The sequence below is a fragment of the Ursus maritimus genome, unplaced genomic scaffold, assembly GCF_017311325.1.
Source record: "Ursus maritimus isolate PB19 unplaced genomic scaffold, ASM1731132v1 scaffold_24, whole genome shotgun sequence".
NCBI classification, from domain to species: Eukaryota; Metazoa; Chordata; class Mammalia; order Carnivora; family Ursidae; genus Ursus; species Ursus maritimus.
The window spans coordinates 36,114,960-36,186,732 of NW_024424897.1; the positions used below are offsets into that span (position 1 = coordinate 36,114,960).

The following is a 71,773-nucleotide window of genomic DNA, read 5'->3' on the forward strand; positions in this document are numbered from 1 at the left end:
GGACAGGGCCCTCCTGCTTCTGTTCCTGCTCTCTGTTCCACCTCCTGTTTCTCGGAAACTTGCCCTTACTTTCCATCAAATGTCACCTTTGCAGGGAGGCTTCCCCTCCACCTCATCTAAATCTGTGCCCTGGCCCAGCGTTCTCCATCCTCCTCCCGTGTTATAGGCGTCCCCACCTCACCGACGGCCTGACACGCTGTTAGTTACTGTGTTCTCTTCTCTGCCTCTGGGGTAAGATCCGCAGGAAGGGCATATTTGTTTTGTTTACTGTTGTACTCCGCTGCCTGGTGCTCAAAACACATTTGCTGAATGAGTGAGTACACCCACATCATACCGTCCCCGACTTGCTCCTCTCCCTGTGCCTGCGACCTGATTCAGGAGGCCACCATCTCGTCGGGAAACCGAGGATCGTGCCTGAGCCTTCCCCTCCTCCCTCTGATAGCTTTGTTGAGGTAAAATCCGCACACCATACAATTCATCCACTCGAGGGGTGCAGTTCAGTAGCTTTTCCAATCAGGTGGGTATCCATCACGTGACCACCATCAATTTTAGAACGTTCTCCTTACCTCTCCCCCCAAAACCCCACAGCCCTTAGCCATCAGCTCCTAGTCTCCCCTGCACGCCAGCCCTAGGCAGCCAATAATCTACTTCCTGTCCGATACACGTGCCTATTCCGGACGTGTCCTATAAATGGAATCAGACAATATGTGGTCTTTTGTGATTTTTTTCAGTTAGCATAATGTTTTCAAGGTTCCTGCATGTTGTGGTAGGTATTAGTACCTCATTTTTCTTTTTACTGAACAACACTCCACTGAGTGAATTTCATCTTATTTATCCATTCATCAGCCAACGGACATTTGGATCAAGTTTTAATGTGAATGTATGTTTTCATTTCTCTTGGGTATAGACCTAAGTTGCTGGGACATACGGTAAGTCAATGTTCAACCTTTTGAAGAACTGCCAGCCTCTCCCTTTTCTGTGAGAAGCCACACCCAACCAACCACCATGGGCTGTGGTTCTCCCTCTTGTATCTTCAGAAACTACCCGACTGCTTCTCACCTGGACGCCACAGTGCCTCCCACCCGGGATGTCTGTCCAGTGGGTCACCCTCAGCTGTACATCGGACTCACAGGGAGAAGGACTTTCAACATCCCAATGCCCAGGCCACACCCCAGACCCATTACAGCAGCCTCTCTGGGCGGGGGGTGGGCGGGGGAACCCAGGTATCAGCCTCTCTATAGCTCCCAGGTGGTTACAAGCACAGCCAAGTGTGAGCACAGGCACAGCACCTCTGTCTAACGCATGCTTCATGCTGCCACCTTAGTGCAAACCTGACGGTGTCACCCACACTCTTCTTGAAAGCCCCTTATGGCTCCCTGTGGCCCTCGACAAAATCCCAACTCCCCAGGATGCACACAAGTGTGTGTGACCTCCATCTGTCTGCCTCCCTTTCCTGCCTCCTACCCTCCCTGACTCATGGGGCCCCTTGACATAACCCCATGCCTTTGGACACACCAGTCCCTCTCCTCCGGCTGCTCTCTGCTCTCCCTGGGGGGCTGGCTGGGACCCCTCCTCCACACTGACTGTAACATTGTGTTCCTGGCCTGTCCCTGAGCTCCTCCAGCCCAGGGCGAGTATGTTATCCATCTCTGTATCCTCAAGCTGCAGCTGCCTGACACATAGTAGGTGGGCTTGTTGGCTGGGTGGAGAAGGGCGATGAGTGAGGGAGAGAATGCCTACTGGTCCCCGGAGGGGCAGGAGCCAGGTAGGCAATCCTATCTGTTGTCTGACCATCGTCTTCTGAGTCCTAGCAATAATCCTGGGGCAGCCAGCGGGCCCTGCCTACCATGCCTCCCTGGACCAGTGAGTGTCACGTGAGTGTCCACGCTGTGACCACGGCCACCCACGTTTCCCCACCTATGCCTAACGTGCTTCATTCCCTAGCTGCGGCCCTGGTACTAGCAGGTGTTGGCAGAGAAGGGGGGACTGAGAGTGACTGTCCTTCTGCAGCTAAAGGCCAAGGGCATAGACATAAATCATATAAATCCACTTTCAAAGGGCCCAAGTGGAGTGGAATGTCCCCCATGGCTTCTCTAGCCATAAGTCTTCGGGCTGGGGAGGGTAACTGTCCTCCTCTTGACGCTATGAAGAGCACGGCCCGTCAACAGTCGGCAGAGCAGGGACTCTATCTGGCCCCCTGGCTGGGGCCCTGACTGTGAGCCCTCTGCCTGCTGAGCCGTCCTCTCCCTCCCCCTGGCATGGCCTGTGCCATCTTGGGAGGGCCTGCTGCAGGGCTCCCTGCTAGTGCTGGAGGCTTCCATGGAGGCTTTGCCCCTAAATAACCAAGCTTCTTCCTGCTGCTCAGCCCTGCTGACGCCACCTCACTTCCTGTGAACAAGAGGAGCACTGTAAAGGGAGTCCAGCTCTGCTGTGTGACTGTGAGTGACTGACTTCCCTCTCAGGGTCTTCGTTTGCCTGGAGGTGAAGAGGTGAGGAGGGTGGACTGGCTGAACCAGAAGGGCTGCTGTCAGCTCTCACGTCACAGCCCACCCTTCCGACAGCAAGGCTGTATGAAGGTCTTTCCATGAGGGCCTGAATTATCAGGAAAATAGCTGGGGAGACCAGAGTCAAACACAGCAAAAAATAACAAGCTGGAAAATCACTCCTCTTTGTATTTTCGTTTCTTCTCTATCTGGCCTCAGGGTAACAACCGTGGAGAGGGACACAGCACTGGACGAAGGAGTCTCCAAGTCTCCAACTGACTTCAGTTCCCCCTCTGCCCCTTACTGGCAGCGTCATTTGAGGCAGGTCATTTTTCCCTCTGTGGGACTCAGTTTGCTCATCTGTGAAATAGGGATAGTTCATACTTGGTTCACACAGGCACTTGCTCTGTGCCTGGCCCAGGGCTTGGTGGGGGAGATAAAAAGGTGGCTAAGACGTGATGCTAATTCTCAAGCTGCTCGCAGTCTGGGAGGAAGACGGCCAAGCAAAAGGGCAATTGCACTACAGTGTGGCAAGTGACAGGGTAAGCATCACAATAAGCACCGTGGCAACAGCTAGCGTTCGTTTATGTCTTGTTAGTGCTCGGCTAGGGGCTTGATCGTTCCCATCCCTCCTGTAACAACCGTCAGTGCTGAGCACGGCAAACATCCCATGTCCCTGGTGCTCAGGGAAGGCGGCCCGGAGGAAATGGTGTGTCTGCTGGGACCTGAAGCCCATATGGGAGCTTTAGCAGGCAGAGTCTGAAGGGCTGGAGGGAGCGTGGGGACCGACCAAAGGCCTGCACATGCCTGGAGCCCGCACGGCTGGAGCCCAGGCGGGGGTTGGGGTGGAGAGGGGCTGGAAGGCAGCCAAGCCATGGGAAGGGCTCCGTGAGCAGCCGAGTGGAGGATGAGCCCAGCGGCCAGAGAGAAAGATGAGAAGACCTACAGACCTGCTAGTGGTGGAAGCGCCCCCTTTGGAGGCTGTCGTCATAGTCCCTAAGGGCCTGGGCTTAGGGACTCGTGGTCAGAGGGGACTGATGGCCATGTGGGCAGAGAGTGATAGAAGCTAATGAGATCCTGTATCCAGGCAGCCTCCTGGAAAGGCAGAACCCTGCAGGTTGTCCCCGTTCTAGCATCAGTCTCACTCCCAAAGTGAGCACCGCCCCACTCGCCATCTTGGCTGTCAGCACACTGACCAGCAGCACGGGAGAGGGGCAGAGCGGGGAAGAGACTGGGAAGCCTACCACAGCCCTGCGGGGATATAAGCAGGTAGGATCTGAGCAAGAAGGCACGTCAAACCCAGGGGAAGGATGGTCTGATTATTAAAGCAGCAGTACAGGGATGATTGGAAAGATATCAAGTTACATGTCTGCCTCATATCACATATCCAAATAAAATTCTAACGTCTGTTAAAGAGTTGAATGTAAATCAACAAACAATTGGAAAACAATGTCCAGCAAGAGAGAACTGGTTAAAATAGGGCGTATTACTATACTGTGCACTGCTATGGAGTCTTTAAAACCATGTTTTAGGAAAACATTTAATGCTCATGAGCGGTTATTAAGTAAAACAACAGACTACCCAAAACGACATAGGTTATGATCACAGTTTTGTAGACTGATTTAACGTGGACGGCACATACTCATACTCACATATATCACCAAAATCTGACATGAAACAAAACAAAATGATAAGAGCAATCATCACAAGTCATTTTTACTTACACATACGTACTGGGGTTTTTTGCAAAAATTCTACAGTGAAGACTCATTGCTTTTATAATACGGAAAAGAGATAAATGTTAGTTAGAAAATTAGTCTATGCTGGCTCTAATATTAAAATAATTCAAACACGTTGGTGAAAGAAAGTGAAAACAAATCTGGGGAGCGTACCTCGTGAAGGCTGGAAATGCAGTCGCCCAAGGAGCTCAACATTTTCCTAATGCCCCGCCACGAAATGACCAGCTAGGACTGTTCATGCTCCTGGAACCTGACAGGAACTTGTGCTTCTCTGGAGAGAAGACCTCTTCCTCTGTCCCACAAGATGGTCCCAGCTGACCCAGGGGCAGAATGAAGTCCATGGTTAGCGTTTTTTTCAATTAAAATTTATCTCCTGTAAGATTTTCTTAAACATTTGATGCCTGAAGTTACTGATGTATTAGAATCTAGTATGAGATGATATCAGATTCTGTCCTGATTATATATTTAACTCTCTTAAGTTTAATAGGTCACCATTTCAGTACGCACTGCTTCTCAAAGGAGTGAAGACTACAACAGCCCGAGTCTCTGGTTTTCATAAGTTCTCCAAGTGATTCTGAAACTCGCCAGCTGGAGACCCGCTCTGGTTGCTCGTGCTTAAGCATGGTTCTCAAGCTTCGCTGTAATTAGAATCACTTGTGCAGATTTTAAACCTGCTAATGGCAAGACGGCACCCCAGACCGCTAAAGTCAGATTCTGTAGGTTTTAAAGTTCTGCAGGTGATTCCAGTTCAGCCAGGTTTTCGAATCAGTGTTCTACGGAGAGCTATCTGAAATCCAGGTGCTACGTATGCCTGAGAAACAAGCCTTGAGGCTGATGACTTTGTGCGTTCTCTGTTCTCTGTCTCCATCTGCTGGCCACTCTGCCGCATTGCCATCACTTACCTGTAAAGGGGTGCTGCTGCTTGTACTTTAAAGAACGTTTGCCAAGTAAATCAAAGAACCAAACAGAATTGAAATTTTTAAGTAATAAAAATAGCTACAGAATGGATTCTTGTATATAATAGGATGGTCTAAGCTATAAATACAGTAGGGTAACCCGTCTAGAATCTTTTCTGTGCTTGAAATTAAAAGCAGCCAATAAATGTTAGCTATTATCATTACAATTAGGCATGTTGGACCCATCTTTTGAGCACAGTGAGTTGTTTCTGAGTGAATGGCTTTTATCCATTTAAACAATATATTTAGTGCTACTATATTTAACTCTAATCCTGGCATCCTGTCGGCTATGGGTACCTAACGGTAAACAGACACAGTCTGTACACTGAGAAAGACATCGAAAGAGACAGAGATTTTTAAAAATTATTATAGACTTTTGAGGGAGTATATGTTCTGTGAGTTTCCATATAGATTTATGTAACCACCACCACAGTAAGGATTCCAAACAGTTCCATCAACTCCCAAAACACTCGGCCATGCTTCCCTGCCATTGAATGCTTCCTCCATCCCAATCCTTAGCAAACACGGATTTCTTTTTCCTAACTATGGTTTCACCTTTTCCATGACGCCATGTAAGTGGCATCACACAGTATGTAATATATTGAGAGTGGCTCCCTTCACTCAGCATACTTTTCTTTCTTCTGCTTGCTTTAGGTTTATTTTTCTAGAGCTTAAGCCTGAAATTGAGATTATTCATTTGAGACCTTTCTTCCTAATTTCTCATGCTACAAATTTCCATCAAAGCCCCTGCTTTAGTTGCATCTATATATTTTGACATGTTGTATTTTAATTTTTGTTCAGTTCAGACTATTTTCTAATTTCCTAATACCCTCTGAGACTTCCCCTTTGACCCAGGGATTACTTAGAAGTATATTCATTTCCAAGTATTCAGAGATTTTTATTTCCCAGTTATTGATTTCTCGTTTAATTCCTTTGTGGTCAGAGATCATACTGTGTGTGATTTTAATTCCTCGCAATTTGTCGAGATTCGTTTCATGATCCAGAATATGGTCTATTTATTCTATTATTGGTTATGAGGAAGGAGTAAGTGTTGAAGTCTCCAACTATAATCGTATGGGGATTCGCCATCTCTCTTTGCAATTCTACCAGGTTTTGCTTCACAGTTTGACTATTTGTTGTTAGTTAGGTATATAGCCATTTAGGATTACCATGTCCTCTTTGTGTGTTGACCTTGTCATTCTACAGTGTCCTTCTTTACTGCTCGTAAATGTCCTTGCTCTGAGGCCAATTTAGTCTGATATTAATATAGCTACCCCAGCTTTCCTTCGATTAATATCTGCATGGTGTATTTTTTTTTTTGTCCTCTTATTTTTAACCTACACTATCTACTTAAAATGGGTTTCTTATACATAGCGAATAGTTAGGTCTTAAGGGGCTTTGTGTTTTGTTTTGTTTTGTTTTTTTACATCCTGACAATCTCTTTTAACTAGCATAATTTAGGTCTTTTGGATTTAATTGTTGACATGTTTATAGGGCTACTGTTTTATTATTTGTTTTCTATTTGTTCCCTATGTTTTTCATGCCTGTTTTCTCTTCCTTGTCTTCTGGATTAGTTGAATATTTTTTTGTATTCCATTTTAAGATACCTATTACCTAGTGAGTTGTTTTGGTTTTGTTTTTTTTTTTCGTAGTCTGTTTAGTATTAATAGTTTATCACTTCAAGTGAAGTACAGAATCTTCCTACCATACAGACCCCTATACCCTACCTCTTATAATTTTCATATGTACGACATCTGCATTCGCTAAACCCCCATCAGACAATGTTATGTAAGTTTCACTTCCACTGGTCATACATGTTATAATGAGCTCAAGATGGGGAAAATAATCAATTATATTTACCCAAATAGTTCCCATTTCTGTTGCTCTTCTTTCATTACCAAAGTTTCAAATTTCCCTTTGATGTCGGTCTTCCATTAACAAAATATTATCACATTAAGAGGTCAAATAAGAAAACCCAGAGGGAGAAAGAAAGCAATGGTCATCACTGGCTTGCCGCTGGGACCACACTTCCTCTGGATGGAGAAAAGAGTTCCCTTCCTGTAGTTTGAGGCACCGGCCTGGCTTCAAGACCCCCTGTCCCAGTGGGCTTCCCAAGGGGCTGGTGTGGGGGAGGAGAGAAGCAACAACAAACAGGATTCCCCCCACTCTCTGACCTACAGGGCCCTCTTTGCCTTTCCTAAAGCAGGAGATAGAGACCTTCTGTCTTTCCGTCTGCACCTGGTCTGCAGGTCCAGATCTCTGCCTGCTTGGGAGTCCCAGACTAGGAGAGACCAGAGGGGGGAAGTGGCAAACTTAGTGCCAGTTTGGTGGTGCTCTGAGTTCTCCCGTCCCTCCCTTGTATTCCTATTTACTCCTTCCCTTCATGACAGCTGCATCCGGGGGAAGAGACAGGACCAGGACGGGGTAGGACTGGAAGGAAAGATGGATTTGTATTTAACAGACAGGGGTATGGATTTACAAAGGCTGGAAAAGTGCTTCCATGGGGCACATTAATTTAGGGAGAAATTCTCTTTTCTCCCACAGAGTGATGGCTAAAAGCCTGATTCCTTGGTTTGAATTTTTACATTCCCTTTTCTAGATGAAATTTAGAATCATTTTGTCATTTAAAAAAAATCTTATTTTGATTTGATGGAAATTTAAATTTATAGATTTGAAGAGAAATGATCTTTGTATAATATTGAGTCCTTCCATCTAGAACATGGTATACCTCCTCTTTTTAATGTCTTCTTTTGTGACCATTGAAAAAAAGAATTTTTTTTTTTTTTACAAAATCTTTGCATTGGCTTTGTTTAAATTTATTCCTAAGTATTTTTTCTTGTTACTATTGTGAATGGAATCTTTTTTGACATAAAAATGTCACATCCGTATTGCTGATGTACAGAAGAGCCAATGGTTTGGGCATATTTGTAAAGAGCTACCTTAAGAATTTAAGAACTTTCATTAGTTCTATTATTTTCTGAGTTGATTTTCTTGACTCTCAGCAAACAGTGATTTGTGAATTCAGTCTCTCAGACTGGTGATCTACAAATAATGACAATTCAGAAAATCTCTTTGAAAAAATTTCTTGGAAAATTCTATTGCTGGCTTAACCGCCTCCTTGGCCTTTAAATCTTGTATAGGGTTAGGTAATAATCGTGATGATTGGCTTGCTTATCTCGATTCTGACTTTTTAAGGAAAGACACTGATAGGTATATTTTATGATGTTAACGAGGTATCTTTAAATTTTTAAAAAGAATTTTGATCAGAAAAGGACACTGAACTTTATCAAATGCTCTTTCAGCATCCATAAAAATGACCATTTGGGTTTTATTCGACATGGTAACATTTTGTCAATAGAACTGCTCATTCCAAAACTGCCTGCATTCCCACAGTAAATCCTAGTGGGTCACGGAACCGACTGCAGAGCAGTAATTCACAAGGAAAGGCTTCTGCAAGTGACCCAAGCTGCTGCTGCTTTGAATTCTACCTGCAGAGGGGTTGTACTACCCCGCCCCCACCCCCCAGCCGCATTTGTGCCATGAGCTGCTGCCGCCAGTGGCTGTGCTGTAGCCCTTGGGTGTGCGGGACAGGAAAGGCAAATGAATGCTAAGTATCTGAGACTTTGGCCCCAAGCCAAATACAATGCCCTTGTCCACCGGAGCTGTGGGTCCCTTTCATTTCAACCTGAAGACTCAAGCTTTGTGCTAAAAGCAGACAGATGCTCCTTCCCCAAGATCCACTCCAATGATCTCTCTCTCTCTCTGAGGAGACAGACATTCAAGCCCACGAAAGCCAGCAAAGAAAAGTGTAAGGAGGGCACCATTTCTTACTGAGCGCCTGCTCGTGCCAGCTCCAAGCCAGATGCTTCACACGGATCACATGACCTACCCCTGAAACTCCAAGGTACCGGTATCCCCAGTTTACACAGGAGAGGTCAAGTAACTTGCCCATGGATGTGGTTACTAAGTTGCAGCGTTGTCCTTTAAAACCCAGGTGTAATTCCAAAGCTTGTGGAAACTGGATCTGTAATTTCTCACTGGCCCTCAGGAATAGGTCATGAGGCAGAACTAGGGAAGGGGTTACAGCTGCCCTGTTAGGTCCATGGCCTCCCAACATCTGGTCCTTTCCCTGGTCCGTGGGGACCTGTAGGGGCAAGACGCAGGGCTGCATCTGGCAGGCTACCAAGGTCCTGGGAGACTGCCTCTCCCACAGGGCTGGATTCAGCTTCCCGAGGCAGCCCAGGGAACACCTCACCTGAAGGAGCAGTCAGGAGAATCCAGCTATTTGTCATCACGAAAGGTCGTGGTGTGTTGACAGTATTTCTGTCTAGCGCTCTGAAAATTCAAGGAAAATAAATATCTGACGTTTATGGAGTACCAGAAGCTATTCGAAGAACTTTCCACGTATTAACTCATTTAATCATTATAACATCCTTATGAGGCAGGCACTATTATCCCCATTCTACAGATGAGAAAACTAAGGCATAAGAGGTTCACAGACAGAAAACAGCAGAGCCAGGATCTAAGCCCAGGCTCTTGACCACTGCACTGTATTAATGAAGTGAAGGCCAAATGAACCAGAGTAGCTAGAATTCAGAGCTCTTATGTTGGAAAGACGGCGAGGTCCTGCTCAGGGTCTGCATTCATGCACAAATGTTAACATCAAGGAAGCCCTTGCCCTGGTCCCCCATGGGAGGTCTCTGCTGCCCTGTAATCATCGAGGATGCCTGCTTTCCCATTAACTGATACCAAAGAAGAGGTTACAATGTGTGCCTTCCTCAAGTTCTGAAAGTGGGCAGAAATTTGTGAGTTTCTTTTAGTGGTCACAGAAAAGGTTCAAAGGTTAAGTGAGGCGTCCAAACGCGGTCAGTTTGTTAAAAACAAAGGCTCTAGCCATCTGTACCTGGATGACCCCTTCTCCAATTTTTTTCTTTTAAATATCAAAAGACAGTTCAGAACTTGGCATTCTGAATGAGGATTCGGAATTGGAGCTGGACGTCCTACTGTTTCTACATCAGACTCAGTTCTAACTCTTCATCATCTGCGTGGCTTCCCTTCACAACGGCAGCTTTCCTGAGGCCCCGGCCCGGGGGTCTGAGGGAGCTCTGGCCCCTGGGGTACCCCCGCAGTGCCACGGTGAGAAGAGAGTCAGCAGCCCATCCAGACAGGAGCTGTACCCCGGATACCTCGAATTCCTAGCAGCTGACCCCTGGTCTTTCCCTGCATACGGACACACTAACATCTGGAGACCTGGAAACCTTTACGAAATGATATGTTGTGGGGTTTTTTTAAATGAGATTTTATTCAAGATAAAGAGCAAATCATCAAACCATTCAACGTCTTTTCACAAATATTTTATCAAGAAACTCACCAGTGAGAGCCCCCCAAATAGCGGCTATCTATGCCACATTTCCGCTTTTATGGGCGTGAGCAGTGAACAAGCTGCTACTAAGAACTCACTCCAAGAGAAGCAGGTTCCGAGATTCGTCATCACATCAGCACAGGTTCAACTCAGGCCCCAGGCCTCTGTAACAATTCGTGTCCAGAATCATCCCCAAAGAAAAGCAAATTTGAAGAATGTTCTACAGGGGTGTTTCACTGTACCTGTGGTCTCTTTCTTGGAAGCCGGTTGGTATTCTACCAATGGAAAGGCAGGCCTTCAGTTACTACTCGGTTCCCCAAACTGCTTGGGTAGCACTTCCTGAGCGACCAGCAACACGGCGGAGGGAAAAGAGCAACTTAGGGGCAAAGGAGAAACGCCGAGCACACATGTATGCCCTAAAATAGCTATTTTAAGCTAAATAACAATAGTTAAATAATGTACCGCCAAAACCTGTTCTATGTATCTTGGTTCTTATTTATCCCAGAACAAATACAAGTACAGAACCATTTTAATTTGTTCTTTTATGTATTGAAATTCCTACCTGAAGTCAATTCTCACAAACTGTTGGACGCTAAGAGATGAATGCAAAATTTAAATGTAAATAATTCTTCAGTGAGAAGTAACTTTTATAAGCGCTTAGACATGATCAAAATGTAATTTCAAACCTTTCTTTCTAACCATCTAAATTAAATTAAATAATTCTTTTAAGGCACGAATTCAAAGGGTGAAAGCACCATCAATTGAATCTAGGGGACCACACTCTCCCACAGGACGTCGGGGAATGGAGACAGAAGTAGGTGTTATGGCCAGGGTGACAGACACGGGCCTGCACCGGCAGCCTCTGCGTGCCGGGGGTCAGCGCTTCCGTTAGCGGCTTGTGGGGAGGCGTGGAGAGGTCCAGGGTTGGTACCGGGGAGCTCGGTGCAGTAGCTATTTACCAACCTGTAAGCAACTGCAGTATTTTAGCAACTGAAGCAGCTACACCAGTGCAAACTGACTGAACACCAGCTCTGCGAGCAGCTTTCTCTAAGGGCAGCTTGATCTGAAAACAGAGGAGATTGCGGGCACGCTCTTTTTCATTAGTTTATTATAAAGAAAACAATTCCCAGAGACATAATACACAACATTCGAATCCCTAAATTCTTTTGTTTTTTGTTTCTACCTTCTGAGGCAATACGCACGCCGTTCACGACCGCCTGGTCTGCTCGGCCCGCACTCAACCCTGTCTCCTCTCCGGCTGCACAGGTCAGAGGCTCCAACAATCTGGACCACGGCCAATGCGGTGGAACCACTTTCTAAGGTAGTTGAGCCCCTCGAGGAAAATTTAGATAGATGCTAACCTATTCTAAATAAAAGTGAACAGGTTGTTTCTGCCCCTAAAATTAAATCCTGCATTTCTGATACTCAAGTTTGGGTCTATTACCACTTGACACTTGGAAGAATGGTGGACTATTCACCGACTTGTTAATTCTGGGAGCGCTACTTGCGATCCAGACGAGTCAAAATAAATGGTGAGGATATCTTCTAAAAAGCCCATGACGGCCCTCTTGGCTGTGTCGCCGGGCAGTGCCTGGATGCTGCTTACGTGCTCCAGGGCCCTTCTGACCAGCTGCTCTCTTTCATGCGAGCTGTGGGGAGCTCCAGGGTCCTCTCCCTCTGCTCCTGATTTTAGAAACTGAAGGATAAAGGACTGCACCATGTCCCCCTTCAGTTCAAGGGTTTCTCGGATGCAGGGAAGGTCTGAGGCGCTGGCCAAGCTCAAGAGGTGAATCAGTGCCTGGCAGATCTGGGTCCGTAGGCTGGCACAGTACTTGAATTCCAGAAAGTCTGTGGTGTCTTCGCTCTTCTGTAAGGCAGTGACCAATGCGTTCCAGATCTGAACGTACTGGTCAACAGACCCATAGTGCTCTCTCTTGCTCGGGATGGAAAGGGCAGTGGCAGATCTGATGCGCACTTTGAAGTTCTTGCATGAGGTCACAACTGACGTCAGGGCGTTGTAGGCCTGGGAGGTCCACGGGGCTGTTCCTAGAAAGAATCCACTGGCCTTGAAACAACGAAGGCTTAGGAATAAAGGGGGGAGAGGGAGAGGAGCAGAGGAAGCACACACACTAGTGCTCAAGCTAATCACTGTGTTTTCACTTAATTTCACACTAACCCTATAGGATTAGGGTGACCAGTGCTGACTGTGGGATTCTGGGGAAGGGACCGAGTACTGACTCCCAAACTTCCCATTTCCCTAAACAACCCTGCCGCACGCTCGCGGTCTCTGCTACTCTAAATGGCGACTGTGGCAACTGTGAAAGAGGCTTCTTCTCTGGGAAGAGGCTGTCCTGAGGGCTTGGTGGGAGGAGCACGGACTGAATTGTAGCCCCACTTGTTCTCTCTGTCAGATGCTTCTGAGCAGTGCGCACACTGCACAACTGTATGCCCAGCCTTGTTGATGATGACAAAAGAATATCTGATCACCTAGATTAGCATCCAGACACTGCTCTGGATGTAGCCAAGTCATGCATTTTATTGCAAAGAGAAAATACTATCTAGGCAGTGAATGGGGAACAGAGTACTCCGATTAACCAAAGGTGCAACTTGTCTTATTTTGAGAAGATATTGCCCAGATTTCTGTCTTCTCTTCAGGAAATCAGCCTGCTTTCTTCCTCATCAGAGCTACCACTCCCCACTCCCCACTCCCCACTCCATTTGGGGGTGGTTCTTATTCCTCAAGATGGGCAGCAGAATAGATCTTGGCTTCCCTAACTCTCCTAGCCCCTCCCAACTTCTTCGTTGCCTTTGAAGACAGGCAAGCAGACATCCACCTTAACGAGCTCCAACTCCACAGGTCACTTTAGGCTATTTCCTCCATGGAAAAGCCGAGAACCTACTTCTCCATTAGCTCTCCATTGGGAGTCGTTTTTTTTTTATTAAGTTCATTTATTTATTTAAGTAATCTCTACACCCAACGTGGAGCTCGAACTCACAACCCTGAGATCAAGAGTCATATGCTCTTCTGACTGTGCCAGTCAGGTGCCCCCTGGCTGGGAGCTCTTGGCAATGAAGGGGAGCAGAGCCAGATTTCCCTAACCTGATGCATGCTCTGCTGGTCCAGAATGGATTTACCTCTCCAGGAACACACCTTGTTTCAAACCTTGTCACAGAGACAAACGTATAAGGCAAATGCTGCAAAGGAAAGCAAATGGGATTTGGAAGCCATGACCCACATGCCTAGGCCACTATGAGCCACCGATGCTCTGTCACGGTACATGGCAGGTCACTACCTAGATGCCCTCCTTCTACGCAGCAGCCCACTTCAGTACCAAGGGCTCGCATGGGAGTTCCGATTTCTACCCTTTCTTCGTCACTTTTTCTCCTTCATTTTTACATATGCTCTTGTAGAAAATTTAGAAAGTGAAAGCAGAAAAAAATCCTACTCATCATCCCTCCAGAGGCAACCACTGCTAATAATTAAGCTAATTTCCTTTCAGTCCTTTTTCTATGCATTTATTGAGATCATGCTGTAGAAACAATTTCATATCCTGTTTTAATTTGCTTAACATCAGAAGTACTTCCCCAGATTATCAAAAACTTTTTGTAAACATAATTCTAAAAGATCCCTTTGAGGGGTACCTGGGTAGCTCAGTCAGTTAAGCATCTGCCTTTGGCTCATGTCATGATTTCAGGGTCCTGAGATCCGGTCTTGTGTTGGGCTCCCTGCTCAGCGGGAAGTCTGCTTCTCTCTCTCCCTCTGCCCTTCCCCCTTGCTCGTGCTTTCTTTCTATCTCAAATAAACAAATAAAATCTTAAAAAAAAAAGATCCCTTTGAATATGATTTATCTCAACCATTCCCCTAAGCCTGGGTGTTTAGAATGTTTCCATTTTTTTCTAATACTGTGATAAGTACCAATGTGAGGAACATCTTTAATAACAATGTAGGCTGGTGTGTGTTGTCCTAGGGCCCTCCACCAGAGAGAAGAGGGAGACCTTCTTACCTAATGGAAGAGCAGGATTTTTAAATACATTCCCCATTGCATAACAGGCATTCCATCGGACTTTCATGGCAGCCTCAAGTAGAACAGTGGAAATTAGGGCCTGGATGGACTCCTCAATGATTTCAGCAAAGCTGGGCTTTTCTATATGAGAGGGCTGCAAAAAATGAAGCAAATTTCCAAGGGCCCGGACTGCATTGCTTTTTACCTGGAAAAAAATGTAAAAAAAAAAAAAAAAAAAAAAAAAGCATTAGAAATCTGCTTTGCCAAAGAGATGTTACAGAAAGTATAATTTCAGCTTTAAAACACCCAGAAGTCTTAGATATCTTAAAGCAAAACAGCCAACGAGACAAGCACCCTATAAAGGTGTAGCTTCTTGAATCTCTGTAAAGGTCTTGTGTGGTGAACAGCTGTGCCATCAGAAAGATGAAGTCCTCCACAGCGCCTCACTGATTTCTTTAGGTTAGACTTCAGAGAGGTCTGTCTGCCTCGTTTTGCAGAGATGCTGTGGAAGGCCCAGGGGCAACAGGGCAAAGCTGGCTTCCAGCATGGTGAGGAGGAGAGGTGAAGTTTCAAAATTCCAGTCCAGTACTTTTCCATTAGAGAGTCTCAACCTTTGCAGCATACTAGAAACTGAGGAGCTTTCTTTTTCAGAAACAAATTCCCAGGCCCTAATCCCAGAAATTCTGAACAAATTAGTCCAAGGCAGGGTTTCCTAGGTTTTCAGAATCACTGTGCCAAATTAAGCACACAGTATGGGTCAGGTGCTATGCTAGGTGCTTCAACACAAGCATCTCCGAGGCCACTGAGGTAGAGGTCATGACTTCCATGTTCAAGAGGAGGAAACTGACCTTCAGAGAAGTTAAATAATACACCAAACGTCACCCAGCTACTAAAGGGCAAGCCAGGATTTGAACCATGTCTGCTGACCCTAAAACCCTATGCTTCACCTTGATTAGTCTAACGGGATATTCAAAGCCAAGGGCTGCTCATCCTTCTGACTTGTCACTTGTACTTAAAGAATTTTTGTAAAAACACAAAACAAAAGCAGCTTAAAATTAAGACAAACTTGGACAGGTTATGGAGTAGTATTACAAACAGCATGATATTTTTCAGGACACAGGAGGCAGGAAAGACACTGTGCAAGGTGGAGCAGGCCACATCATACCCTGAGTACTCTCTCCACCTCCTCTGAACAGGGATAAATTCGGTGGGACACAACACACTAAGTATCTAACTGAGAAGTACTAGCGCTGTGAGTCTACCTTGTCTTTATCCCTGGATGCTTCGATAGCTGATCGCAACATCTTCAGGAGCAGGAGACCAGAGAACTCTTCCTGGAAACTTGGGTCTGGTGTCTCCCTGTTCCATCCGTGGCAGGCAAAACATGTTGAATGGTAAAACCCAGTGAAATATACATATCCACAAATACATTCACTTAGTGTAACTATAAAAAATTTGGGAAAACAGCTCGACAAATCTGTTCAGATTATACCAAGAACTTACAGTTTATACCTTTTGACCCAGTAGGTCCACATCTAGGAATGTGACCAAAAGGTGCGTCTCAAAATGAAGATTTCATGCACAAAAATGTTCACCTGCATATCAAAGCCTAAAACACTGCAAATGTTCGATAATAGGGGAGCAGTTAAATAATCACTGCACGGTGATGACTGTGTAATAGTAATTCACATTTATAAAAGTCGGAAGAATGCTTACACACGTTATACGGAGAGCTAAGCAATGAAAAGCAGGACGCTAGTGTATGAGGAACAACAGTTGCCTCTCGGGCAGGGAGCAAGGTAGGAACAAGGCTTTATACTGAATATCTCTTTTGTATTGTTTGCAATTTTGTTAACCTGTGAATAAACTTTAAAAAATTATAAATTTGACATTTAAAAAGTAGTGCAACCATCAGTATGGTTTTGAATTTCTACTTTTATATTTTCCACATTTTCTATAATGTGGATATATTACTTATATCAGCATACGGTATTAAATATACAGAAATACACACACACACACACACGTATAAAAAACAACTTGCTGATCCTTTTTGGGTGGGGGAAAAGGGAGAGAGAAAATCCTAAGCAGCCTCTGCACCCAGCATGGAGTCCGACATGGGGCTTGATCCCACGACCCTGAGATCATGACCTGAGCTGAAATCAAGAGCCAGATGCTTAACTGACTGAGCCACTCAGGTGCCCCAGAACTTACTAACCTTACTACTTGAAGGAATATAAAACAGAACAAAGCAGGAAGACTGACTACACTCTATGGGAGAATTACTGTTAGTTTCTTTAGAGTAGAGATCAAAGATATCCCCCTGGGACCTCAGCGTCAGAAGTCACCCAGGGGAGACGAGCTGAGTCACCTACATGTTGACAATCAGAGTGTCTGTCAGGTTGCCCAGGGACCAGGCTGCTTTGGCCCGGACATTCAGAGATTTGTCTTGAAGTGACATCAATATTGCATTTGCTGTGTCTGCAACAAATATGACATCCTATAAGATAAAATAAAACACTGTAATTACTTTACGAGCTCACATGGCTGCCTTGGAATTCTGAAATTTATTTTCAGAGAAAAACTTGTCTTTACCACAAATTCCTATTTGAAAAATCAACATTTATGTACTCAGTTTTGCTGTTCTGCTGTATTAGAATGCGGACACTCGCTAAAAGCCCAGAGGAGGGTCTTTCATGACTTTGGTATGTGCCAGGCACACCCAGGGAGCCTAAGGATTTTGCTCTTGTCGAACATCTTATCACCTGGTCCGTGACAGTTACCCATGAATTCAGTGCTTAGACTGATGTCCACCTTGGGAAATGATGGTGACAATGAAATGCAGGTCTGTAATACACCCTATTCATTACACACTTCTCAGGGAGATAAATGTCACAGGTAAGAGTGAAAGAAAAATTTATTTCCTTCTTAGTAAAAACTTTATCAGCTTTCTAAATTATTACTATCACATGGTAATGTCCCATTTCTTTTTTTTTTTCCCCAATTATTCATTAATTTAAACATTACCTGGACACCAAGGGTCCTGGGCAGTACAGGCATTACCATATTTTAGTAGCAATTAAAGAAACCAGATTAAAAGCAAGGTAATGTCCTTTACCGTCCAGCTCTATACCCACCCAAACCACTATCGCGCTGGCCCATCACAGACACAGAAGGCCCATCAGTCTGACCTGTCTGAGACAAGGGAAAAGCACATAGACTCCAAGGGCCCGCGAGGTCGCCGCTTTCACTAGTCGGTTCCTGCTGTCGTTCAGCCCAAGCAGCAAGGTGATGCACAGAATCTGCCTGTCACTCTGCAGTGAGAAAGGTTAGCAAAGGAAAAGTGAGAATGAAAGAACTATGAGCTACTGTCCTCGACAGGTGACACAGATGTTGGTGTCGGAGTTCATATTCGGGAGCTGAACACAACTGAGAGATCGAAGCTACCTTGGCAAAGAGCGGAGGATCACTTCGGACCCAGGCATTAGGGGAGTGTCATGACCTTTCACCTTTAACACTCTGTGAACTGGGTCATCGTATTCTCCTCCTTCATGAAAGCTAAGAGCAGACACAAATGCCACTGGGGACTAAAGAAGGGGAGCCGCCTGAGTACCCTGTGCCGTGGGCGCCAGCCAAGTACGGTCAGACCTTCATGTTATTCCTCACGTTGTGCCCATTTTATAGATGATAAAACTCAATTTTACAGAAGTTCAGATCATCAGAGAGATGGAGAGTGGAAGAGCTGGGACTTACAACTAGGTCCTCCTAACTTCTGGCTTGAAAGTTTTCTAAAATGTCTCTGATTCCAAGCCTCTCTCCCCACGTCCGCCACCTGCCCTCTAAGCACAGGGAGAAAAGGCTCTCCCGAGACGGTACGTCTTTAAGTTTTGCCACCGCCCTCGCCCCACACTCAAGTAGACCAACCCCCTTTTCTCAGAAAGCATGTTGAATATGGGCTCAAAATGAAAAAGAATCTGAATCCAACTGAAGTTCTGATATTCGGGGGGCACCCTCAGGGCTGAGGAAACAGTCCTTGGGTTACCGGCAGGCTGCTGAAGGCCTCGGGCAGGATGGAAGACAGGGCATCACAGGCGCTCGCCTGCAGAGTCGGGTGCTCGGAATTCTGCAGGGCTCTGGGCAGAGGGCCGTTCAGCATCATAGTCCAGAACATCACCACCTGGAACAGGGGCAGAGTTAAAGCCACAGCCCAAGAGCCAACAGTGGAACAAACTCGACCCGAACGCTACCACAGGGGGCTGTAGTAAGGAAACGTCCTTCTATAAAGCAGCGGCTTTTTCTAATGCCTCCACTAGTCCTTCCACAGCAATGGAAGGGGCTTCAGAAAACAATGACTGCATCCTTCCACTTTACTGACCAGGAAACAGCCTGCTATAGTCAGGAGGACAGAGAAGACAATGGGGAGGAAGAGGGGGAAGACCATGGCAGTAACAGCAGCAGCCGCCAGCACAAGTTTTCCAGAGCGCATCCCTGATGCTGCTCTCGGTGCCTCACGCAGATCTACCCACTGCAGCCCTCAGCACAACTAAACGAAGCATGTGTCATTATCTCCACCTTCACGCAAGGAAAATGGGGTGTGAAGAGATGGTATAACTTGCTAGGGGGCGTCAGGGTCCCGCAGGGCCTGGAGGCCGGGTGCCAGAGTCCAAAGAGCGCAGGATCGGAGGCAGAGCTGGGTCCTGCAGCGGCTGCATCCCGTCTCTGCAACCTCGGGTAAGTCACCGAGCCTGTCTAAGCGTCGGTCCCTCTTCAGTAGAACAGGGCAAAGCCGTCTACTTGGCAGAGTCCGGGTGAGAGCAAAACGCAAAGCTGTGTGTGAAGTTCCTCACATAGTACCCAGAGCACAGTGGAGACTCTCAAACTGCGTGTGGGCTGTTGTGAGCACTATGAAGAATGAGCTCGCTGTAAAGCTCTCGAGGTCAGCATCCGAAGAGGACCTTGAACGGTTTCCTTCCCATGCTTTCTAAAAACCCCGGAGATTTCACGTGCCTTTGCAAATCTGTCTGTGGCCCGGTACCTCTACTTTCTGCCCCCTGGACTTAGTCCTGAGTTTTACCATGTATCCCACAGCCCAGTTCTGTCCTCCCCTAAATCCCAGCTCCCAGAAACACACTCTGGGCCTTTCTCACCCCAAACCAAGAGACTTTGGACAGGTATGCTTGCCAGCCTCCAAGATGGCCCACAGTGATTCTTGCCTCCTATGTTAAGGTCGTGGCCCTCCGCCCCCACACTGGCTAGGGCTGACCTATGTATCCAGTAGGGGGCTGTGGAAATGCCAACGTGAAATTTCCAAAACGAGGTCATAAAAACACCACAGCTTCTTCTTGCTCTCTCTTGATTCTCTTGCTGTGGGAGAAGCCAGCCGTTATATCAAGAGGACACTCATTCAGCCCTCTGGAGAGGTCCTCACGGGGAGGAGGTAAGGGAGGCCCACTGCCAAAAGCCAGCGCTGACTTGCTAGGTATGTGAGTAAGCCATGTTGGAAAAAGATCCTCGAACCCCTGTCAAGTTCAGTTAACTGCAGCCCCTGCCGGCATCCTGACTGCAACCTCAGAGAGACCTGAGCTAAGCTACTCCCATTTCCGGTGCCACAGAAACTATGCGAGAGAATATATGTTGTTTTAAGCTGCTCAGTGTTTTGGATAATTTACTATGCAGCAATTGACAAGTAATATAGCAAGTGTATCCCTCTTTTACAGATGAGACAATACCCAAGTGTGAACAGAGGAGTCTTGCCTAAAAGTCACTTGACGAGCAGGTGGAGAAGTCTAGAGGCAAACTCAGGTCTGTCTGAGCAAATCAACTCATCTCCCTATGAATGGTGACATTTCAGCTTTAGTGGCAGTCTCAGGAAAGGACTAGGGCTAGGTATTCTTAATTCCTTGCAAGGATGATGGAAATTGCAAAGGGAAAAGAATAGGCAGGATGAGGCGGGCAGGAGGAAAACCCATCACTTTTGGTAGGGTCATGTGTTCCTCCTCCAAAGGACTGGCACAGTGTGGGGACAGCAGAAACAACCGAAAATCACAGGACTTCAATAGTAACCATGGGGGCGCGGTGGTGAGGTGGTCAAGGGAACTGACGTCTCTCGAGCACCTATTATGTGCCAGCATCTTTACATTTCAATCTTCCAACAGCCCCGGAGTTAAAATTATTATACCTCTTTATGAGGAAAACTACGCTCGTACATCCATGAATGGTGCTCCCTAGATTTGATCTCACGTCTTCTGATTCCAAATCCTAGTCTCTTCCCATCATTCCAGTCTGCCTCTTGGGCAGAATGAATAACCAAACTCGGTTTTATGCGGAAGAAATGCTGGTGTTTCAATTGCTGGCTGTATGTTACACATAATCCGATCTCACAATGAATCGCAAAGAAACTGAAGTGCAAATAAACCCTATTCCTGCGACATGTCATCACAGATTATAAACTAGTTTTTGACACTGGAAGAAGCCATACTGTTTACTTCACTTTATCACCGAGCCTCAAAACTGACTGAAGCACTAAGAAAAGAGAACGCCGTGAACTGCCAGGTACTTACCAAGCTGACTGGCACTCTCTGATCAGATGCTACAGTAGAGTCTGGTTTATACTGTTGTATTAAGCCTGTACCCAGTTCTTCCAGAAGCTGCCGAGGTGAAAGAAATAGATTATCAAAGCACAGTATTAGAATTATGGAGGTAGAAAATGTCACTTGTCTGGAGATGACCTCAAATCAAGGGGAAAAATAATTTCCAACCGAATTTTCTCTCCTTTCTCAGCAACTCCTCTGTCAGAGGCATTCTTTCAGGAACAAAATCACCAGAAATATATTGTTAATTTATCACCAAATGAATTCTTTGGGTTTTTATATTAGAGCTGAAAATAAAGGAATGTATGACTTTCCCTCCCTGAAACCTCTATAAGAAACCTCAGAACGGACAGACACACGGCAGAGGGAAGAACATAAAGGAAGAGAAGAAAAAAGCAGGGGGCTTTTCATGAAAGTTACCTTTGCTCCATGAAGCTGAATGGACGGATCTGCTTCCCCCATGCACTTGCAAATCACCTCTCCGAGCTCCATTAAGTACACCTGAGCCATTGAAAAGTAACCCCTGGCCAAATGAGCCAACACCTGCGAAGAGAACAGAGGAATAACCCCCAAGACCTGAAAGCAACGCAGGGCTGCAATATCCAAAGTGCTTTAATATTACAGAAACCACTCACACTTCACAAGGGGCAGGATTCTAATGTTGAACAAAATGAACAACCATAATCTTTATTTTATGACTCAAATCAATTAACTGGATCATATCATTTCATGGTGCTTTGTAATTTATGAAATGTGTTTCGTTGAGACTGGAGATATTATTTAAGCCTGGGAATAATTTTCTGAGGCAGGGACTAATCAAATACTTCAGCTGAAGGAGGGAGCTAAGGCTGACAAAGTTTAAGGTTACAGCGCATGTTTAATAGTAACCAGACAATGAGCAGCAGAGCACAGAACCAAACCCATGTCTAAATCACAGCTGAGTACAGAAGCCACCAGTACGTTAATCTAGGATCGTTTTCTTCCTCTAAAGGAGCAATTATTTTGTTGTCTCTAAGCAGACAGAAAATGAAAGAGAAGTTATGGAGAATTACACATTTACTTAAAGTTGCAGAAATCAAAGATGAACTGTACAATTTTTTCAGAATTACTATATAATCTAGCGTACCCACCTGCCACATAAAAACGGAGGTGACTAAAATGGCTTGCAACAAAAAGGAACGCATCTGACATTCACAGCCAAGTCTTCTCCCGACCTCCGCCAAAAACAAAAGAACAGAGCACTCATGCCTGAAACACACTCCCACTACCACCACGGGTTGTGGCTCAGTTTTACATTATTTTCATGGACTCCCTCCTCACAATCCATCGCCCTTTGAAGGTAGAATGATTACGTCCACTTCAGAAACGAGAAGCGGAACCCTCCTACCTGTAAGGCCTCCAGCCGCATGGGGGACGGCTCATAGGGGCTTCCTGCCGCAGAGCCAGCATCGCTACCCGAACAGGAATCCTCCCTGGGCAGTACGACGGTGGAAACGCAGAGTCGGATGAGCCAGCAGGGCTCTGAAGACCCCTTAGGGGAGCTTACTGATGCTTCTTCCAGAAAGGGTCCTGAGGGGGCTTTCTTCCACCAATCAGGAGTGCTGAGGTGGGGAGTCGCTGAATTGCTACTGCTGAGTCCAGAGGAACAGGGCTGTTGTAAAAGCAGCTGGACTTCAGGTAACGGTGCGTGAGTGGACACGATGGCTCCCAAGAGGGTGAGGCTTGACACTCGAACATTCACATCTGTCAAAGTTAGTGGGAATCACTATCACTGTGGGGTCATAACACCCCTGCAGGCAATGAAGAATTAGGGCATCCTTGGTTAACCTGCATCTAATTAAACCTCTAGCCCTAACTTCCAGTTTAGAGAACTACGTGGGACAGAAACAGAAGTTCAACAACACTGTAAAGAAACTACCCGGCAAACTGAGCATGTGAAACATGCTGGAAGACAACTGTGTGGGACGCGTCCATAAATCGGTGTGGTGAAAGAAAGGAAGGGCTGACGGGACTGCTTTAGATTAGAAGAGACTAGAGTGACAGGATAACGACACGCAATGCACAAACCGAGAATGAACCCAAGTTCTTACAAAAAACGAGGAAAGACTCTTCGAGACATATGGGGAAATGTGAATATGGAGCAGATACCAGACGATGTTATGGAATCAATGTAATTTTCTTAAGTCTGAGAATAGTGGTGTGTTTTTTAGGAGATTGTCTTTCATCTTAAAAGCTGCATGCTGAGGTATTTAGGACGAAATATCATGTAATTGACTTTTTAGAAATTGTTTTTTAAAGATTTTATTTATTTGAGAGAGAGTGAGAGCACGAGCAGGGGGAGAGGCAGAGGCAGAGGGAGAAGGAGGCTACCCGCTGAGCAGGGAACCCAAAGCGGGGCTCAATCTCAGGACCCTGAGATCATGACCTGAGCTGAAGGCAGATGCTTAATGGACTGAGCCACCCAGGCACTCCTATAATTGACTTTCGAATGGTTCAAAAATATACATATTTATACACGTATACGTATACACACATACACAGATACGTATATGCAGAAACAAAGCCAACAAAACAAATGTTAACAACAGTTAAGTCTAGGTAGAGGTATGCAGATGTTTATTGTACTATTCTCTCAAATTTCTGTGTACTATTCTTTCAAATTTCTTCTTCCATTTTAATAATTAAAATGCTGGAAGACAAGGCCAGACACCTGGAAGGGACATTTTTTTAAAAATTATTTTATTTTATTTTATTTATTTGAGAGAGAGAGCATGAGAGAGAGAGAGAGATCGCGAGTGGGGGCAGGTGTAGAGGGAGACGCAGACTCCCCACTGAGCAGGGAGCCCGATGTGGGACTCGATCCCAGGACCCTGGGATCATGACCTAAGCCGAAGGCAGACGCTTAACCCCCCGAGCGACCCAGGCGCCCTTGGAAGGGACTTTTGAGACCTGATCCATCCCCCTGTTGGCCAGTGAAGAAAAGCTGGTGTAGGGAGTGAGCAACTTGCGTTGTTTCAATCTTATCTCTGCCACTAACATGAGAGACGTCAAGGCAGGATTTATCTTTCTGGGCCCCATTTTACACATTAGGGAAACACTGGACTTAGTTTACACACCATTATCTCATGTAAGCCTTATAAAAATCTTATGAGGTGGATCTATTTCTTCCTGTTAGGAGGAAACACGGCTCTGACAGAGCTGCAATTCTGAGATGGCAGAAATGGGAATGGGCTGTAGACCCTCGGCCTGACTCTGGGTCCACTATTCCTCCCACGACGTCACAGAAACATTGCCACCTCCTTCAAGTACTAGAATTCACACTGAAAAAACTTAACTACCAGAATGTGGTCTGATCTTAAAGCTTGCAAGCAAAAGAAAAACTATTCTCCAGGCAACTGCTACAGCACTTAGATATTATGTGTGGGAGTAAGCCACAAAATAACAAGAAATAAGACTCTGTAGTCAGTGGGGATTTGAGGCTCTGGAATTTTATCCGAACTTCAGAGGAGATAATGTTAAAGAAGTTAGGTTTTACATTCCAGTTTTTCTTTCCAAAAAGAGGATGATGTCTATGTGACTCCATCCATCTGTACTTTTTTTTTTTTTTTAAGATTTATCTATTTATTTGAGAGAGAGAGAGGGTGCGTGTAAGGGGAGGGGGAAAGGGAGAGAGAGAATCTCAGGCAGGCTCACCACTGAGCGTGGAGCCCGACATGGGGCTCAATCTCATGACCCTGAGATCATGACCTGAGCTAAAATCAAGAGTCAGACTGCTTAACCAACTGAGCCACCCAGGCGCCCCCATCCATCCTTACTTTTGCCTGAAGGATATGACCTGTGTATTACGTACCAGAGGGGCCCCCTCCACACACACTTGTCTCACCCCTAATTCTAAAGTCACTGCACTGAAGTAGCAAAGAGCCAGTAACCCTTATAATTAATTCTCTACCTCACTTCCTTCCAGTGGTGTCTACTGGGGCTTCCGGGGTCAAAAGTGGGGTTCTAGCAATAGCTGGTTTCCCTGAAAACTTGAGGATAAGTAGAGATATTTTACAGCTATAAAAATGCTCTAAATACTTTTTAACCTAATAATCTAGATTTGATTGATATAAAAAAGCAACTGATGTTAAACTACCACCAACCTTTGTGGCGGATATAAGGTTTTATCTGGTTCCACACTTTGGTCAACAGGCTGAGTTTCAGACGGTTATAAGGTGAATTTGATACTAAATTTGCAAGGCACTGCAAAATACAAGAACAGGCTATCAATAGGTCTGATTACGCCACAGCACAGACACAAAACTTTTCAGCATTTAAGAAAACTCTTCATACTCATTTGAAAATTAGTCTTTTTCTTTTTTATCCTTTTTTTTTTTTTAGGGGAATAGCACTTGTGTTCTCATTGTTACAACTTAATACTAAAAATAGGAATATTTTTAGTAAATCATTTATCTGAACATAGAGAGATTATAGGTAAGATCAAACAAGTAGGCGCAACAGGATATCTTTAAATAAAATTCGTATTTAGTTACATTCTTAAGTCAAATTACTTTTGGACAATGTAAAACATTATACAAAATTGTAACAGACCAAATCCCTCCAAAACCTCTGGATAACGTGGCACGCTTACCTTAATGATCTGAGTAAGGGTCTGTGAGGACGTCTCGGCCACCAGAGCTAACAAAAGACATCTGTGCAATTCTCTAATGCTGGATGCAATCATCACGGAGAAGGGAGTGAAAGCCCTCCTGTGGTCACTGGTATCTTCAGCAACAGAAAGGAACTGCTTTGAGCCTTCCAAGATGGCAGATAAAACTTGCAGAGCACATGCACGTGTCTGAAATTTCAGGATGATTCCCATCAGTTAGTTAATAATCAGGAGTCAAATCCCCTACTTCCTATTTTCATTTTTAATTTTTGAAGTACTTCAGATCATCTTAACTAGGAAAACAGAGGCAGTAGGATTATCAGGTCCTAAAACTAGCCGTGAAGTAGGCCTCTTGCCCCCCCAATTAAAAAAAAAAACACAAAAACCCTACATCACATTGCCGTTAGGTTTTCTTACAGTAAGGAGTAAGTCTAAGCTATAACACACTAAGTACAAAAACTTGAAATCATGAACATGAGAATAACTTAAAGAAAAATTAGAGGCCTTGTTTATTCAAGCATAAGACCAAGGGAAAAGAGAATGAAATAACTCGTGGGGTGGGGAAAAAATACGTGAGTCTAGAGTCTGTTCTACAGCAAACATGCTGCTTTACATGCTCTCCTGAAGCACCCATGAGTGCTCAAAGTTAATTAAACAGGATATCAGAGACTCTGCACATTCAACTTGGCAGGCATCATTAGTGATCCAACTTTTCAGAAGCAGTCTTAGGCGCAGAAATAAACACTGAATGCAGTGAGTCTCTGATAATCAAAGAAAGGAAACCATTAACTGTAACCTTATAGATGGAAGGGAAAGTTATGTACCCCTTTGTCAATGGTCTGCTGTACTTGTCAGGAAAAGGGTCACTGGAGCAAGATTGTGTTTATGATGTTAAAAGATGACTTTCAATTGGTACTCGGATGATTTTGTGGTATTAAAAATCAGTTAAGAAAAAAAAGAAAAAGAAAGCTAATTTAACCAAAATGGAATATAGGTGATAAATGGAAGACGAATAATGTAATACCGTACCCTGTTTGGCCAGTCCCCCAAACTGCCAATTAAACACTGTCAGATATTTTTAAAATGGAGAATCAACATAATTCTAATCTAAATATTTGTTCATCATGAAACATATCTGAGTTTGTTGTGAAAAAGGATTTCCGGAAAATCTTCAATTATATAATCTCCAAGTAACAAGAATAAATCATTTTTGTACGCCTTTTGTAGCGTGGACTCACAAACAGAAACCTGAAAATTTACTGCCTTGAGAATAAATTTGTAGTATAGCACTATGAGTCTCTGGAATTAAGCGTAATCATTGAAGGCAGGAAGATGACAATGTATTAGGAAACTGCGTGTGCACACGTGTGTGTAAGAGAGACAGTGCATGAGAAAGAACTTGTGCACAAGTCACAAGTCAGCTCACCCAAGAAAGACTTAGGTCAGGGGCTGGCAAATTTTTTCTGCAAAGGACCAGTAGCACATACTTTATATTTCAGATTTTGTAGGCCCAAGAGTCTCTGTTGCAATCACCCGGCCACCGTAGCACAGACATTAAACCTCTACTTCTTTAGACAGCAATTAAAAACCACGATTCCAACAGTTCACACACCAATTACAATTCAAAATCAAGTTGTGGAGAGAGATGAACTGATGCTCAAAAGTCAAAAAATTTTAGCTCAATTTACTTGGTACCCTAAGAGTGTACCTCAACCATCACAGATGAAAACAAAAGTAATGTCACTGAAATATACCACTGAGGTATGAAATCTATGTAAAAAATATGATATTGTATCAATTATACTTCTCGTAGTTCTGATTTAATTTCCTTTAAACCCTGTTTAACATATCTTTGTTGCTAAAAAAAATGCTATTTATGACACTGAATCATTTAAGTTATGCTTCACTGACTCTTACATCAATATTTTATATACTGTTTACTGGTTCCGATCAGCACTTTCAGCAGAAATTACTGATGTGCATGCAAACCGTAAGAGGTGCAGCTCTCCAGAGAATTCATTTTGTTAAGTTCTTATTATCTGAATATTTACAATGATGGATGAAGACTTTTCAACCCGATAAACATCAGTGTGCTCCGTTTCACCAATGAGTAGTTTCACTTCCTTGGACATGCAGTCTTGTTCCAAGGTAATGAAACTGGAAAGCACTTTCCTTTTTTGCTACCTACAACGTAGCAGAAACGTCTGCTAAGGCAGCTCAATCAATCCTATGTTTTCCTTTTCTTATGTTTGTTTTGTCTCAATCTTTCTGGGAGGGTGATAAAGAAGTCACTGCTGGGAGTGGGTAGCAGCGAGGTTTCGATGCACCTGGCTGTTCCCTTCTTTGGCTTCGTCCCAGGACTGATTATTCTGCACACATGCTCAAGGTTAATTTTATTTGATTGCATTCCCAAAGCTGGTTGCCTTTAGGGTGGAGGCATTTGAACACTGTGTCAGGGTCTCTAGATCTGGAGATATCCAAGCCCAGGTCATCTATTCTTGGTTGGCTTTATGAGAGAAAACCCGATTACCTACCAGTCCATGATAGTTAAAAACTTGCTATATTCTCTTTCCTAGTTATGCTATCTATTACTCTAGATTTTGATTTGTTTCTAACATTTCATAGCTCTCTAAAAGAGAAATAAATAATCATGGAATTTCAAAATCAGGATAATTTTCAAGGTACGAAGAGGAAAGTAGGCCCCATAGTTGGTTCCTTACGTCAAGTCTTGATAATAATCTACCTTTTTAACACCCGAGGAATTTAAATAGAAGAAATTCATAAAGTAGCCACGGTATTTTTACTGATAAATTGCTCTGTGATGTCTAGAAACATACAGGATGTGCTTTCTGAAGTGCATTTCCAACATGTCAAAATGTGACCATTTCCCAAGTACCGCCCCACTGCCAAAGCCTAAAGGAAATTTCTAAGTTTTCTCCTTCTCAGTTAATTGTTGTAGCATCTCCTACTGCAATTTCCTAGAAGTAATCTATCGTCAGTGTTCTGAATGGAAGAGTCCAGCCCCCTTTCCTACTGTCCGCTTCTCTTTGGAAAGCTTCTCAGTTATCAGCGCAAACTGTGCTTCCCAGTGAATCTACCTTAGGTTGTATCATTACTGCACTTTTTTCTCATCACATTTCTTGCATTCACCAAAGTTAAAGAACCCAAAAAGACAGCAAATCAAGGAGTATTTTGCAGCTTGTAAAATTTCTCACAACACTCTAGGTCAAATGTAAACATTATAAAAATATGAACTCAATCACTTTCACGAGATCGGACTTCATGACCCCTCTGTCCTCATACCGCAGACCCACGTGGCCCATGCCCCCTTCGCTGCGTGGCTGCGGTGCGGCCACTTCACTTGGCCTGCTACTTGCTCCATAGCACTGTCTCCTCGGCTACTGCCGGCAGCTCCCCTCAGCTGGAGGCTCTGCAAGTACATGTATATTTATCTTTTATAGTAATTTTCCTTTCGATTACGAGAATGGCTTCATGACTGACTCATTTGCCACCATTCACTTCCCATTTTCCTCCCAGGTTCTCCTTTGCTATTGATTCAGTCAATCTGAAAAATTTCTGCCATTTTGAACTACTCAGGATATTGGGTATTTGCAATTTTTTGTGTGTGTATAATTGAGACCCATTTATTTTTCTTCACCCTGTAAGAGCTTTTGCAGGGTCACCTAGAAGTTTTCTTATGTTCTCTCATCATAAACATTTCTCTAAGCTTTACACATCCTTCATAACCACTGTGGACCAAGATATTCCACTGTGTGTTTAAGCCACTTTTTATTTTCTCCTATCCCAAATACCATGGCAATCAACATTTTCATCAAAGGGAAGGAAGCACAGCTGTTTCAGTGCAGCTCAAAAGAAGTTAGAACACTCAGTGTACTCAGGCTTCAAGCGAGCCCCGGGCAGGAGGCAACCTCACTGTGACCTTTCTCAACCTGTTATTCATATAAGCCCACTCCCGATCCTCCTGCCTGTCCAGTGGTTCTCAAATCAGAACTTGGGCTGGTATTAATGAGAGCTGTCTTCAGATGAGATCAGATAAGGCAGAGAAAGCAACCAAGATGTGTCAAGCTCTTCTTCCTACTATCATGCTGAGAATTCAAACGCTCTTACCTTTGGAGAAGGATCTTTTAATGTAAGAGTCATCAAGGACACGGACTGAGGGCTGCCAAGCTCAGGTGTATCAGGAACAAAGGCTGACCAGTAGCCATAAAGAACTTTTTTTTCTATTGATTTTATAGTAGAAAGAAAACAAGCTAATGCTCCTTGGCGAACTTTGGCTTGGTAAGACCTACCCAAGAGAAGGAAGAAAAAAGTCTGTTAATAGTTTTTAAAAATACAGACATGAAAGGCTATTTATTTGAATGATACACTGAGAAACTCAATGTTCTGAATAAATCCTAAGGTAAGATGCCAACATGATATTAAAAAAATATTTTTCAATCAAAACATGTTAAAGCAATTTGTTTATATAACAAGTTAATAAAGTCGACAATATAAAACACAAATAGGGCAACAGTTTGACGTCAGGAAACTAGTGTTAGATACGAAACACTGCAGAGTATCCATTCCTCCAACAAACACGTCTGGAGTACTTAAGTACGTACCAGGCATTGGGCTGAGGCCGGCAGACATAAAGCCCGTCCGCGCCCCCGACAAGCTCATGAATGGCAGAGACAGTTAAAGAGATAACTGCAACACAGCATGATCAACACTAAGGTGGGGTAAGTCAAAGGGTCATGACGTAGGGACCTAAGCCAAAACTGGGGGGAGGGGCATCAGAAAAGGCTTTTCAGAGGACGTGACTGCTGAGCTCGTACTGAAGATGAGTAGTGCTTAGCACAGCAAGAAAGCAGACAGAGTGGAAGGGAATTCCAGGCAAAGGGACCACACGTATAAAGGCAGATGAAGGGAACAAGGCAGAAGGCAGAGGAACACAAAGCCCCGCCTAAATGAATCTTCAAGTTAAATCCCATGCACCAGTCAGGTTTTTAAGCAAAGTTATAAACTTACAAGCAACGGAGATTATAAGGCATAACAATATAACAAAATACTATTATTTGGGAGACCTGGGTGGCTTAGTCGGTTAAGCGTCTGCCTTCGGTTCAGGTCATGATCCTGGAGTCCCAGGCTCGAGCCCCGCATCAGGCTCCCTGCTCAGCAGGAGTCTGCTTCTCCCTCTTCCCCTCACCCCACTCACGTTCTCTCTCTCTCACTCTCTCTCTCAAATAAAATCATTAAAAAAAATACTACTACCTCATTTTACTCTGCATGCCTCCCTCAGCATCGGAATACTCAGACTCACTACTGCTGACCCTTTTCCAGCTGGCAGAACGGACGGGCGGGGAGACTCGCTCTTTTCCCGCAGCGCCGCTTCCCTCCACCGGCGCACTCTGGCCTCCCAGGGAGGAGGAACAGGGAGTGTTCCCCTCGTGCAGGTGCTCTCTGCCCGAGCCAGGGATGGGGGCTACTTCTCTTTCACCACTGGATTCTTCCTCTTCTTCTTCTCCTTGCTGGATTTTCTTCGATTTTACTTTTGATTTTTTCTTTTTATTCTGATTTTAGGAGCAAATGAAAACGTATACATGATAGCTATTGGTACTTTTCTCATTTGATACTTATTAAGTATGCCCCCAAAACGTGGTATGAGGAAAGAAGAAAAGAGGAGAAGAGAAAAAAGTGGCACTTACCTCCTACTGTGAGTCAGGTGCTATGCTAAGTGCTTACACACACCCCAGCGGGCCACGGGAAACAAGGCGGGAAGTGCATGCGACAGAGCCACGCTTCTAGCCTGGCTTTCTATTCAACTGCTGTGACTCTGAGCAAATCTAAGCCTTCCATTAGCTTGACCTTCCTCATCTGTAAGCATGAGGCTAACGCCACCTTCCCTGCACAGTTGTGAAAGCATTCAGCCGCAAGAGAATTAGAGTAAACAACTTGAGGGACAGTTTCTCAGTTCTCCCAGATAAGACACATAGCTCGCGCCACTCTAGCTAATCCACCAGATACAATGCAGGTTTTAGGGCACTGGGGTTTTGCAGATATGAAGTAAAAGCCAGTTTTTTTCCTTTCTCCTACTTCCTTTCCAAGTATCTTTAGAATCTGTGCTGCCCTCTGCATTCTCAAGGCCCCTGACTTTGAGAAGGAAGGTCCTCATCCCTTCGATTTTGGATTATTAATGTGGCTGCAGACTCACACCCTTTTACTTCCTATCATAGTGATTCTTCTGAGACGTGTATCTGATCACCTCACTCCCCTATATGAGTCCTCATCTCTACCGCCTGTAAGATTAAAAACTAACTCCTTAGCATACTGCATAAGACCCTTAAGATGTGGCCTCTGCTACCTACGTGTCCCAGCCCTCCCCTGCTCGCACCTGACACTCTAGCCTACTGGTTAACAAATGGGCTACGCCCATGCTCATTCTCTATGCTTACATACCTTCTGTTCCCTCCAAATAAAACACTTCCCCTCCTTTTTGTACTCTACACATTCTTAAGGTTCAGTTTGGCCACACATCTTTTAAAAAGCCCCCTCTTACTCCTCTGTTTGGATGGGTACTCTGAATGTGATCCCAGAGTACCCTGTGAATATTCTGATGAAAGAAATCACAATACTGCATTGTGGTTGTTTATTTATCCACCTTCCCCTTCTCCCCCAAACTCCAAAAAGCAGAGTTTATATCCTTAATGCTTATTAGCATAATGTCTGCGATGTAGCGGCCGTTCAGTTAATGTTGCATAAGTCAATGAGTGAAAGAATTTCTGATTATAAGCATTTTGTAAGTAGTACCTGATACATTTCTAGATGTAATATTGTGGCCCATATATCTATATGCCCTAGGTTCTCCAGCGGAAACATGAGAGATGCCAGCTATATGGACGTGCTGCGAAAATTGGCAGTTGTAACAGAGACCTACAATATTTACCAAATAGCCTTTTACAGAGAAAGTTGGTGGGCCTGTGGTCTTGAGCATTGGGGAATGAGGATGTACAGCTTTGGGTATAAAGGGAATGTCCACTGTTACATCTGTTACACTGTCTAGAACTCTTAAAAATATAAGACACTGGGGCGCCTGGGTGGCACAGTCATTAAGTGTCTGCCTTCGGCTGAGGGTGTGATCCTGGCGTTCTGGGATCGAGCCCCACATCAGACTCCTCCGCTAGGAGCCTGCTTCTTCCCACTGCTTCTTCCCACTCCCACTGCTTGTGTTCCCTCTCTCACTGGCTGTCTCTCTCTCTGTCAAATGAATAAATAAAATCTTAAAAAAAAAAAAAGAAAAGAAATATAAGACACTGTATAACTGGTGTTTTCAGCAGTCTGATGAATTTAAATTTACTATGCTAAAAACCCTAAACTGAAATCAAACTCAAGGTGAACCTTTGGCACAAGGAGTGACATAAACCATAGAAAACACATACAACAAGCAATTGAAGGCAGTCCACAACTTAAACCTAAGCAGACCCAGGCGTACCGCAGTTGGTCGGGAGGCGCTGGATTCGGACTGCTGTGGTTTGACAGGTGGTCGCCCATCGTACTGAGGAAGTGGAGTGGGGTATAACACCGTGGGCAGCTCTATGTTTAGTCCCGGGAGTCCATGAAACATAGATTTCTAATAATGATGATAAAGGAAACACACACACAAAATTAATCATAAAACAGAATGATTCACCATGTTCTGGACCACATTAATGAACAGATTAATGTCTAGAAGCTTATTAAGGAAATAAAAATGGACAGAAAATTGATACCTTTTAGGTTTAGAGCTTACAGAAACGTTTAATCTCATCTGGATGGATCTGGTCTGGCCAGATTAGGTTAGGCTTGACTTATAGTTTATTTACGAATTTTTTTTATTTATTAATTTTTAAAATTTATCCAACCTGTTTTATCCAATCCTTTGATCTATCTGTAATTTTTTAACCAATCTATTATTCTTATTTTGCTTATCCATGTCCACACCTAGCTGTCTATTTGGGAGATGGGACAGGGAAAGATTTGAAGTTTTAGTCATGATCAAGCTAAGTTACCATACATGACTTTGACCTGAAGCCACTTCCTGGCTGAACTGAAAGGTGGGTCTCCAGAGAGGCTGATATGACCTTCCCACTGACTGGCGGGCTCAGAAGCCAAAGGATGCAGCCCTACTGATGCCATCTTGACTGGCCTATCTACTGCATGGGCCAAGCGCCAAAGGGAAGCCCTGGTTCTTCTTTCAACTATAAACAGGTTTGGGATGAACTAAAATTAAATTATCTACAGATCATAACCTATACCTTTCCTAAATTAAGATTCATAAGTAAAGTTTTAGAATTTTGATACATTTACTTAAAACAAGGCTTACTGTTTTCAGTTCTTAATTTTAAGTGTGCTTGTATATGAACATTTGAACGATCTCTTCTAAGATATACTACCCTAAAGCTACCTTTGGAATGATGATATAAAGTGGTCCTTAAGCCTGGGGTTTCAGTAGGAAAGACACTCACCATGATGAGGACTTGGGTTTAAAAGGGCAATGCCTTACCTTCAGCACAGCCAGAAGGGCTCCAAGTTCCTCAGTCTGTGTCAGTTTCATCTTACCCCCATTTAGAAGAGACTGTATACCTTTTAATGCATTTTGTAACAACTAGGGGAAAGAAGAGGACAAGTTTAAAGGTAAAGGAAATGTGGTTATCCAGGGATCAACTTTCTAGCACCACTGAGGTTAGGGGAGAAAAAGTCTCTAGATGATAAAACAAAACAAAACAAAACAAACCATTCAAAAGGAGGGGGAAAAAAAAAGGAAGATCCAGAGGAGAGAGCTCTGATGAACTACTATTAATTATTTTCTAGAAGACTAGAGTGCTCTCATGGAAGAGTGGTCTTATCATATATGTTTATAAGCCAGCACATACAAATGGAGAGCAAGAAAAAAAAAAAGAAGAGGTGTGTGGTGGGAAGAAGGCGATAGGGATGAAACAGTGGCAGCAGGGATCGGAAGCGGGGAGGCTGATGCAGCAACCTCCCTAGTTCTTAAAGGCAAAGGCATGTATGTGGGAGCAGGTTTCTAGAGGGCAATTCTGATCCAGATTGACCTTCTGACTCAGTAATTCTCATTAAGAAATACGATCTTGAAAAAAATACAACCCCTATGGAGAGGATGTGAACCACAGCCTTTTTCTGAAATAGTGGAAACACTGAAGAAACTTCCATTTCCACCTGTTGTGACGATGACTGTACAAGAAGCAGACCCCCTGCTATATGGGAAACTCAGCCATAATCACGGCAAGCATCTGCCAAGCACTTTAAATGCTGTATTTCATACACTGCTTGTAGGACCCCTACAAGGTCATTGCATCGTTTGTCCCATTTCAGAGAGAAGGAACAGGGAGGCTCGAGNGGTTCAGTGCCTTGCCCCAGGTCTCCCAGCAACCGCAGTCAGAAAGCAAGAGGTGCATCAATAGGTACTGAAAAGATGCCCAAGAAATATTCACTTTAAAAAGGAGATAAAGTTGTAAAACGGCATATTTAATATGACCCCACTTGAAAATTATAAAGTATGCTCATTTACATGCAGAAAAAATATTTGGGGGCTTGAAGAACAAACTGCTCCAAATGGTTATATCTGAGCAGGGAACTATGAGGAAACTTCACCATCACAGATGATATGTGTCACTCTGATTTTAAAATATGTTTACAAATTGTCATATTTCTATCAGATTTTTGAAAAAGAAATAACATTGCAGATACTGTTGAAATCTACTCCTTTCCCTTCCATCTAAAAGATAGTTACTAGGGGTGCCGGGGTGGCTCAGCCGGTTGGGCGTCCAACTCGATTTTGACTCAGGTCACCATCTCAGGGTTGTGAGATTGAGGCCCGTGCTGGGCTCCACGCTGGGTACGTGGAGCCTGCTTGGGATTCTCTCTCCCTCTCCCTCTGCCCCTACTTGCACTCTCTCTCTCTCTTTCTAAAAAAATAAATAAATAAAATAAAATGACAGTTACTAGTCTGAATTGTATTGCTTTTGTAGTCAGGAGGGAAAAAAAATACTTTCTTTTAAAAGCTTTAAAACTGCAAAACAAAAGAAACAGAAACTGTCCTGTAATTTAAACCTGAAAGAGACAATGTCCATCTTTCTAAGTTATAAACATTCCATGTAGGCCTATTATCTCTAGACAAAGCAAATTCAGCAACTAAATTATACTCTTCATTAACAGCCTCTGTCCTGCTGCTTCTACAAACATCTATAACATGCACAAAATCAGTGGTAGCCCCACCTACCATGCAAAATGTGATATCATCCATATCAGATGACTTTGGAGACTGTAGAGTGGTCAAGAAAGCCTGGAAGCAGATATTTGGGTAGGGCTCCTCCAAGTATGGCTGTCCTGGCACACTAAAACACATACAGAGAAAGCAACGCAAACTCAAGTCTCCTCTGAAATGGGGCTCGCAAAAGAGTAAGAATTAAAAATAGCAGTAATACAGACCAACGGAGTTGGAATACACCCTTGGATGAAACAAGACGGCGCACTTTGGGTAATTAACTACAACTGCGGGATACCACAAGCATGGCATGAACAGGAAGGAGGAAGAGTGGTTTCCATAGGAAGAAGTTACAGAAGTCTGTAGTGGAAGAAGTATAGAGGAAGAATTCCTTTTTAGTTCTTTTCAGTGCTTAAGAGGGAAATAATGCAGACAGGTCCTGTCAAGCTAGAGTCACACAGCTGAGCCGGCCCTCCTACCCACCGGACAACACTACAATACAGAGACCAGATACCACATAGCAGGTCAAGTCTGTGCACCTCAGTTTTCATTGTAGGCATCTACAACTGGGGGCTGGGATTGGTTCCGATTTCTTAGAAGAAACTGGCCTTGACAGAGGCCTCAACAAAGCTTAAATTCAGATGACTATATTCTAAAAGACTGAGTATGGTTAAAATTTACGTCAGTAGAAAACAAAACCTTGACATATTGTACATGGACTCCTTTTACTCTGTTTTAGGGATAAGATCCTATTCTAGTTTTTCCTTTACTTTACCTTTTTTATAAGCAGTATTAAAGTTAAAAATAAACAATATAAGATGATCTTATTAGCAAGGAACATGGGATCCACACAGTTTATTTTTGTAAGTTGGCTCTGGCTTCAGACAGACTGAACAACCCACAAAGGGCCCATGAGAGGCCCTCTCTTACCACGGCTGGGAGATGTGAGTGGATCCACATACCTGAGACATAAGTTTGCCATACAGTGCACTGCAGCTCTCCTAACTTCGGGGTCGGGCTGAGCCGAGTCACTCAATTTCATCAAAATCCCGCTCTTGCCTAGCAAGTCTGGGAGGTACTAAAACAAAATAACAGCCAATGGTCAAAGAAAGCTTCTAGGAAAATATTACTCTTCAGACAGATGTCATTTTTTTAAACTAAAGGGCAGTTAAGTACCAAAAGACCAGCTTCTAGGCAAATCTTCCAGATGGGCACGCATAGATGTGCCCCAAAACACCAGTGGGGATCACTGCTACCAGCCTAGGCAGCTGCTGAAGCTCTTTAGCCATGGGTACATGGCTGAAGGGTAACGACAATAATAACAGTATTCAATAAGAATGGTAATGATATTTACCAAGTGTCAAGCACTTTACCAGGATTGTGACACTTCCTCCTCAGAGGAACTACTGTATACATGAAGAAACGAGGTTCCGAGTGGTTGAGTAAGGGTTGCTCAGGGTCACACATTTCATGAATGACAGGACAGAAACCTCAGCGTGGGCCTGTTGGTTCACAGCCTGTGTTCCTAACCTTTTGAAGGAAAGACAGAACACAGTTTAAACTACCTTTTGACATTTTGAGCCATTGCAGTAAACCAGAGCTGCCAGGGCTTGAAGAATTTCCATGTGTGTCCAGGAACTACACTGTTGAATAGCAGAAATAGCATACGCCAACAGGAAATCCAGGTTCTGTTCATCCACAATTACCTATCGAGAGAAGAAAAAATATGCATGATCTAACTTGTAAAAAAAATATATTTTTATCCTTTCAGACACATATGCTCACCTGAATCAGGCTATGAAAGAGAGAGCAAACGTGTCCATCTTTTTGGTGTCAAAAAGATCTGCTCTAAAGGCCTTGAAAGTCTGATCAAGACAAGGCTTTCTCCTTGCCCTGCCTTGCTCATTTCCTCCCCTTTTCTCCCTCCATACAAAGTAGAACCTGGCAAAGTCCTTGTAAATTTTCCTTAAGCTAACCAGACACTGGCATATATGTGGGTAAAACTTAATCCACTGAAATTGCCTTCTATATAGTAAATGCTCAATACACTGTAAATATACATGTCTGCTCAACAGCTACTCTGTCTCACTCTGATGCAGGGAATAGGACAGGCAGAGACGGCATATCCTTGTCCTCAAGGAGTTTATAATCTTGTTGGGACAAAGTAGGCTAGTTGAAGTATCAATTCATGAATAATTGAGATAACCTGTCATCAAAAGCTAACAAGCGGGCTAAGGGCTGAGGTACCATACGTGATCAGGAATTTTTCCAACTGCCCGTGTTACAAAGGTAATATACCTGAGAACAGAAAACATTCAAAAGACAGCGTATCAGTGTGAAAAATTCTAAACTTGAAAATAGCCTCATTTCATTTAGGAAGTCACATGTAGCAGACACTGCTTACCTATCAGCATTCATCTCCTATCTCCTGCTGGCAGAGTACTACTTTTATTTGGGTGCTCATCTCCTGCACATGAGACCTGAGGGTAAATCCCAATTAGCTAAGACAGTGGTTCTCTACCAGGGGCAATCTTATTTCCCAGGGAAATAAGATTTTTGCCCATTTGGCAGTGTCTGTAGACATTTTCAACTGTCATAACTGGAGGTATGCTACAGGCTTCTACGGGATGCTGCTAAAATCCTACAATGTGCAGGACAGCCCCCCCACAACTAAGACTCATCCAATCCAAAATATCAATAGTGCCAAGATTAAGAAACTTTGATATAAGAATTGAGCTGCACATTGTAATCATTTAGGGAGCTTAAGCCCTCCAGGTGATTCTAATGTGCAGTCAAGGCTGACCCCCTGGTTTAAGCCACTCATGATGATACCAGTCCCCTGATCAGATGGGTGCAGAAGGGTTCTCATATGACCTAGGTCTCCCCAGCCAGGTATCAGGGGAGGTCTGATGGAGAGTGTGAGAGACAAGATGCCTCGTACTTAAATCAAAGGGACACAAAATAGATCCGTCTTTTGCTTCTGCAGGATGTTATTTATTTCTTTCACACGGAATGCCTGGAACTGAAGCCGCCATCTTGATTATGAGAGATGCCCAAAACCCATACACAGACTGGTGGCAAATGAAAAAAATGCCAGTAAGTTTCTTATTATTAAGTGCCCCTTAGAGTGCCTCCCTTGGGGGTTGTGACATGAGATAATTTTTTTTTTTTTTTAAGCTATTCTAGGTTGGCTTTTCTGTTTCTTGCAGCCAAAAGAATCCTCGATTGCATAATGCTAATTGTAAGTTTTGTGCTAGCTACATTCACATACTCATGTGGTATCTTATGGTAGGTAACAGCCGCAACTTCTGAACTGTTCCTAAAAAGATATGAGATTTATTTAGGAAGTTAAGAAGGTTCTGGAGAGAGGGGAACTACAGTACAGACCTTGATATAAATATCAGGGGTCTTTTCATCTGATGTCCTCTTGCTCCCAAGCTACTTCTTATGCTCTGTGATGAACCAAGTAGACCACAAAAATGGTAGCTTTGGGAAAGGGGAAAAAAAATATTGGTAGGAAAGGAGCAGGGGATTGTTTCAACTTTTTCTTAGATATATCTTGGTCAACTACATCTTCCGTAAAAAATCCTAAATCCTGGGGGCCTCAAAGATACTGGTTTCTTGAACCAAACACAAAGGGACACCTCTAATGGACAAACTTCTAGAATTGTGCAGCATAATTTTTTTGGTCAGAATTATATTTAATATCATTCTTAGTAAGGACCTGCGTTTTGCAGCCTATCACACCTAACACAGATGTAGCATTTCAAAAGTTTAGTTTATGATGAATTCTAAGGTTATACACACAATTACCTGTAATCTGTTAAGTAAATGGTGGATAAGTTGAGACACTTTGCTGACAAGATGATTCTGATTAAGAGGCACCAGTCGGCAAGCTTGGACAAGAAGAGTACTGACAGCCTACAAAAAAAAAAAAAAAAAAAGACAACAAAAAGGCAATATGCGTATTAGTCAAGTGAAGAATCACCCCCCACTCCATCCCTCCCTACCACCAAACACAGCCAGACACAAAAATGAAAGTGACTGTTCACACTCAAAATGAGGAAAGATGAAATCTGAGGCAGAAATTAGGGGGAAAAAATTAAATGATACCACAGAAATGGGATGTGCTAAAAAGTATAAGACTCAGTATGGTTTTTGTCAGGCTAAAGACTCCAGAGTCTACATATGTACAGACAGTGAAATTAAATAACCAAAGAAAGGCTTCCAGAATGTAAACCATGCCCTGAAGTTAAAAATACCAAAAAGTAACCAACACATAAAAAGATGCTGAACATTACTCATCATTAGGGAAATGCAAATCAAAACTACAATGAGATATCACTGCACACCTGTCAGAATGGCTAAAATCAAAAACACAAGAAACAACAGGTGTTGGCAAGGATGTGGAGAAAAAGAAACCCTCATGCACTGTTGGTGGGAATGCAAACTAGTGCAGACACTGTGGAAAAAAGTACAGAGGTTCCTCAAAAAGTTAAAAATAGAACTACCCTACAATCCAGCAATTGCACTACTGGGTATTTACCCAAAGGATACAAAACACTAATTCAAAAGGGTACATGCACCCCTATGTTTATAGCAGCATTATTTATAATAGCTAAAGTATGGAAACAGCCCAGTGTCCATCCATGGATAAATGGATAAACATGTGGTTTATATATACAATGGAATATTACTCAGCCATAAAGAAGAATGAAATCTTGCCATTTGCAACAATGTAGATGGAGCTAGAGAGTATCATGCTAAGTGAAATTAGTCAGACAAAGACAAATACCATATGATTTCATTTATCTGGGGAACTGAAGAAACAAAACAAATAAGCAAAGGGAAAAAGAGAGAGAGAGAGAGAGAGACAAACCAAGAAACAGACTCTTAACTATAGAGAACAAACTGATGGTTACCAGAGCGGAGGTGGGTGGGGAGACGGGTTAAACAGGAGATGGGGACTAAGAAGTACAGTTGTGAAGAGCATTGGGTGATGTATGGAATTGCTGAATCACTATACTGCACACCTGAAATTAATATAACACTGTATGTTACCTATATGGGAATTAAAATGTTTTTAATTAAAAAAATAGAACTCATTCATTCCTATCTTAAAAAGAAAAAGAAAGTAAGCAAACCATATTTTCAATGCCACTGGGAAAATCAGAAATGACACCTGTACAAATTTATTGTAAAATTAGGTAATTCTACAAAAAAAAAAGAGGGCAACCTATTTGCAAAGCACAGTACTCATTCATCCACTGATGTGTATTGAATTAAAAGGCTTGGAGCACCTACTATGTGCTAGGTAGTGTGCTAGATCTTTGGGTTCCAAAGATGAACAAACATACTCTTGAACTTTAAAAAGAGCTCATAGTGAGGAAGACAGAAATACTCACAAATAATTAAAGTGAATTAAATGCTGAAAGAATGAACTGCAAACTCTGTGGGGAAATGGTAATTAGGGAAGTCTTATGGAGGTGATTTTTTTTTAAACTTATTTTAGAGAGAGAGAAAAACAGCACAAGCGGGAGGGGCAGAGGAAGAAGGAGCAAGAATCCCAAGCAGATTCTGTAATAAGTGTGGAGCCTGATGTGGGGCTCGATCCCAGGGCCCTGAGATCATGACCTAAGCCGAAACCGAGAGTCTGACACTTAGCCCCTTGTGCCACTCAGGAGCCCCACGGAGGTGATTTTTTTTTTTTTTTTTTAGATTTTATCTATTTATTTGAGAGAGAGAGAGAGAGAGAATGAAAGAGAGAGAGAGAGCATGAGAGGGGAGAGGGTCAGAGGGAGAAGCAGACTTCCCACTGAGCAGGCAGCCCAATGTAAGACTCGATCCTGGAACTCCAGGATCATGACCTGAGCCAAAGGCAGTTGCTCAACCAACTGAGCCACCCAGGCGCCCCTCATAGAGGTGATTTTTAAGCATAATCTGGAATGATCTGAAAGATGACTAAAAATCTGCCAAACAAAGCAACAAAAGACACTGCAAGCAATGGGAATGGAGTGTGCAAAGACCTGGAATACCAGTAGGTGTGAAACACTAGTAGATGCTTGAGGAACAGCAGGTTTTAAATGACTGCACACAGGGCACAAAAGGAGAAGTGACAGGAGACTGGAAAGGCACGTATTTTTGATGGAAAAATATCAAATTATACCAATAAAGCAAAAGTTCCTGAGTACCCCCTTAATTCCATTCCACTCCCTAGTGCCACACACTATTATTTTGGTGAAAACTCTTCCATTCGTTGTTGTGAACTCTTTACATCTATATATGTACATACTCTGTTAAATGCACTCCTCACCCTATATTGGTGTCATACTGCAATGAACCATTCTGTAACTTGCTCTGACCATCTACCAATATGTACTGAAGATCTTCCCAAATCAGAGTGTTGCCTTTCTAATCATATTTTTTTCCCATAAAAGAAAAAATCACTCTAGTAGCAGAACAAAGAATGGTTTGGAGAAGAGCTAGACAGGAGGCAGAAGAGAAGTTTGAGGAAACCAGTGGAAGAGTTCAGGAAAGAGTCATCTTGCCTGAGGGCTTAAGGCACTGGCAGTGGGAACACAGAAACGGGAATGAGAAATATTTATGAGATGGAATCTGAAGAATCCAAATTGGATAGATCTGAGAGGAAGAAAAGGGAAAGCACCAGTGTTTGTGCCAGTGTGACTTGGCAGACTCGGGATGTTTCCGAGGGTTGGGGAATGGGATGGATTGTGGATACTGTGTGTCTACAGAGATGATGTAACTTCATTTTTAGGAACTGTCAAGTTTGAGGTGGCTGTGAGCACCAGAGGCAGTGGTATGACTGGGTCAAGAGTTCTGGGAGCTCAGTAAGTAGTAACCAAGGCCCGATGTGTGTGAATATTATTACTACTCAGTGTCAGAGTACTTCTGAACAGGAGGCAGAGAGGGAAGAGCTAGCACGAAAGAACAGAAAATGGCAGGGAACATGTGACAGCCTTAGGCTACAATTCTACCTCTGCTTTTTGCCAGCAATATGACATTGGATCTTTACGTGCCTCAGCATTTTTATCAATAAAGTAGATCTACTAATACCCATATTGTCAGATGCCTAGAACCGTGCACCGTACAGTACAGTGCATGATGGTCTGAGAGCCATGTATTCGATAAATGGTAGAAATGAATTTTATATACCAAGTGTTTTGTATGCAGGAAGTGGAGCTGGGGGACGGGAAGGTGGGGCCAGAGATGACACCTATGGTGTTATCATAGCAGAAGTAATCAAGTGGGGTTTTGAAAGATGCGAGTTTGCCAAGCACTGCAGGATCTTCCAGACAGAGGGCAGAGCCTGCCACGGTCGGAAGCAGCAGGGAGCCTAAAACTAAGTAACGCGAAGCGGGGCTGGGAAAAGCCGGCGCGGCGGGCGGGAGCTACCAGCTAAGGTCCCTGAGCGTGGGGCCGGGGCCAGTAGGCGCGGCGGGAGTCCTCCCCACCCCGCACGCCGCCTACCTCCGGGGCCACGCCGCCGCTCTCGCTGTAGTTCTCGGAGATGAGCTGGTCGAAGAGCAGGTGGATCTCGGTCCGGGCGGAGTTGTTGTCCTCCGGGCGCAGGGCGCAGAGCCTAGCCGACAAGCAGCGAAATCCATTGCTCTGCTCCGGTGGTGGCTCTCGTGGCACTTCAAGCGCAGGCTCGCTCTGTGGCGAGCCGGCGAATTGTACCGCCGCCATCTTTCTTACGTAAAACAACAGGGAAGTACTTCCGGGGTATTCCCGGCTCCGCGCTCCAGCTCCGGAAATACTTCTTTAGACCGGAATTCGAGTTTCAAGACCCTAGTCCCTCCTCGGACTCCTTTGCGAATATTTGTCAGAAATTAGCTAGGAGGGTTTTTTACCTCCCACTTGTCTTTGAGTCCTGCCTGAAAAGTAGGACTCCATTTGTCCTCCTAGAAAGTGTGTTCCTGGACAGGGCTGACATGGCTGTTTAGTACTAGCGTTTCAGGCGGGCTGGAGTTGGAGAAGGGCCAATGTCGGTGGCAGTGGCAGAAACTGCTAGTTCTACGACATCCTTGATTCTTATTACATCGTGTGAGAGCCCTTGATTGGTACCCAGGCACAAAACCTCCCGGAATGAAGGGTACATTTCCCAGTACTCCTTGCAGCTGACTTGGCATCCTCCTGTGCACTTCACCACTCAAGAAAAGTAATCTGGAAGTTCAAACTGAGCCATGTAAAATATAACCTGCCTAAAGGTGACCTGGTTGAGACTTGACACCCCAAGATGAACTGTACCCTTAAAAGCAAGAAGCTGGAAAAGAAAATAGCCATTTTAAAAGCTGTAAGCAGTTTGTAGTGACCCAAGAGGTGAAGGCATGAATTTTACATTTGGTCATGTCATGGGCCTTTGAATTATGCAAATATAAAGCAGAATTCTCATCAATGATTCTTAGGGGAAAACTTGAATGTACGTGTTTTATCCTGAGACTAAAACACTTGTGTTTAGCAATAACAATTGGGGGCATCCTTTAGAAGAGCTTGTTTCCGGAAGACTTTGGGCTTCTTTGGGGGAGAAGTACTAATTTTTTGTTTGAATTTAGATTTCATTGTGCTTGTATATTATTGCTTATTCTTGGGATGTGTGTATGTGCATGTTATGTATGTGTGTGTGTTTGTGATATTTAAGCATTTGCTCAGAGACGATTAGTAGCTGAGATCTAGTAATGGATGTGTTAGTCTGATTTCTCCCCAAAGCGGAGCCTTAGATAAGGTTGATATATGAGTGATCTATTCAGGAATGAACAGGGAAGAAAGGAGAATCAGTACACATATGTACTATTGAATTGGCCATTGCAAGGGGTGAGTGATTGCTCAATCCTCAAGATTTTCTGAGAAGCTTTATGGAATGTTCTTGGAATGCCCCTCCTGTGGAATGGAAGATGGAAGCATATAACTGTCAGCCTTTGAATTCTCTTGTCAAGCATTATCCCACCAAACATCAATTCTCCAATGTTTGTCATTTGAGCATGCATCAGTGGGTAGTGGTTCCTGCAGGAGTTTCTTCTCGTACAAAGAAGCCCTGAGGCAAAAGAGAGGTGTAGGGTACTAGGGTACCTAGGCAAGTCCAAGGCAAGTCTCTGACAAGTTATCTTGTGCTGAACTAGTAGATGCTTGTCAAAAACTGGTTGCTGTATCGATGATTAAGAGCATAAGGCCAAGAGTGTTTGAAGCAGTGCACAAGAGATATCCAACACACTGGGCTAGAAGGATGTGAGGCCTGGTCATCACCACAGTGGAGGTGGTGTGACATAGACTGTGGAAAGGATCTGGGTTTGGTGTGGCTCATCTTAGGTTGTAACATGGATGGCCCACACATACTTATTCAGGACTGTTGTGTTCTGTTACCGGTCTGTTGTGTTCTGATGGAATATACCCTTGCAGATGGCAGTGTGGTTTCTACAAGGAAATGAACAGTCTTACCCTTTGGTGATCACCAACTCAAGAAAACATACGTCAAGCTCTCAGGGAGACCTTGAGGGCACCCTTCATTAGCTTGTGTTTAAACGATGACCCCCAAAATGTGGAACTTATAGCTTGGCAAAAGTTCTCCCGAGAAAATCTCCTCACACATCCTTACTCCTCCTCACTCTTAGTATTTTTTAATCCTACAGTGACCTGGGGGCATTAAAGATGCTAAGCATGTTCACAACCATTTCCCTTTATAAATTCTGATAAGGTGATCTGGAGCCTTACTCTGAAATGTCACCTCTTTCATATTTTGGAAATCTGTCAAGACTTTATTTTTATCACCTCATTAGACTCTGGATCATTCTAACTGAAGTAGGCTTCCCCCCTCCCCTTCTAATTTGCATCCTTGTTTATTTTCTTCAGAACACTTACCATAATGTGTAGCTATCTTCTTTATTGTTATATTATCTGTTTCTTCCTCTAGAATGTGAGCTTTGTGAAGGCACACATCCAGTCTGTCTGGTTCACTATTGTATCCCTAATGCTACCACAACACCTGAGTCATGGTAGACACCTCCCAATACTTCCTGGAAGAATGAATAAATTCGCTATTTATTCAGAGCCCCCTATTTCCCATCTGTTGGTTGATGTGAAAATCAAATGGAATCTTTGTGGAAATAATTTGTAAACTATAAAGTTCTATAAATCTTAGCATCCAAATGAGGTAGACACTATTATTTCCCCCTTTTTACAGATAAAAAAAGTTTAAAAGGCTTAAAGAAAGACGATTTAAAAGGTTTAAATGGTTTGTCAAGGGCCACAGGCAGTAAATTGGCCTAAATCAGACCACAACCCAGGCCAGTTGTGATTATGAAGAACATAGACAAGAAAATGTAAGCCTATTTTTACCTCCCATGTTTTGTAATGGGGAAACCAGAAGAGAGGGGCTGGCTTTCAGGATCAAGATGAACTAGGATAGGTTAGGAAGGAGGATTGTCCTAGGCTTCTGTTCTAGAGTCCTAGAAAATTATCACTAAGCGCCATCGGCCCATCTATTTGATAATAATCATAAATTGTAGTTAACATAATTGAATGTTTTCTGTGTCAGGCACTATACTAAGCACTTTACATGAAGTAACTTATTTTGTCCTCGTAGCTTTTGAAGTATATATTGTTGTACAGATCAGAAAAATGAATCGCAGAAAGGTTAGGACACTTGCTGAAGGTCACACAGTTATGTGGCAGGCCTGGGTTTGAAATTCAGAATCAGGGTTCCTAACTACTATTCTATAATGCATAGGCCCTGTAGTTGGACATGGGATTAGAGGTAAGGCCCTGACACTTACCTGCCATATGATTTTGGGCAAATTACTTAATCTCTCCAAACCTCAGCGTCCTTATATATAAAATGGTATTGATAATAAGCATAGGCACAAGGTGGTTTTAAGGGTAAATTAGATGACGCTTGTGGAGAATATAACACAGTTGCATACCAAGTGCTCAACAAATGTCATCAGTCTTCCACCTCATCAGCCCCCTTAACCAAATAACTCAAACAATGTGGGTCCTTTTAACAATGATGATTTATTAAAAGAAATGACTCTTTTTCCTTCCCCATCACATCTCTTGTAATCTCCACCCACAGTCCCCCATTTTCATCTGTCTTCCTGGTCAAGGAGTTCCAGTCATATCTTTGAAGATAGGAGCGATGAGAAATTATTAGAGAAGGATGACTCTCAAGATAAATCTTCATCTGAAAAATGGACCAAAAAGTTATACATGAGACCTGCTGTTTTAGGGACCTGGAATCACAGAATGCAATTGAGAGGTGACAGTTCTCAGTTGTGGAAACCAATAAGTGCCTACAAAGAGCCAGCAAAGCCAAAAGCATCCCAAGGATTGTAGGTAGATTGGACAGATAGTACCTTCTGAACCCAAATGGGTTACTTTTAAAGTTTATATTGATTCTATTGTGTTAAGTATTATATTAATTAATAAATACAGCTTAATTTATAATCAAGGCTGAATCATGGTAGATTTTCATTTTGCTTTTTTTTTTTCATTTGATGGCTACTGAAAATAAAGAAACTATCATGTGAGGACCCTGAAATATTTCTATAGGAAAGGAGTTCTCATCGGTCAATCTGGCAGTGTGTGTAAGAGGCTGAAAATGAACATACTCTCTGGTCATAAATTATAATTCTTAAAATTTATCCCAAGGAAATTACTAAGGGCATGTGCATGAATTTTAGTATTCATTATAACCATATTAATAAAATAAACAATGGACATATTAAATGTGTATTAATGGGGGTTACTGAGTATGTGAGCATAGGTGATGGACTTCTATAAGGCTGTTAAAGGTGTGGTATAGAAGACTGGTGTTGTTAGGGCGCCTGGGTGGCACAGCGGTTAAGCGTCTGCCTTCGGCTCAGGGCGTGATCCTGGCGTTATGGGATCGAGCCCCACATCAGGCTCCTCCGCTAGGAGCCTGCTTCTTCCTCTCCCACTCCCATATATATATATATATATATATATATATATATATATATATATATATATATATATATATATATATATATATATATATATATATATATATATATATATATATATATATATATATATATATATATATATATATATATATATATATATATATATATATATATATATATATATATATATATATATATATATATATATATATATATATATATATATATATATATATATATATATATATATATATATATATATATATATATATATATATATATATATATATATATATATATATATATATATATATATATATATATATATATATATATATATATATATATATATATATATATATATATTATGTATATGCGTGTGTGTTTAAAATATGCACCAAAGTATTAAGCAGGTATCATTTGGGGATGGGGGATAATGTGACTGATTTTTATGTTCTTTTTGTTCAAATAAATAGTCTGATTCCTCTCCTGGGTATACTGGGTAATGAAATTATCTTAAAGGTTTAGAAGCCACCATCCTGTGACAGATGCTTCTTTTTCTTGGGAAGGGTGTGAAGCAGGAAAGGCCACAGAGAGACAGGTTTCTATCCCACCCACTTCTGGAAAGTCCCATCAGAGCCAGCCCGCCTAGCTCTGATGAGGTGTGAGGAAGCAGGGAAGCGCCCGGTGGTTTTACCTGTCCTCAGGCTGCAGCACAGACGTGGCCACACCCATTGCTGACGCAGCGCTCGCCCAGATCACAATCCCAGTCATCACTGCAGAGCTCAATGCAGGTGCCTACGTTAGAACAGACCAGCTGAAAACCACCCTGCTTTAAGCACAGGTATCCGAGAGGACAGCCCTTGACTGATGAAAGAACCTGTTCCACTTTTGTCTTTCAGTTCAATAAATAAGGAAATTTGTAAATGATTACTCACAGAACAATACTCATTAACATCTTATACATTTCAGTTAAAAACAATGCGTTCACATAATCACAATAAATAAGGCCTACGCTAAAGAAGAGCATAACTGTGTGTGCAGAAGCGAAGTGCAAAGAAGCCCACTCAAATGTCCTCACTTCCCTACTTTGCTGGGAAAGAGGCAGAAAAGGGGAAACTCACATCTACCAAACGCCATCAAGGGTGCCTTGCAGTCACCCTGCAGGGTGAGTCTGACTTGTCTCATCTCATAAGCATGGCAGCTGGGGTGCACAGAGGTGAACTGCCCACTAGTAGGTGCAGAAGTGGAATTCAGCCGAGACCCGCCTGGCCCCCTGGGCCAAGCGCCCTCCACCGTCCCACATGGTGAAACAGACTCTGACGTGAAAATCACACCACCAAATTTCAAGGAGTCACTCCTGACCTGAGTAGAGGCCCACCAGGTTCCCAGAGCCTCCAAGTTAGTCTTTGAGAACCAATGCAGTAGGTCCAAGAAGCTGGTTAAGACCCCACAGGAGCTTCTAGTTAAATGTATGCAGAGATCTGGGCGAATGTGTGCTTTGCTTCTGTTGTGCGAGGCTTTCGCTTCTACTCCGCTGTTGTCTGGAATTTGTCTACCTGATTCTGTGTCTGGGATTCTCTGGGCCTTTGTTTCCTCGTATATAAAATGGAGCTCTTGGATGTAGCAGGGAAAATGAAGTTCACTTTCCCGTTCAAAGTCTGATCCATAGAGATGACTATCTGATGCTGTGTTGAGAGGGCTGGGACACCTTGTCCAGGCTCAGAAGGAAAAGAATGCTGCAGTGACTAGCAATGTATGACTGTAAGGATGGGCCTGGTGGGGAGTCTACGATATACCTGCAGACCTCAGAGAAAGTCAGTATTATCCCTCCATGCTTCTATTCGCTGTTGTTGATTTACGGTGAGAAGGTTGAAGACTGTCCCCACTCATAGCACTTTGGTCATTCAGTAAATCTGTTGATTTCTTACTATGTACAAAGCATAGAGCTAAGTTATTCAGGATATATAAAGATATAAGATAGAGTCATTACCTTAAAGAAGCTTAGAATCTAACAATGGTGATAAGACTTGTGTTTAAAGTACAAAAAACAAGGTGGCATGTGAAAAGTGTCCCGAGAAGAGGTATATCCAAAGAAAAGGAGCTCAGAGGAGAGAAGACATTACTTTTAATTAGATTAACCAGAAAAGGTGAGTCTTGAAGTACAGAAATCTTTTTAAGGAAGAATTGAGGGGGGTGGTAGAGTCTTGTGAAGAGAAAAGAATTACTAGCAAAAGTTCACAAGGGGAAAATGTAACAGGGCCTGGAGCAGAAAGAGGCGTGCAAGGCACCTGGGCACAAAGTTTAAGGAGGCACTTGCACAACCCTGAGAGTGAGCACTTCCTTAAATATCGCACCCTGGGCGCCTTATCTCCACACTCCTTGGCCTGAAATACGAGGAATACGGGAGGACTGGCAAGTAAATGCAAGCCTGGATAAGGCGGCAGTTGGAAGTCAGGCAGGAAAAGTAGGTGGGGGGTAAAGTTGCAGGCGGCCAGATCTTGAGGACCCGAGGAGTTTGGGTTTCACTCGCTAGGCCAAGGGAGGGATATGACTGCAGTTCACTTAAGATTATTGTGGTGTGAGGGCATAGAATGGACCAGGATTCAGTGAGCAAGCAAACCTCAGAAGCCATCGAGGGTCAGGAAGTGCTGTCAGGAAACTACACCACGCTGGCCCAAGCAGGTGGTAGTCAGGGCTAGACGGGCCATGTGGCAAGGGGGAGTGGAAAGGAAGGAGCACACGCAAGAGACGATTTCAAAGAATGGACAGTATTTGGCAACTGGTTTAATGTGGGGGAGGACAGCAAAGAAGAAAAGGAGTAAGAGTTGAATCCAAGAATCTTTAGAGAGAAGTAGGAGCTACAGTGACGATAATCCAGGAGAGAAGGAAGTTTGGGGATTGATGGAGTGGCGAACAATGTTAGGTGCTGCAGAGCTTACAGACTTTTGCTGCTGAGAGTCAAGAGATTTGTTAGCTGATCCTGGGAGCGAAGTTTCTGGAGACTGATGGGGACAGAAATGGCGATAATCTTCAGGAGGGGAAGGAATGAGTTATGGGGAAGTTAGGGCAGAGAGTTAAGACTGCTCCTTTGAGAATGTTGGGGGTAAAAGGAAAAGCAGAAATTAAGATGATTCACATATGACATGATTAAGAAAATATGTTCTCTAGTGAGCTGATCTATTTGCAGCAAGAGACCAAGAAACCCATGGGGGAGAGAGATGCTGGGGAAGATGGCAGGTGGCTGATGGGGCAGCAAGAGGGAAGAAGGGGGAGTCCAGTTGAAGGAAGGACCCAAGGAAAGGAGGGGGGAAGAGTGGAGGCAGAAGGAGAGAGGTGCTGCTGTCAAGGTGGCTCCTGGACTAGAGTCTCATTCCTTCTCGCCTTTCTTCCTTCTTTTCCCTGCGCTCCCCTGTCCCCGCTGGCCCACTCTCCAGCTCCCTCATGCAGAGAATGGGCCGCCTTGTGCCCGGACTTACCCAGAAGTCGCAGTGGTCTCACCGCAGCCTGGAGCTGCGGGACCTCCGAGCTAAGGGTTATGAGCATCACCAGGAGGAGGAAGCCGCCCAACTTCATGTTGCCGTCAGAAGTCTTCAGTGAAAATGCAGCAAGGCTGAGAACAGTGGCAATTTATGCTCTTGCGCCACTGAGCTAGAAGGCAAGGCCAGGGGCGGGACTAGGCGCATGAGAGCCTAAGCCCTGCCCAGAAACTACTTCTGAAGAACTCACATTGGTAGGTCTCCTGAGGAGGGCCTTGTTGCCCAAGCCAGTCTGACCCAAAGGAATACCTTCCTCTGGCAGATGAGTAAGAGTTTCCTGAAGCAGGGAAGCCGTGAGTGACAGACAAAGGGGTACGGTGGGGTGGGGTGAGCACTAACCTTTATTATGGACTTTATCCACTCATCCCTTTTTCAACACAGGTGAATGTCTCCTCTGGGCCAGGCGCATGCTCAGCACAAATATATCCGTATAGAAATTACAATCTAGGAACTGAGTGTTAGCCCGGGTGCAGTCCCCTGTCTCACTTCTCCCCACCCTGCTCTGGGCCCTAGGATCTCTGGGATTGAGGACAGGGAGAGTCAGGAGGGCCGACAGCACTCCTAGGTCACCTGCTGCCGGGAATGAGGTCCCCTTAGTCTCCTGGCTTGGTCTGATTTAGGCGGTTGTGGTGGTCGTTGCCTATAGGATATATGTCTTTTTATGGCATAGAGTTTCACTTCACCTTGTCCACCTTCTCTCCTGAGAACCCTAACTCTCAATATACATGTTAGGTGCTTCCAGGCTGTTTCTCATCAGGCAGCACTGGGGTGGGAGGGCGGGGGCAGGGTGGCCACAGTAGCCAACCAGCTGGGGAGTGAGATTTCATTTCCCCCTTCTTGCAAGCACTCCTAAGCTAGACAAGTCATTTTCTGAAACCTATACTCCCCTTGGTTTTTTGGAGGAATACGTCCTCCTTCTCTCCCCAGTGGCAGCGGGGGCAGAGGAAGGCACGTGTAACTTCTGGCCGTGAGCATTGTGTCCCATAAGATGTCTTATTTAACATGGGCTAAGGATGACCGGGCTGCTTGAGAATGGCAGAACCAGTTTGCAGGTTCTTATAGCTCTGGAGAGAGGGTTGATTTCTCTTTAGAAAGTAGAGTCCTTGACGTTTCACCAGCGACCCTGGTTCTTAATTCTAGAGCTACACAAAGAGACCCTCCCTATCCTGCTTCCTTTGTCACAGTTCCTGCAATGCCACTAGTGAGAGGTCCTTTGGACAAACACCTGACATCATAAAGTTTGAGTACCCCTGGGTAGGTTAAGGGGATGCTGTTACAGGTTATTCACAAAGCAGTTTTGCAATCTGCCTCTGCTCAATCCTGCCTATCCCAAAGCTGAGGTCAGTTGTCCAATTTCTGTAACAGAGTCAAAGCCAGAGAGAGACATTTAAGAGACCCTAACCACTGAGAAAATGATAGTGATATTCTCCACATGTAATTCCAAATTTTAAAAAATTCTTCAACTTGAAATAGAAATATCTTTTGAAATGATTTTGAAATTGCAACAAAACTCCAAGGTATGTTGAAATTAAAACTTGTTTCTTTTTAGATGTCTTTTTTCCCCCCTGATCTTATTTTGGGTGCCCTGTTTTGCCGGTGCCCTCAGCACATGCTTTGTCTGTCCTCTGGGTCACTCAGAGCTGAGCAGGGCCTTCAGAGCCTTGGCAGGGGGCCCCTAGCCTGCTTGCCTGCCTCCTCCCTTCTCTTCGCCCTGGCACTCTGGGCTGCTCTGACTGCTGTCCCTTGCCAGGCATATCACACTCGGTTCAAGCTGTTCCTTGAACTTGGAACAACTTTTCCCTTTCTTTCCCTGCCACACCACACCGGGCTCAGCACAAACACACCGCCAAAACCCTCCTCAACTTACACTTGTTTGGTCATAGTACTTTGCACGCTGTACTGCAATTAATTATTATTCTTTTTACATTTCTCTCCTGTGAATATCCTGATGGTGAGGATGGGGGAGTGGTCTTATGTATCTTTTGTCTTCCATGCTCAATGATGCACGTTTACTGTGCTCAATAATTATTAGATGGGGGATTGGGATGGGCCGGTGATGGGTAGTAAGGAGGGCACATATTGCCTGGAGCACTGGGTGTTATATGCAAATAATGAATCATGGAACACTACATCAAAAACTGGGGATGTACTGTATGGTGACTAATATAACAAAATAAAAATTATTAAAAAATAATGATTATTAGATGAACACACAGTAGAAACAGTGATAAATGAATGAGAGTTTTGACTAAAGGATGGGGACAGAGAGAAGAGCGGGAGAGTGAAAGGGGTTTTGGAGAATGCGGTTGAGAATGGGTCTGAATAGGACCTATAGTGTGTCCTTTAGTTGCCAGAATAGAAGCCCCATAAAGACACTAATAGCAGGAAGGACACGGTGTTGAGGCTAGGTAAACTTCCATTTGAACCCTTCCATGTGGCCACTTCCTGGGTGTGTGCACGGGCAAGCATTAATATTCATGAATGAAAAAATTGCATTCAATTCTTGGAAAAAACCTTATTGATCTCTTACTGTGTACCAGGCCTTGTACTAAATGCAGGGGATGGGGATATGAACAAGGTGGACTTCCTCTTACAGAGGAGAAGGTAAACATTCTACAGCAGCCAGGCTGGTAGGAAACAAAGAAGATATTCTGTTCATACAAGCAAATTTTAAGCCAGAGTCATCCGGCTCCCCCAGGCCTATGAGGGAGTGCTGTTTGCATTTAAACTTGACTGTGCTCACCATCTCCACCCCCTCAAAAATCAGCAACCTTCAAAGAGTTCCCCAGTCATGGTTCTTCCTGTTTCTCAAACCATATGTTGGAGGAAATGTGACCATTCTGGAACCCTAAGTTTAACATCAATCCAAAAAGTACTAGATTTTCTCAATCCCAAATTTAGAATGCTGCAGGAGAGAATTTGATTGTCAGATTGCCGATAATACAAGCAAATCTGCTGAGGGCCCTGCATGTGTGTGTGTTTGGAGGGGACGTTCAGGGAGCCATTGTAATTAGGAGGGCATCCGCACGCGGTTTCCAACACAGACGGGCACTCTTACTGCCATTTTACGGATGAGAAAATGAAATCACAGAGAGGTTTAGTAACGTACCCAAAATAATAGGGCAGAACTAGGTCACACGCCCAAGGCTGCTCTTCACTGGTACACGGTGCTGGCAGGCTAGGTCCGAGCTCCTAGATAATGACTCTGACTTCTCTCTGGGCCCAGATCAATGGGTTTTGAGAACACAGCAACAAGTGGTGCTAAGGTTTCCTTAGCAGAGCACAACCGCTTTGGGCTAAGCCGCTCGCTAAGGTGGATTCTGATGCCCGGTCAGGTTCAAGGCAGGATTCATCCAGCTAAAACTGTTCCTGTGGTTTTAAGAGAGCTGAGGAACAGCAATACGGCCCTTATTTCTGGCTGCTCACTAAGACCAGTGCAAGCACAGCCCAGCGTTTAAGACTGGGGTCTCTGGGGGGCGACAGATCCGGTTTGCCTCTGGCTCCGCGGCTTGGTAGCTGTGTCATTTTCCCTGGGAAAATTAAATTCCCTTTCTTTTTTTTTTTTTAAAGATTTTATTTATTTATTTGACAGAGATAGAGACAGCCAGCAAGAGAGGGAACACAAGCAGGGGGAGTGGGAGAGAAAGAAGCAGGCTCCTAGGAGAGGAGCCTGATGTGGGGCTCGATCCCATAACGCCGGGATCACGCCCTGAGCCGAAGGCAGACGCTTTAACCGCTGTGCCACCCAGGCGCCCCATTAAATTCCCTTTCTGAGCCTCACTTCCTCATCTGCAAAGTGGGCATCATAATTCCTACCTCATTGGCCTGTTGGGCAGATCAAATGAGCATATAGGTACACATATCTATCTACTCCCGGCAGAGTCCTCACAACAGGCAGCTTCTACGTTATTAATTTTTACGAAAGGGAATGTATGTCTTTCTCTTCCCAATAGCACCTATGGACAGCCCGTGCAAAAGTGTATCCATTTGTTAAGGAAATATAACAAAAGAAAGGGGAATCAGAACCTGTCCGTATTTGATTTGGGTTTTGTCTTGTTTTGGGTTTTTTGTTTGTTTGTTTGTTTTGTTTTTGGTTTTGTTTTTTTTGAGAGAGTGCAGAGTGCAAGTTCAATATCATATTTGATTCGGCTGGAAATTATCAGCTGAACCATGAAGAGACTCCAGCTGAATCAGCAAGTCCGTGAAGTTGTCGACTCAACAACTTTATGTGGGCTCAGGATTCCCATCTGGAGGTCAGGAAACTTAGCATGTGACCACGTTTTGCCTAAGGAGGGTCAGTGAAGTCGCAATCTTACATCGCTTCTCCTCAAAGTGGTAAAAAGGATAGCGATCGTCTAGAAGGGCCTGTCCCCATTCAAGAGTCCCTGCTCGGAATGAAAGCTAATTGTCAGCAACACCTAGTGGGCACTCAGCTGCTCCAAATACCAGCCCTGCCTCTCCCTGGGCTCTGCAATTGAACACGACACTGAGGTCAAGCAGAGCCGGAGGGGACAACGTCTGGTCCCCAGGAGAGTGTTAAGCAGGTGTCCTCCTGCCTAGACCTCTGTGCTGTGTCAAATCTAGATCACGTAGCAGGCAAGGGTCTGAGCTCAGGAGCCAGACCGCCTGGGTTAGATCCTGGCTCCCACTCAGTGGCTGTGCGACTGTGGACAACTTACTGATCCCCTCGGAGGCTCGGTTTTCTCCCCTATAAAATGAGCATAAAAATAGTACCTGCCCCACAGTGTTGGGGTGAAAATTCGATGAGGTAATTATGTTCATAATTCAGCACCCTGTCTGGAAGACAGCAAGCACCCCGTAATGGTTGCTGTGTTCAGGATCAGCAACAGTATTATTTAAAAAGGGATTCTTGCTTATCACTAAGCGCACCCAGGTTTAAGCCTCAGAGCATGTGACCCTGGATAAGTCGTGCCATCTTTGTGGGACGCAGGGGTCCTCAGCGCTAAGAGCTGTTACTAGAGCAGGAAGAGCACAAGTGCACCCATCCCCCATTCGAAACCCCACTGATGTGAGCACTTCTCCTTTACAGGGACCTGGACGTACGCGTTTCCCTTAAATGAAGTGAATTCTGTATGACGGATACTCTTGAGCACTGCTATATGTGCAAGACACGGTGGTGATTACCAGCAAATGCGGGAGCAGAGGAGGCCCATGGGAAGGGGCTCTGGAAGAGAGAGATGCCTCCCAGGGCTTCCTCTTAAGATACAATGTCTCATGCCCCTGCTTTCCCCGCTCTCTTCTCCTCCTGTTCATCTTTGTACACACATCCTTCTATCCAGTTCCTCATCCTAACACAGGCAAGCAGTGGCTGACTGGACCTGCCAATCGCCTTGCAAGTTTGCAAGGCAGCCCCTGCAGCTGTGTGCTGAGAGTGGGGAGGGCTGCAAGGAGGAGGACACCCCCATACCATTTGCTGTGCGGAGTCCCCTTTGATGACAGTGCAGACGGGCCGAGATGGCCTGACGTTCGTACACTCCCACCTACTGAGCCAAGGCCAAGGTGTGGCACCTGGGGGGAAACACAGGTATTTGGAAGCTTAAGCCCTGCTGTGGGCAGCTGACCCTTCTGGATTATACAGATCCGTGTTTAATATTGAGTAATGGTGTATCTTCAAACAAACTCTCTCAGCCCAAGGAAAACAGCTTCTTCTGCCAAATAATCAATACTGCTAAAGAACAGAGGCCACTTGTCTTCTAAGTTTTATTTACTTAAGTAAGCTCTACACCCCATGTGGGCCTCGAACTCATGACCCAAGATCAAGAGTGGCATTCATGCTCTTCCAGCTGAGCCAGCCAGGTGCCCCAGAAAAGAGGCCACTTTGAATGGCAGAGGGAAAGGGGGCGAGCACCTCTGTGTGCCAGATTTTACGAACATATACATACACGAATTGGATATTATAGATACATATTTTAAGTAGTATATAGAAATTGACCTTTAAACTAGTATATATGTGTATGCTGTCTCCATCCCCTTTAAAAATAAAAAAGTACCGTCAAAGGTTATCTCCATGACACACACGAAGAGAAGTCACTCCCCAGTCACTTCCTAATTCCTCAGGTCCTGCTGATCCATAACCAAGCTCTCTCCTCCACACTCACAGTTTATGCTTTTCTTTATACATTCCCATTCACCAGATTTTAGATCCAAGTATTAATATTGCAGGGCTCAGGGGCTGATCTAGGAACGGGGATTGGCAACCTCTCTCTCTCTCCCCCAGTCTCTGCAGAACTATTTAAGATTCTTCATCCGGTCACGCTACCCGAAATGCTAACAAGTAGAGATTCCCCCGGGTAAATAAACCCAGAGATTCCCCTGGGTAAATATTCCCCTGGGTAAATGTTCAGGTGTAGGAAAAACCCCATCTCTAAGTCCAACAATTTTTTTCCTCCTTCCACCTTATACAGAAACCTCAAACCTTCTTTTTATTACATCTTCTCAGGAATGTTGATCCAGCTTTTAGGTCGAAGTTTTCATTTTTCCTTTTGCAAAGCTGTTTGGAAGAACACTCATCTTGCAAGGAGGGCTCTGCGGAATGTCTGAGTGCTGTGCAGCCTTGGCCACAATCAGGAAGGCCACCCTTCGTAGGAGCAGCAGGGGGACTCGTGTCCCCTTCTGGAGAACAGTTCATTACAGTTCCCAGCTTCCCCCATTGTTGGCTATGGCCATGTGACTGAGTTCTAGGCAACCCAATGTGAACAGAAGTGATACGCACCACTTCGGGGGTGAGGCCCTAACCACCCCCTCCCCCCCACGGGCAACCCTGCATTCCTTTCTTCCGCCTGCTAGCCGGAAGCACATAGACAAAGGATCCTGGAACCCAAGTCCTGAAATTGGTGAATCAAGATGGAAGGCGCCTGGTCCCCACATCACCGCTTGGAGAATAGCTGTCTGCCATTCCAGAATACACATTCTGGATTTCACACCAGGAAGGAGTAAACCTCAACTGAGTTAAGCCGCTAAGACTTGGGGGTTTGTTTGCTGTAGCAGCGAATTAATGTAATGTGAATTCTACGTAGTCACATCCCTTTTGATAAGTGAGTTTGATCACTTTTTCCTGTCCAGTCTCTCTGCCCCCCACTCCTCTCCCCCCACCCACGCTGCACTCTTAAACAGAGAGGCTGGTCACTTTTTGAGATTTCTAATTTCTTGAAGTCCCTATTGATATTTCGAGGATAATGGTGGTGGTGCAGGTGTTGTGGAGTACTATGTCCCTATTGCACTGAAGGAGTACCAGCCCCAGCTGGCGTTCAGACCTAATTTCACTTCCTCCTACAGGCTGAGGAGGCTTGAGGCCTTGGGCTATACTATTGTGCACTGTATTGGTGTAGTAGCGGGAATATTTGTAAACCCTGGGATTTCATGAGACTGAGAAAGTGAAGCTCGATGAAGAAGAGAAAAAGGGTAGGGTGACACATATTTTACAGTTGGACCCTTGAAGTATGCACAGATTTCTGGACCATCGGGGACTTTTCATACCAGTGACCCCAGCACACCAGTCAGGAAGCAGCTGCTTCCCCGGGCAGCATCATGGGGCACTTAGACCTCAGGGACATTGCAAGCCACTGTCAGGTGAGATGGTACTATTGTCACAACCCAACCTTCCTGGTCCCCTCTTCATCTCTCGAAGTTTTGGGAGGACCCAAGACCCATAGCCAATATTTTAGGGACTGTCTAATCAACTTGGTACAGAGAGACTGCATAATTGATCCAGGTGTTTCAAGCTCTTGGTCTCCCAAATGTTGATCAAGATCCTGTAACAAGGGGCGCCTGGGTGGCACAGCGGTTAAGCGTCTGCCTTCGGCTCAGGGCATGATCCCGGCGTTATGGGATCGAGCCCCACATCAGGCTCCTCCGCTATGAGCCTGCTTCTTCCTCTCCCACTCCCCCTGCTTGTGTTCCCTCTCTCGCTGGCTGTCTCTCTCTCTGTCAAATAAATAAAATCTTTAAAAAAAATAAAAGATCCTGTAACAAGTCACTAGTTGAGTGTTAGGAAACCCTCTGGTGTCTATTCCTAAGGCCCCAATATGACCAGCGCTTCCCACTGTTGGGAGAGTAGGGAGTGCACCTGCTTTCAAAGTGGTTGACTGCAATTAAATTGCCAGACAATGCCCATCCTAGTTTTTATTTGGGGAGGTGGTATAGTATAGAATAGGAAAAAAGAGGAGGTTTTAGAGCCACTAAGATCTGGATCGAAAAGCAGGCTCGACTACACCCTAGTAATAAGCCACTACATCCTTGGCAATTAATCTCAGCAGGTTTCTTCAACAAGGATGAGAGGTTCAGGTTATTCGGCTCATGGGGCTATTTGCAAGGATAAGGAAATAATGTAGAGAAAATATCTAACACCGAACAATATAGTATATAAAATATTTTCCTTCTCCTCTAAATGCGTTCCTTATCCTCAGTTGGGTTTCAAATCCCAACGCTAAGAGGCCGTTCTTTACAATCTCTGTGGAGCAGTGGTATGGTGAAAAGAACTGCAATTCAGTTGTTAGTTACTACCTCGGGCATGTTCCTCCCGACCACTAACCAGTCACTCAGCCACCCTATCAGCTCCTGAGACCATTCACGTTGGGGTGCGCTGGCTTTCTGTTCCTGGTGCCCTGCTCGGGGGCTCGAGGGCTCCAGTGTGAGGTGATGTTCAGGCTACATGCGTGGCCTGCGGGTTCTCCTGCAACTGCCAGCCACGGCGGGCGAGAGCCTGGGCAGGTGTAAGGACTGGTGGAGTGAATGAACGGACCTGTGTACCTCACACCATAGAGGCTAACTCGTTCATACCCGTGTTCTTTCTGGCCCTTGCTGAGGAAAGATTTGGTAACTTAATGATTTTTCCTTTTCGTTTTAAGACTATTGTCAGCTTGTTCAAGATTCGCAAATACTTCTAAAGCAAGATCTTATTTATCTGTCTTCATAGTCTTCTAGACCTGGGAGAAGGGACGTCTTTTCTAATTTTCACAGAAGCTAACACTGGCCCTGCCTGCAGCCCCCTTCTCTCTCTCCATCTCTCTGTGTGGTGGGCCTGACAGCCCTTGTCTGGGCAGGGCTAAGCCTCCAGTTGGTCTAGGACTTGCTGCTCTTACCGTGGTCTTGGGTTGGTGAGCACACGTGGCTGCGTCAGCTAGTGACACCTGGCCATTCTATACCCAGTCCCAGTGTCCTCGGCACTGTTCCACATGGAGACCTGCCACCAGAAAATGAGAACTGTCAAGCCTGGCAGGAGAGCAGGGGAGGGCTGTGAGGGGGCTTATGTGTTTTAAACCTTTGTTCAATTCAAAATATATAGATATCTACATCGTTTGCACTGTTATAAAAGTATACATTTTCATTTTTATTTTTTTATTTTATTTATTTATTTATTTTTGATACTTTTTTATTATGTTAGTCACCATACAGTACATCCCTGGTTTTTTGATGTAAAGTTCGAGGATTCATTAGTTGCGTATAACACCCAGTGCACCATGCAATACGTGCCCTCCTTACTACCCATCACCAGCCTATCCCATTCTGCATTTTCATTTTTAAAAAGCAAAAAAACACTCAACTATATAAAGTAAAAAGTCAGTCTCCCTTTCCCCCAACTCATCCAGCCCATTTCCCAGGAGGTGTCTACTCTTTCCTGTGGCTCCTTCCAGAATTTCTCTGTGTTTTTACAAATATAAACACAAGCCCATCAGTAACATACATATATACACACATAAAATGTTAGTAGACATTTGTCTACTAAATTACAAATAGGTGGGGTGAGGCTACACATTTCTTTTCTTTCTTCTTTTTTTTTTTTTTGGTGTTGAAGGATGACTTCATTGGGCATTTACAGTACACAGCAAAATCTTTCAAATGTACATTTGGCCATGCCACATTTAGGGATGATCCTAAAGAAATATGATTTCACTCAAGGACATTTATCTTGTACTTGTTCCCGAACATTAGCCCCAAATGACAGATTTTCTAAGTGTAACAGGACAAGGTGTGGAAAATAAGGCCTATCTATATACCGGAAAAACAATAAAGCCATTTAAAACATGCGGTAGAACTGTATTTACTGATCAGGGATGGTGTATGACCTCACAATTGTAAAAATCATATACACACGCTCATTTTCTCGATTTTTATCAGTTTGTTTCTATGTTTATCTCTATTACTATAAGATCTTTAAGGACACAGACCTCTCCTTCCTTATTCTTCCAGCACTTAGCACAGTAAGAGGTGTGCAGTAACCACAAACTAAATCTCTATTCACTGTGAAATCTGCAAAAAGCATGTGCATGCGTGAATTATGGAAACGTTTATTTAAATGTTAATACAGGTATCCAGGTGGTGGGATGATGGATAATTTCTCTTTTTTACTGCAGCATTTCCGTCTGAGCATGCGTCACGTGCATAATAAAATAAGAGAAGAGGGCTCAAGCCTGAAAGTAGAGACCACGGGGATTAACCACCCAAGGAAGAGATGTGTGGGCAGAGCTTAGCAAGTCTCCCTGGCTTCTGTGGGGCATGGGGACCAGGGCAGGACTGTGGGCTTTTACCTGGTTCCTGGGCTGGAGAGCAGATTCAACCACACCCCCTCCCGATAGACTGTTCTCCAGCCTTCACAGTCCTGGTTGCCTTGGCAGAGACCCACACAGACTCCCGACATTAGAAAAGACCCAGTGAACACAAAGAAGGTTCAGGTGTGGGTATCCGTGAGCAGGCCTGCTTCTACATGGTGTATAGTACCTAATGTCATAGGATATGAAACAGGACATAATGTGAAAAGCAGTCTAAATCGGCATATTTATATAAGAAATGGAAATAATGTTGACCCAACTATGAATGGCGATTATTTCAAGACAATAGGACTATAGGCAGATATATCCCTTTGGGTTGAGTTCTCTGACATTTTAGCTTTTGCAAGAAAAGTATAACTTCGATAAAGAAAAAACCCAAAAATTTAAAAACAAAGAAAATTCAAAGAACTAAGCTTCACTTTTTGGGTCGCTGCTGTTGATCAGCAGGAAAACAGAAGGAGAAGAAGGATTCTGGGCTCACCAAGCCATTCCTGTGCATGCCAGTTGCACAAAAACAGAAGTGTTGGGAGGCATAAAATTCCCATTGAAGAAACAAGGACATAGGAGTTCAGAGAACATAACTGACTTGCCCGCCGTCATGGCTTGTGAGCTGTGGTGCTGGGGTTGGAACCCAGCTGGCTCTGGCCTTGAAGTCCATTATTGCATAGAGACCCTCTGTGTGATTCCCAAACACTCACTCCCAAATCCACACATGTGGATTCAGGTATGCTCTTGGATTGGTTCAGCCAGGGCCGTATATGTCTGAGGGTCCAATGTGTCTTTTGGGGGGCACAAAGACTGGGGTTTTTTGCAGGGAGAGGAAGGGTGAGCCTTCAGGACAGAAACTCATAAACAGTTGAGGAATCAGCATCCCTGACCTCCCAGACATCTGTTGCCTCCACCATTCCCATTGCAGCACCTACAAAGATGGCTTCCTCCCTCCTGGGTGTGTAGGGTGGCATTCTCCCCGGTGTGGTTCCCAGTTAGGGCCTCTCTCGCCAGGGAAACGGTGCTATTGTTTGGCCTCCCGAGCCCCAGTGCCTCCTGAGATCTCTTGCTGTGGGTGACACCCTCCCAGACGTATTGGCAGCAGCCAACACCGGGGTCTTCCGGTGGCTGAAGTCCAACAGATGACGAACTTCACTGCCTTCTCTTCCCTTCCCCGGGGTCGGTGGGAAGGTGTGCCACATACTTAGAACGGCAGAGTCGTGCTTGATCAACGGCTAATTGGAGCAAAAGCCACCTTGTATCCCTGAAGCTCTGAAACCAAGTGCTGTGACGAAGCTATTGAAGTCACCAGCTGCAGGACGAGATCCCTCCGCCATCCTGGCCAGCGCCGAAGCACAGCCCGGTACCTTCCCTGGCCGCGAGGCCAAGCGTGTGCTCAGGGAGCCCGAGAGACCTTTGCAACCAGGATCCTTTGCGTTCAAAGCAACGTCTCTTCCTGTTTAAGTAACTTGGCGTAGTTTGCTACTCGTGCTTTTAGAGTCACATATCAGGATCCAGACCTTAATTATTAACAGCTTCCAGATCAAGAAACCATATTGAACAGGAAAGAAAATCATTCAGAGGGAGCAAAGGTTTGGTCTGGGGCACTGGTTGAGGGCAAAGTGGGGGGACGTGGGATATAGCTTGTCAAGGGACTTCTCAAAATGTTCTGATGCAGCTGTGCAGAGAATTGTGCGGAAAGGTGTGTAGGGAAATGGCAGCAGGGTGCCCCCCCCCCCAAAGAGAGAGACAAACTAAAGAGAACGCACAAACAAAGCCTTTCTAGGGGACTGGGAGTGGGGCCACCCTGCTTCGCACCCCAGCAGAAAAAACGCAGGAGAGGGAAGCTGCGTTAACCCCGGCCGCCTGCAGGGGGAGCCAGCACCTTTGATTGTGTCCACCAGCTGTGACACGGGCACCATGACTTCGGGGAAACTGGGCTGTTGTCGGTGCAAGCTCGCCCCCAGTGAGCCTGGCTGTGAGGCCTCGGGCTGGGGTCAGGCCTGACGGGGGAGTTCAGGCCCTCGGTTTCCCGCTCCAGGCTCAGGGCTAGAGCATGGTCTAACCCTGCATAAGGTACTCTCTGGTCTGCGAGAATGTTGGGTGAATGAGCTCATCTCCTGTACGATTTCTAGAGAAAGACCTCATCTCTGCCACCGTTCTGTCAGCTGAGCCAATGGACAAACACTGGCTTCTCGAAGTGTCTGTTTCTTCTGTAGGGTAGTTTCCTTGTTTGGAATGTGGAGTTTCTTACACAAAGTACAGTAATTTGACAGTGGAGGCTGAGACAGTCTGGTCTGCTCCTTTCCAAGTTTTGTTTCATTTCCTTCTCCTGGGCAGTGAATTAGGGGGGATAGAAGGGGAGGAAGAGAGGACCCTGAGACTCTTCCCCCTCACCCCAGACCCCCGAGTCCTGCCGCAGAGTGGCCCGTGCTGTGGCAGTCATGGGTCTCCTGAGTCCTTACGCTCTGTTAGATGCTTATTCCAAACACACTGAGACGGGTCACTGAATCCTCCTGAAATGCGGTCACACAGACATCCTTTTCTGGGGTTCACTGATGAGGCAACGGAGGGTTATAAAAATTAAATACGCTTCCTCAGAGCCAGAACAACATGTTGAAATCAAGTCAAAATCCCACGTGATGTTACCGTGTTTTCTGTTGCCTCATTCTTTTTTTTTTTTTTTAAGATTTTATTTATTTATTTGACAGAGATAGAGACAGCCAGCGAGAGAGGGAACACAAGCAGGGGGAGTGGGAGAGGAAGAAGCAGGCTCATAGCGGAGGAGCCTGATGTGGGGCTCGATCCCACAACGCCGGGATCACGCCCTGAGCCGAAGGCAGGCGCTTAACCGCTGTGCCACCCAGGCGCCCCTCTGTTGCCTCATTCTTTTCCCTATTGTTCATTTTCCTTACAAATTATGCCCTAGGGTCAGGGCCCAATACATGATTACATTAGCTCATGTGGTCCTCACCACACCCCTCTGAGATAGGCGTCACCCCATTTTGCAGATGAGGCACCCGAGGTGAAGTGACTTGGCCTGAGCCCCATGTGGGTGAGCCGCGGAGGTGGGACGGGAAGGCCCCGGAGCCCCGCGCCTCCCACCTGGCCAAGTGCAGACCCAGGGCAGACCTGACCCAGCCATCACTGTTTTCCCAGCCTTCAGCAATGCGGGGGTCGCTTAAATCAGAGGAGCCACCGTTTCTTCATGTGGGCATAATAATAAGGAGGCCACAAAATTTAGCAAGAATTATCACTGAAGCGTTGCTTAGAATAGCAGCAATCAACCAACCAAAACCCCACCGGCAACGTTCCCTAGAAGGCGATCTATTGAGGTGACGGGGTGGATTCTATATGGTGGCAAATAATAAAGTCTGTCAACTAAATAAAGACATGTATTCAATTTAATAATTAAATATATTAAATATAAAAGTGTTGACAACAGAAGACACAACAAAACTTAAGTTACAATAAAGTACTTACTGGATGACTTTGGGGTTAAATACAATAACAAATATTATTAATACTTACATAAATATATATAATACATACAATGCTGTGGAAATGTTCTTTTTCTGGGTAGCCAAAATGCTGATGATTATATATGCGTGTGTGTGTAGAGAGTAGTTTCTGATTTTTATACAAGGAGCACTACTTGTGGGGAAAAAAGGGGAAATAAGGAAAGGTCTTTCAAAGGGGTCTTCATTAATGAGACTTTGGGCACAAGGTCCTATGGCCCATTTTCCTTCTGGAAGGGCAGGAGTGGAGGGAGAGGCCCCAGGAACACCGAGGGGGACTGTCCCATTTCTGAGCAGCAGTCCCGTGTCGGGAAGGCCACGCAAGGCTCACCCAGGGCACACCTGATTTGGGAAATGGACCTGGGCTCCTGGTCTTCCCGGCACTGGGGGCTGGGGGAGGAGACCTGGCTACAGCCCTTCCTGACGCACTGCCTTCCAGCCTGTAATCCTAGTTTGTCCTGCATTGGCGCTCATGGATGCCTGCTGGGAAAGATTCATCAAAAAAACCTCAGTCTCAGGACCCGGTGCTAGGAAGGGGCCGAGGCCAAGAATGAACAGAGCCTTTCCTAAGAGGCAGTGTCTGCAATTTGCCCTTCTAATGAATTGCATAATTTATAATGTGCCTACTCCTGCAAAAAAGGTCACTACCTATAGAGAACATTATGGAATACTTTCGTAATGTGTGTGTGCATGACATAATGGAGAGGATATTATTCTGGGAAATTCAAATGCAGCTGAGATACCGAAGAGTTTGTTCAAAATGTCGATGAAGTCCAATTGTGCCATTTTAGCCAAATTTGGGAAAGTATTTTGGAACATTTCAATAAAACAAGTGATAAAGAGGGGTGCCTGGGTGGCTCAGTCAGTCAAACATCTGCCTTCAGCTCAGGTCATGATCCCAGGGTTGTGGGATCGAGCCCCACGTCAGACTCCCTGCTCAGTGGGGAGACTGCTTCTCCCTCACCCTCTGCCCCTCTCCCCGCTCTTGCTCTCTCTAATAAATAAAAAAAAATCTTTAAAAAAAATACAAAGCTGTTTAACAGCATCACTGGGTCAAAGGGATTCCCCAACTACCATGCGGATTGCCTATCATTTTTTACATGTAACAGTCCTCATGGGGCAATTTGAAAATACAAATAGACTCAGAGGTGCTCAGGGCCATGGGCTGAATGGAGGCTTGTCAATGGGTCTGCAAACAGAGATCAAGGTAACAACAGGAGAGGGCCGTGGCTGGACAGGGATGCGATTTGAGATTTGTGGGACTCCAGACATTCTGGTTTCTCACCATCTCATGAGGGTGACATTTCCTCTTGATGAAGGGTGTCTTCAGAAATGGGGCATATCTGGCTCCCAAGCTCCCAGGGACTTTTTTCCACCGTTTCATGCGTGCTTGTCCTTGTGCCTGTGATCTCACTGGTTTGTCACACGATTCCTAGGAGGTAGGTATTCTTAATCCCAATTTACATAAACTGAAGCTCTGGGAGCTTGAGCAATGGACACAAGACCACAGAGCTCGGAAAAGGCAGACAGACTCTGAACTAAGTCTGATTCTCAAAGAAAGATTTGCAAAGAAGCCTCTTCATTACTGCTCCCAAGTCTCCGTGGAGCCAGCCATCATGTTCACCCACGAGCCAGAACAAGGCAGGCAGCCCCGGGATAGCTGGCCTCTAGCTCGCACCCCCACGGCCTCCTCAGGATGGGGTTGTGTGTATCCCCACAAAGGAAGGGAAGTTGTGGAGGAAGTCCAGTCAGCCAGCCAGCCAGCCAGCCAGCCAGAGGGGAAACCCCACTGGTTCGGGGCTTGCTCACTCCAGCTGGGCCTCTCAGAGAACAGAACAGAACACATCATATGCAAAGATGCTGGGTTTTCTATTCTCGAAGTTGCTGTGCCTTGAGAAAATGAATGAGGAAAGATGCAGAAGTGGGCAAATGGTGGCCCTTCAAAGGTTTTATGCAAAGAGGCACTATAGTGTGGTAGAAAGTGGTCTGGTTTCTCAAGTTGAAGAGACCAGCTTTGCCATTTAGTAACTGATCACATCACCTTTCGGAGCCCTAATTCCCATGTCTATGAAATGAGCATGACGCTATGACTTCAGAAAGAGGTAATGAGGAATGAAGGCACCCATACTTCCATCTCATCCACTCTAACCAGGGCTGCCATGTATGGTTTTATAGGTGGTGCACTGCACAATTATATCCAGTGACAGTATAAATGGGACTGTAATCCATCCTCGACTTCATTCCTGAAGTCCTACACCCGGACACAGCCTCCACCCAGAGGAAGGGGTACTTTATCCATATTAGGATAAAGGTGTTGTCTGTTTACCAAACTGAGCACCCATTGGGCTCTGCTAGAAGGGGCCTTTTTTTTTTGATTCTCTCAGAAGTGTCATTTGAGCTAGTTGTGGTCTCCATCCAGCATGTCATGATTTTCTGAATTCCAACACTGGCTGTTCCCACGTGAATTTCTCACCCTTTATAGATCTGAGGCTATGGTTTTCCGGTCTGGAACCAACTTATCCCTTTGTACAAACTGGGGGACAATTGTAGGCATGAAAACCTAATGAGACTCTGTTTTTTCTGGGTATAGGATGGACATAAAACCTGGCAAGGACGAGGAAGAGGAAAAAGGCCTTTGATTCACCCCTTTAAGAGAAGGGGCCTTTGACAACCTGGGGTTTTGATCTTTTCTAAGTCCCTGGCTGCAACTGGGGTTTCAAAGTATAACAGGATTGGGGAGGTCCAAGACCCAGACTGACCGTCAAACTCCAGTTCCCTCTCAAGCATCCAGGAAGGACACTCTTGGCACCCAGAGCCAGGGAGAGAGATGGCAGCTGGAGCTCTTGGGGACCAGGTTCCTAAGCCCTGTACATGTCATGCAGAACCAGGTAACAGGGGAATGCGTGGGGTTAGCAAGCCTTTATGGAACCCATATCTTGTCCATAAAATGAATAAATATGACGCTGCTCTGTTCAAATGTAAGTACAGACAGCTGTAAATAATAACACAAGTGGCCATTTAGTGGCCTTACGGGTTCCATGGGTCATGATGTCATTAGGCGTGTTGGCTACTAAAAGTTCAGCAATCTTATGGGTGTCTTAACGTTTCTGGCATTTTAAAAGGGTTCTTATGTGTAATTTGGAAATATGTACCTAAAACCTTAAACATAGGCCGGGCCCTGAGCTTTACTAAAGACTTGTCTATGGGCCCAGAGAGAGGAGACGCAAGGTCACCAAATGGTCCCACAACCAATAAGTGGCAGAGCCTACAGCCAAAAGGATGTCTGTCTGTCTCCAGACTTCTGGACCTTTACCTCCACGTGATGCTAGTATTCCCTATTGACCAGGGGAACCTCAGGGAAGGGGCATATTTAGCACCAACGCCTTACCTGTTTCTTGGCTACCATTTTCCTGAGCTCTTGCACCTGCCAGGCAGGGGGCTGCTTAGTAGCACGATCACGTTTAATCCTTAGAACAACTCTGTGTAGTATGAACCATTATTCCCATTTTAGGATGAGTAACTTGCACAAAACCCCAGAGCTGGGGAAAGGAGCGGGCTGGGTCAGAATGGGGTTTGTGTGCCTTCAAAACTCTTCCCCCACACTATACGGCTGCCGGGGTTCTGCGGTGCTACCAGCTGGGTCCTGCCACGAACCAGAACAACGATGGCAGCCCCGGGAAGAGCTGCTCCCAGTCAGGAGCCCCCATGGCCTTCTGTCACAGCTCCTTAGGGTGGGGCTGTATGGGTCTTGCCCTGGGGAAGAGCGCGGAGTAGTGGGGGGAAGCCCAGGCTGCCAGCAGAGATGGGAATCCCCACGGGGACAGAGACGGCTTCCTCTAGTTGGACTTCGCAGAGAACAGGAAAAGGTCTGAGCAGGAAGAGTGGTCCTAAGTGGGGAGCTTGGCCATGAGAGTGAGTCACAGTGTGGCCAGCCACTGAGACACCGGGACCCACACTTGTGGCCACTCTATGAAAAGATGCTGGGTATTTTTTCTTATGGTTTCACTGGTTTGGAAGAAAATGCAGAACCATGTGGAATGTGTCCCCTCCTTATTACTTCATTCGGGAGGTAGCATCATGTGCTTTAGATGTGAGGAGACCAGCTTGGTCATTTACGAACTGCCTGATATGAGACAAGCACAATCTGAGATCCAGTTTCCATGCACTTGAAATACGGGTAATAAGATTTACTTTGGAAAAGTATTATCAAGATTAAATGCAAAAGTGTGAGATTTACAGATACTTCCACCTCATCGGCTTCAGCCAGTACTGCCACGTGTGACTGGGTAGGTCACGCACTGGACAGTGACAGCCGGCAGACGGCACCATGGGGGCCGATGCCATCCCAGGCTTTGCTCCTGAGCCAGGCGCTCAGGTTCTGCCCTGCCGGAGGGGTAGAAGGACACCAATCAATAGTGCGAGTGGGGACGGTATGATTGCCTCCTGGTGTCACTGTTTGCAGTGTGATCCGAGTGACTTAAGGAAGTGGGTAGGGAGAAAGCATGGCAAGGTGAGAAAAAGGAAAAAGTATATGGTTCATTCCTCAGTTTCCTCATCTGTAAAATCTGTAAAATGTAAAATGAATACATCTCACACCTAAAGCTCTCAAGATTAAACAAAATAATATATTGAAAAGACCTGCCACGGAGAAGTTGCCGAACATGTGTTTTTTCACTCTTTTCCCACTCTGGGGAATGCCAACTCATTGCAAAGGATTATTGAAACATTCCCTAAAAACAAGTAAATATTTCATGAACATAATTGAAACTCTTTTTAAATTGCATTTGGTTTAAAATCACAAATTTCCATGAAAGGATTATTGTCAAGTAGAGAAAATTTAAAATATATCCAGCATTTTGAAGTTCATTGAAGTTTTTGAAAAAGACAACACATCCTCACAAAATCAAATTGGCAATGTATCTTTGGCTTTAAAAAAGACATGTATTTAAAATGAACTTATGGGACTTCATCAAGATAAAAAGCTTCTGCACAGCCAAGGAAACAGTCAAAAAAACTAAGAGGCAGCCCACGGAATGGGAGAATATATTTGCAAATGACACTACAGATAAAGGACTGGTATCCAAGATCTACAAAGAACTTCTCAAACCCAATACACGAGAAACAAATAAACAAATAAAAAAATGGGCAGAAGATATGAACTGACACTTTTCCAATGAAGACATACAAATGGCTAACAGACACATGAACAAATGTTCAAAATCATTAGCCATCGGGGAAATTCAAATCAAAACCACACTGAGATACCACCTTATGCCAGTTAGAATGGCAAAAATAGACAAGGCAAGAAACAACAATTGCTGGAGAGGATGTGGAGAAAGGGGATCCCTCCTACATTGTTGGTGGGAATGCAAGTTGGTACAGCCACTCTGGAAAACCGTGTGGAGGTCCCTTAAAAAGTTAAAAATTGAGCTACCCTATGATCCAGCCATTGCACTACTGGGTGTTTACCCCAAAGATACAGACGTAGTGAAGAGAAAGGCCATATGCACCCCAATGTTCATAGCAGCATTGTCCACAATAGCTAAATCGTGGAAGGGGCTGAGATGCCCTTCAACAGATGACTGGATTAAGAAGTTGTGGTCCATATATACAATGGAATATTACTCAGCTATCAGAAAGAACGAGTTCTCAACATTTGCTACAACATGGACGGCACTGGAGGAGATAATGTTAAGTGAAATAAGTCAAGCAGAGAAAGACAATTATCATATGATTTCTCTCATCTATGGAACATAAGAACTAGGAAGATCGGTAGGGGAAGAAAGGGATAAAGAAAGGGGGGGTAATAAGAAGGGGGGAATGAAACATGAGAGACTATGGACTATGAGAAACAAACTGAGGGCTTCAGAGGGGAGGGGGGTGGGGGAATGGGATAGACTGGTGATGGGTAGTAAGGAGGGCACGTATTGCATGGTGCACTGGGTGTTATACGCAACTAATGAATCATCGAACTTTACATCAGAAACCGGGGATGTACTGTATGGTGACTAACATAATATAATAAAAAAATCATTAAAAAAAAAGACACATATGCTCTTTAAGCCAGCAACAATACTTTAGGAACATCTCCTAAAGAAATAATCACATATACACAGAAAGGTTTAGCTCCAGGGGAATGCTTTGATAGCAAAATATAAGTCTACAAGTCCATTGGTCA

At 44.5% G+C, this 71,773-nt stretch overlaps 1 protein-coding gene and 1 long non-coding RNA gene across 5 annotated transcripts; both read right to left on the reverse strand.

Moving 5' to 3' along the window:
• Positions 1–11,631: 11,631 nt before the first annotated feature.
• Positions 11,632–43,795, reverse strand: HEATR6 (HEAT repeat containing 6). 3 transcript variants are annotated; one of them, XM_040640969.1, is made up of 21 exons: positions 43,532–43,793; positions 39,857–39,964; positions 37,609–37,749; positions 37,006–37,121; positions 36,059–36,173; positions 34,322–34,423; positions 33,272–33,409; positions 31,054–31,352; positions 29,911–30,088; positions 25,765–25,971; positions 25,277–25,376; positions 22,522–22,877; positions 22,265–22,348; positions 21,555–21,677; positions 21,105–21,191; positions 18,587–18,721; positions 17,736–17,858; positions 16,920–17,044; positions 15,807–15,903; positions 14,545–14,749; positions 11,632–12,586 (listed from the first exon to the last, which is right to left on the reverse strand). In XM_040640969.1, the coding sequence occupies exons 1-21, from the start codon at positions 43,748–43,750 to the stop codon at positions 12,015–12,017; spliced, it is 3,630 nt and encodes a 1,209-aa protein (XP_040496903.1). In that variant the 5' UTR covers positions 43,751–43,793; the 3' UTR covers positions 11,632–12,014. The 3 variants fall into 3 exon arrangements, with proteins under 3 accessions (XP_040496903.1, XP_040496904.1, XP_040496905.1); XM_040640971.1 differs by having other exon boundaries at positions 12,542–12,621; positions 43,532–43,795; XM_040640970.1 differs by lacking the exon at positions 22,265–22,348.
• A 3,254-nt stretch (positions 43,796–47,049) lies between these two features.
• LOC103667305 lies at positions 47,050–51,879 on the reverse strand. Of its 2 annotated transcripts, XR_569730.2 has the most exons (4): positions 51,861–51,879; positions 51,462–51,595; positions 48,680–48,780; positions 47,050–47,237 (listed from the first exon to the last, which is right to left on the reverse strand). It is a non-coding gene; the product is annotated as an uncharacterized LOC103667305 (long non-coding RNA). The 2 variants fall into 2 exon arrangements; XR_569729.2 differs by lacking the exon at positions 51,861–51,879 and having other exon boundaries at positions 51,462–51,649.
• Positions 51,880–71,773: the final 19,894 nt, after the last annotated feature.

Bases quoted from the DNA above. Each gene is read 5' to 3' on its own strand.
- HEATR6 (XM_040640969.1), bottom strand. From the start codon at position 43,750: ATGGCGGCGGTACAATTCGCCGGCTCGCCACAGAGCGAGCCTGCGCTT. The intron at 25,972-29,910 runs GTAAGAGCGTTT...CTGAAATTTCAG, and splicing joins TAAAAGATCCTTCTCCAAAG to ACACGTGCATGTGCTCTGCA. The intron at 12,587-14,544 runs GTAAGAAGGTCT...GATTCTTTCTAG, and splicing joins AAATCCTGCTCTTCCATTAG to GAACAGCCCCGTGGACCTCC.